Genomic DNA, 72,089 nt, shown 5'->3' with positions numbered 1-72,089 from the left:
GCTTCCAATGACTTTGGTAAATGAGAAACAGAATGCTTTATTTCATGCCAAATAGGATGGAAAAAGAAAGAGTTTTCCCCCAACATTCACAGATACATGGAGTCATAAAAAACAAAATTTTGGTCATTCTTTCCTCAGCCTAAGAAAACAAAGCTGATCGAACTTAAACTTATAATGAAATTTCTATGAATGTTGTCTTCATTTCTTACCATCTCCTTTTCAGAATTAAGGGAAAATGACATCACCAAAGCTGTAGCATGTGCAAAGCAGATTGTCAATGAACAAGGCATTACAGCATGGTATGTTGTTTCTGTTTTGGGGGGTTTTTTCTCCCCTATTCCAGTTCTACTGAGATGTAATTGACATAGAGCACTGTGGAAGTTTAAAGTGTACAGCAAAATGATTGACTTACATACACTATGAAATTATTGTCACAGTAAGTTTAGTGAACATCTGTCGTGTCATATAGATACAAAGAAAGAGAAGAAAACCTTTGTGTGTGTGATGAAAAGTCTCAGGCTTTACTCTCTTAACGATCTTCATATACAACATATATCAGTGTTAATTGTATTTATCACCACATACATTACATCCCCAGTATTCACTATCTTATACCTAGAAGTTTGAAAGACCTTTGACTGACTTCATCTAATTCCCCACCCTCACCCCCTCCCACTACCGCTACCTATGATAACCACATACTGACCTCTTTCCTATGATTTTGTTTGGATGTTTGTGTTTGAAGTATAATGGACTTAACACTATGTAAGTTCCTGTTACAGAGCATGGTATGTGTTAAGCACGAAAGAGGAGATCTGGGGACTTGCCTGGAGATCCGGTTGATAAGACTTTGTGCTTCTAATGCAAGGGGTGCTGGACAGGGAACCACATGCCATTAGATGTGGCCAAAAAGATCAGGGGAGGATGGAGAACTGGGGTTTTTGGTAGTGCCTTTGGGCACCCAGGATTTTAGCTTCCTACCTAACTACCAGGGATCTTCTGCAAAATTGGAGGGGTGGAGTCTTAACCACTGGACCTCCAGGGAAGTCCCAGGTGAGAGCTGTTTTACCCTACTATTATGAGAGAAGCAAGGGAATATATTCCCAAAGACCAACATATGCTACTGAGGACTGAAAATTGCAACCATGTTTGTGTGTTCAGTCAGTAAGTCCTATCTGACTCTTCGCGACCCCATGGACTATAGCACACAGGCTTCCCTGTCCTTCATTGTCTCCTGGAGTCTGCTCAAATTCATGTCCGTTGAGTTGGTGAAGCTATCCAAGCATCTCATCCTCTGCCGTGCCCTCCTTCTTTTGCCTCCAATCTTTCCCAGCATCAGGGTCTTTTCCAATGAGTCGGCTCTTCAGGACACCTGGCCAGAGTATTGGAACTTCAGCTTCAGCATCAGTCATTCCAATGAATATTCAGGACTGATTTCCTTTAGGATTGACTGGTTTGATTTCTTTGCTATCCAAGGGACTGTCGAGAGTCTTCTCCAGCGCCACTGTTCAAAAGCATCAGTTCTCAGGCACTCAGCTTCGTTATGGTCCAACTGTCACATCTGTACATGACTACTGGAAAAACCACAGCTTTGACTATGGGAACCTTTGTCATCAAAGTGATGTCTTTGGTTTTAAATACACTATCTAGGCTTGCCACAGCTTTCCTTGCAAAGAGCAAGTGTCTTTTAATTTCATGGCTGAAGTCACCAACCACAGTGATTTTGGAGCACAAGAAAATAAAATCTGTCACTGCTTCCACTTTTTTCCCCTTCTATTTGCCATGAAGTGATGGGACCAGATGCCATGATCTTAGTTTTTTGAATGCTAAGTTTTAACCAGCTTTTCCACTCTCTTCTTTCACACTCATCAAGAGGCTCTTCAGTTCCTCTTCACTTTCTGCCATTAGAGTGGTATCATCTGCTTATCTGAGGTTGTTGATATTTCTCTTGGCAATGTTGATTCCAGCCTGTGATTCATCCAGCCCAGCATTTTGCATAATATACGCTGCATATAAGTTAAATGAACAGGATGACAATATATAGCCTTGTCATACTCATTTCCCAATTTTGAACCAATGAGTTGTTCCATGTAAGTTTCTGACTGTTGTTTCTTGACCCATATACATGTTTCTCAGCAGACGGGCAAGGTGATCTGGTATTCCCATCTCTTTAAGAATTTTCTACAGTTTTCTGTGATCCATACCACAGTTTGCTTGTATATCCATAAAAGGCTTAAACATAGTCGATGAAGCAGAAGTAGATATTTTCTTTTTTTTTTTTACAAGATAACTCAAATATTTAATGATACCAATAAAACAATACAAATAAAATAGTAAGAACAATAAAGATATATAAAATTTTTTTTTAAAAAAAAGAACTAGCAAGATATTTTGAAACTGAATAATAAATGAATGGGCTTCCCAGGTGGCACTAGTGGTAAAGAAGCCACCTGCCAATGCAGGAGATATAAGAGACTCGGGTTCAATCCCTGGGTCCAGAAGATCCCCTGGAGGAGGGCATGGCAATCCACTCCAGTGTTCTTGCCTGAAGAATCCAATGGACAGAAGAGCCTGGTGGGCTACAGTCCATAGGGTCACAAAGAGTCAGACACGACTGAGGCGACTTAGCACCTACACAATATAATGAGTAAACTGAAAAATTCATTACAGAGATTCAACAATAGACTTGACTGAGGAAAAGATAAAGAAAAAAGAATCAATGAGTTAGAAGAAAGATCAGTTGAAAGTATCCAAGTAGAGAAGCAAGAAGAGAATGAAAGGAATATAGAAAGCCAGTGGGAGCTATGGTCACCACAAAGAGAAGTAGATGTTTTCTAATAAATTCCCTTGCTTTTTCTATGATCCAATGGATGTTGGCAATTTGATCTCTGGTTCCTCTGCCTTTTCTAAACCCAACTTGTACATCTGGAAGTTTCAGTTCACGTAGTGCTGAAGCCTAGCTTGGAGGACTCTGAGCATAACCTTACCAGCATGGGAAATGTGCTCTGGGAAATGTGGAAGGAGCACAATTGTATGATATTTTGAACATTCTTTGGCACTGTCCTACTTTGGAATTGGAGTGAAAACTGATCTTTTTGAGTCCTGTGGCCACTGCTGAGTTTTCCAAATTTGCTGACATATTGAGTGCAGCACTTTAACAGCATTATCTTTAGATTTATGCTGAACAATGTATTATATAGAAACAGTCTATTTTAACTGAATCAAAATCTTATTCTGTTATTCCTCAGTTTATTTTAGGGGATTTCTAGAGGTTTTAAAATTCTCTCTCTTCTATCAATTCCTTGTCATATCTTGAAATTATTTTGGAATTAAATAAATGTGGAATGCACTCTACAGTTGTGTTGTGAACAACACAGGACTCAACATTTGTGTTCAGCATTCTGTGCTCTAGTGAAGGCTTGGTGGAGATGTGAAGTCCTTGGTATACATATCTCCAGTTAATAAACAGTGATACGTGGAATTGCCTATAGTCTCTATTTCATGTATTGATAAGCTATTTTGTTCTGCCAAAGAATTCGAATATGTGTATTACCGTATCACTATGTTTAAGTCTGATTACCATATGTTTCATCTTTCTTTACAGGGTGGCCTGGAAAAGTCACTGTCGAGACCATGACGTCAGCAGTTATGTTGAGGGTTGCACCCTGTAACTATGGGGTTATCGTTCTTCAGCTCATTTTGTCTTTTTTTCACATTAAGGAAGTAATAGTTGAGTGATTACCACCATTATACCACCATTCCTTCAGACAAATAATATTTTTATAAAAGCAGGAGCATGTGGTCCCTCTTCTAAGAGGCTTAATGTTTGCCTGGTGTGTTAACTGTTTGTTAATAGGCCTACAATATTATTCAGTATGCTAACAGAACTAATGTTGGTAAATATTTGTCTAAACTCTTAATTATCAAATATATCTCTAGTACATTCAGTTCTTAATCAAAAAAAGATCACTTATACATCTTGCTGATCATGAAGGAATATAAAGAGGGATTAGATGAGCTGTTTCTTTTCCTTAATTTTATTATCAGAGATTCGTGCATTATGACTAAATTCAGATGTGATTGCCAGTATTGAAATAATTGCTAATTAACCATAGATATGAAATGATGCATCTGTAAAAAATAGAGACATTTTCATTAAAAGCCTTGCAATTCATACCTTGTCTGTCTTTGTTTAGAGCTATTTAGTGTCTCTGAAGAATGCATACGTATATATTCGGGAAAAAATGATATTTAATATTTGCAACATCTTTATCTATACCCAAACAGATGGATATTGCTGGAGAAAAATCTATAAGCATGCTGACAGTTCTTATAATTTTTTTTTGGCCGAGCTGATCAGCTTGTGGGATCTTAGTTCCCCAACCAGGGATTGAACCCACACCTTCAACAGTGAAAGATCAAAGTCCTAACCACAAGATTGCCAGGAAATTCCCTTCAGTTTTAATTTATAAAATTAATTTTTATATTAATATAATATATATTATATATTAATATGATATATTAAATAATAAAAATTAATTTATATATAAATTATAAAATTAATTTAATTTATAAACATAAACCTTAAATGGGCACTCAAGACTGTCTGGTGTTCTTAGTCACTTCTCTGCAATCCTGTGTTGATGTTGCCACTCTCCAAAATGACTGTCACTATTTACTTGTCTCTTTTCAAATTCCCAGCACACACGCCAATTACTAGCCTTCCACACTCTGCTTTCAGTAGATGACCTGGCTTTTCACATTACACTGACAGAACAGAAGCAACTCAGACAAAATTCTCCCCTCCTGGCCACCATATCAGAGCTCACGTCTCTCCCTGGGCCCACCCTCCCTTCCTTCCCCTTTATCACTGGGATGAAGGACCTCTGCCCCTGCCAATGGCAGTCTCCACGTGTAGTCTCCATCACAGCCCCCTCACCACTCCAGTTTAGGCTGAGTGTTTCCTGATCCTGAGTTTCTCCCTCTTTGCTGGCTCACCCCCATCACTGTACGAACGGCTCTGGTACATTCCATCTTAGAAAGAACTCCCCATGGACTCCATATAACCCTCCAACTACAACATCATTTTTGACTCCCTTGTTTACGGCAACACTTCTGGGATGACATGTCTATATTCACTCACTCCACCTCCTCACCTCCCTTTCTCTTTTCATCTATTCTTTATCCGACAGCTGTCCTTACTCAGCTGAAAACGGCTCCAGCCTGACTCCTCCAGGATGCCCTGGGGTCGATTCTAGTGATCACCTGATTTCTGTTCATCCTATCCTACTTGATCTCTCAGCAGCATTTGACAGGGTGAACCACTTCCTACATCTAGAAAATTTTTTCTTCCTCAGCTTCTCCTCCTTTACATCCTGTGTCACTGATGGTTTCTTCTTAGCTCTTCGTGGCTGCCTGTTTCTCTGCTGTTTGCTTTTAACTGTGGGAGTGCCCCAAGACTCAAGCCTGTAACCATTTGATAGACATGTTTTATTTATTCATTGATCTGTCTCTTCTTGTGGAAATATAGCTTTCAAAAGAATAGAGTCCTTCCCCTTTTTCTAGACATTGAAATAATCTCAATTTTCCCCCAAGTTTGCAAGTACAGGATAGCCTTTTATGTTTTCTGAACAGTTTGAGAATATACTGCCAACATGCTGTGCAGTAGCTCTGAATGCATCAGTGTATAATTCCTACATGACCTCAAGACATCATCCAAATCAGGAAGTGAACACTGACAAGTCAGGACCACCTCATCATCAGATCCTATGCGATTTCATCAATTGTCCCGTTAGTCCTTCTTCATTGAAATGTCTAATTCTGATTCACATGTGATATTGGTCATGGTTTTCCGTTTCCTGCAATCTGATCACTTTTCACCTCCTCCTTGATTTTTATGGCTTTAACCCTTTGGAAGACTTCAACCAACTGTGGTGTAAAATGGTCCAAGATTTTCCTGATATTCTCTGGGTTGGATTAGTTATGCATCTTTGGCAGGGATACCATAGAAGTAATGCTGTGCTCATCTCGCTGCACCCTTTCAGGTGCCACTCAGTTTTGAAATGATCTATTACTGATGATGTTCTCATTAGTCATTTGATTAAGGTGATGTCTGCAAGTCACCTCTATTGTGAGGTATTTGGGAGAAGGTGAGGTACTTTGAGAAATTTTTTTCCTTATCAAAATGTCAATTTATGTTTTTACTTATTATATCAGTATGGATTCCCAGATTCCTACATTACTCCAATTATTAAGTATCATAATCCATGGCTATCATTTATTTTGAGGTTCACATTGTCCCTTATTTGGCCATGTCACTTTGACTTGTCCCCATCATTCTTTGGGTACTTTTTCCTGCTGTAAGATGTTCTAATGCTCACCATCTTCTTTTCCTACTTCAGCCTGGAATCAGTGATTTCTCCCATGAACCCATATTTTAAAAAACAGCTATAGGCAGTAGAGTCACTGTTCCCAGGCTCCATCAATGGTCAGAGCTAGAGGATATAGGTATTTATGTTATTTTTATCTATTTAAATTGAATTCATATAGTATCTCCAATATCAATCTCACACCACAAGGTCAATTCTAAGTTTTTCCTTTTGCAGGTTGGTAACTCCCTTGTATGACAGAGAGAAACCGGGCACACGTGGTCCTTAATATTCTTAAGGTGCACTGTGAGCACATGCACACATTTTATCTATTTGCCTGTTTGTAACCATTCTTCCAACACTGGCGCACCGTGGAGTTGATGCTGTCCGCTCAGGCTTTGATACCCCTCACTGTGTGAGCCCTCCTTTCACATCTGGACACCTTTTCACACTGTTACATCTCTGACACACCATCTGGGCTGCTGTCCTTGCAGGAAATAGACAGAACCCCTTTACCCGTGTGTACACCCATATCCCAGCTATCTGGCACTGTGCCTATAACATGATGAACAATAAATATTGGTTGATTTAAAGAATCTCTGAAATTATTTGGCATATTCCCCTACCCAGGGAATTCTGAGAGTTTTCTTACTTTACAGTCCCACATGATTCCAGCACAGCAGCTTCTAGAGTTTCAAGGGCCAGGTTTCAAGTCTATGTGAACAGCCATAGGAGGACAGCTGGGGTGTCCAAGATTCTGGGACAATCTTGATGTGAATCAACAGGAAAGAATATGGGTTTATTCATATAAGGATATCCAAAGGTGTATGGAGAATGAGTCAAGGTCGGGGAGAGAGACTTGAAGAGTGACAGCTCAGATGCAGAGACAGGATATGTCTAAGAAGCCCCAGGACTGACCCGTGACAATGGCTGACTGAGGGAGTAACCAGAGAATAGCACCAGTTGGCCTAAGGGGGAGAGCAATGCTTATGGCCGATCTTCCTTGTTTTTTTACGTCATATCTTACTTATATCTGCTGTTTTAATACAATCAAGTTCCCAAACCAAAAATTGACCCTTATTCTGAGAATGAAGTAACAATCAATATCAAGGTTTCCTCATTTTTAGTTCAGTTGAGTTCAGTCGCTCAGTCATGTCTGACTCTTTGCGACCCCATGAACCACAGTACACCAGACCTCCCTGTCCATCACCAACTCACAGAATTCACCCAAACCCATGTCCACTGAGTCGGTGATGCCATCCAACCATCTCATCCTCTGTCCTCCCCTTCTCCTCCTGCCCTCAATCTTTCCCAGCATCAGGGTCTTTTTCAATGAGTCAGCTCTTCTCATGAGGTGGCCAAAGTACTGGAGTTTCAGCTTCAGCATCAGTCCTTCAAATGAATATTCATGACTGATTTCCTTTAGGATGGACTGGTTGGATCTCCTTGCAGTCCAAGGACTCTCAAGAGTCTTCTCCAACACCACAGTTCAAAAGCATCAATTCTTCGGCATTCAGCTTTCTTCACAGTCCAACTCTCACATCCATACATGACCACTGGAAAAACCATAGCCTTGACTAGACAGACCTTTATTGGCAAAGTAATGTCTCTGCTTTTCAATTTGCTGTCTAGGTTGGTCATAACTTTCCTTCCAAGGAGTAAGCGCCTTTGAATTTCATGGCTGCAGTCACCATCTGCAGTGATTTTGGAGCCCAGAAAAATAAAGTAAGCCACTGTTTCTACTGTTTCCCCATCTATTTGCCATGGAGTGATGGGACTGGATGCCATGATCTTAGTTTCCTGAATGTTGAGCTTTAAGCCAACTTTTTCACTCTCCTCTTTCACTTTCATCAAGAGGCTCTTTAGTTCTTCACTTTCTGCCATAAGGGTGGTGTCATCTGCATATCTGAGGTTATTGATATTTCTCCTGGCAATCTTGATTCCAGCCTGTGCTTCCTCCAGCCCAGCGTTTCTCATAATGTACTCTGTACATAAGTTAAATAATCAAGGTGACAATATACAGCGCTTACATACTCCTTTTCCTATTTGGAATCAGTCTGTTGTTCCATGTCCAGTTCTAACTATTGTTTCCTGACCTGCATACAGATTTCTCAAGAGGCAGGTCAGGTGGTCTGGTATTCCCATCTCTTTCAGAATTTTCCGCAGTTTATTGTGATCCACACAGTCAAAGGCTTTGGCATAGTCAATAAAGCAGAAATCAATGTTTTTCTGGTATTCTCTTGCTTTTTCGATGATCCAGCGTTTAAAAGAAACTCAATTCCAATGTTGCTTAGTTTCACCCCAGGATAGGATTTGAAATGCAGAGTGATATTCCAGATGGTAACTGAGCTCTTCCAGTAGCACTAATTATAAATGAGCCCTGAGTACATCTCTTGCACTTATAGTTAGCAAACTTATTTTTAAAATATTTTCTGAGAAGTTGCTAAAGGGAATTATGAAAAGTTATAATCATGAGTAACTAATGTCATTCACAGATACAGTTTTTAGTTATATACATGTCTATTATGCAAATTATATCTTAAATCATTTTTTAAAAATTGTTGTTTTTTAGTCACTAAGTCATATCTAACTCTTTGTGACTCCACGGACTGAAACTAACCCAATTTTATAAATATAAATATAATATACATATTATATTATATTAAATAAAAATATAAGTTTTGAAATAAAACAGCAGCAACAACAGTAACAAATAGACTCCTGAATTCCAGTATTTAAAGAGGGGAGAGGTTGGTTAGGAGAAAAAGAGCTGATGTATGGCAGGCATCATCAGAATATTGTAAAGTAATTATTCTCCATTTAAATATACAATTAAATTAAAAAAAAAGAAATGAGGCACTGGAAGCTTCATTCACTAAGAATTTTTCTTTTTTTTTTGGCAATGCTTCGTTGCTTGTCAGATCTTAGTTACCTGACCAGGGACCCAGGGCAGTGGAAGCACGAAGTCCCAATCATTGGGCCGCCAGACAATTCCCGCACCAAGAATTTCTAATTATATACATAGTTGCTCTTGTTGTTTCTCAGGAATCCTTAATGCTGACTTTCCCCCTCCCTATATTTATTTCTAGAAATAGAATGGAATCTTTAAAAATTGGAATTCCTCTATATTGTAAATTTTAGAGAAGTCACACTGTGATATGAATGCTTCACTTTTCTAAGTTAGGACCTTATAGCTCCAGCCCAGATGCTTTTTTTTAAGATGAAAGTTTGCAGGACCCAGCTGCCCACCAGACATATGGACTTGGGATTTCAAGCACAACATATTAAAAATTGGACTTATCATATCCAGGCTAGCCTCCTCTAAGTTTATTCACTGTCCAGTATTCCCCATAACTGCCTGCCAGCAACTCCAAAATAAAGCTTGCTTTCCCCCTCTACCTTGTACCTCTCCATCCAAGCAATCAAAAAATTATCCTGGTTCTGATTCTTTGATATCTGTCTTATCTGTCCTCTTTTCTCTGTACATCCTGCCTGCTTCTATCTTGGTCTTTCATTATTTCTCTTGTAGATTGTAACAGCAGTTTCTCAAAGAATTATTTGCAGTCCACAGTCCTCCTAAGAGACCATGAATTGAACAAAATATTAAAGATTTTTTGCCCATTTTATGACTGATGATGCACAATTCTATATATTTTCATTTGTATGTAAAACAAAGGATTAATTATTAATAACAAATTAATTGAGTTATTAAAGATTGCCAATATTTTGTATTAATAAAATAAAATTAGCACATTAATAGGATTTACTGATTAAAATATATCCCACAAAGAAGTCTGGCTAAATGCAATGTTATTGTACATCAATAGTTGAAATTACCCTTTTTTCAGAATAGAAGCCTTCATATCAGTGTCATGGTTTTAAGTTCCTGCTTTTTTGCTTTTTAACTATAATTTCCCATAAATGTAGCTTTCATCATAGTGCTTTAGGTTTATAGATACCCTTAAAGACATATATGCATTTTTATTCAAATACTAGCCATTCACAACCCTAATGATAGAGTAGATGTATATATAATCCTATTAAGCCTTGGTTTACACAAAATGGCATTTCATCCTATGACAGTAATTTTTTTCTCAGGAAAGCAGCAGCAGTAGGGTGAAATATCTTATGGGGTCATTTCTTCCCCCTGAAAAGTAGACTACAATCAAAAGAGTCTGAAGATCATGGTCTTTATTACCATCTTGGCTTTAACTTCTGCCTTTCTTCTTCAAACACATACACATTATCTCTTTACTCTGGACAACCAAGAAGAGATCTTTTTTGCACACAAAATAGAATTGTTTCATATCTCTTGCTCAGAATATTTCAGTTTCAACATTACCTTCAACAATGATTATTGGCATATTTCAGATGCTTTTCCCTTTAAGAATAAGTGAAAAATAATTAAAGCTTCTAACTTTCTTCAGAGGAAAATGTACATATACACATACACACAATATAATCTTATACAACTCAAGAGGTGTTACAACACCCCTGAAGCCCATTTGCAGATCTAGGAATCCCTCACCCAGCCTATACAATTTGCAAATTGAGTCTCTTTTGAATAGTATAAAAGATCTTTTGCCTACCTAACCAAACTCTTAACTTCCTCTCCCCACTTCAAAAGGAATTTTCAGAACATATTATATTCTCTCTTATACCTGTTTTTTAAAATAAACTTTTAATTTTAGAATAGTTTGAGATTTACATTAAAGTTGCTATGATAGTGCAAATTGTTTCTGTATGCACCAAACCCACTTTCTCCTATTATTAACATTTTACATCAGTATAGTACATTTGTTACAATTAATGAAAAAATGTGGTCGCTAAGTCATGTCTGACTCTTGTGACCCCATGGTCTGTAGCCCACCAGGTTCCTTTATCCCTGAGATTTCCCAAGAAAGAATACTGGAGTGGATTGCCGTTTCCTTCTCCAGGGGATATTCCTGAGCCAGGGGTTGAACCCTGGTCTCCTGCAGGTAATCTCTTGCATTGCAGGCAGATTCTTTACTGACTGAGCCACCGGGGCAGCCCCAGTGAACCAATATCAGAATGTTATTACTAAATAAAGTTCATACTTTTTTCAGATTTCCTTAGGTTTTATGAAATTACCTTTTTCCAAGATCCTCTCCAGAGCACCACATTACATTTAGTTGCTGTGCTCTTCTGGCTCCTCTTAGCTCTAACAGTCTCTCAGACTTTCCTTGTTTTTTGATGACCATGACAGTTTTGAGGGACACTGATCAGATATTTTGTAAAATGATGCTTACCTGGGATTTGTCTGATGTTTTTTTTTCTCATGATTAGTCAAGGATTGTGTGCTTGGAGAAGAAAGCTCACAGATGTCATTTCATCACATGGTATCTAGGATACCTCTTATCAAAATAACTTATTACTGTTGATATTAACTTGGATCCACTGCTGAAGTAGTATTTGTCAGGTTTCTCTGCTGTAAAATTACTCCTTTATCCTCCTTTCCATACTGTATCCTTGGGAAGGAATTCACTATGCACAGCCCACACTAAAGAGTGGGGAGTTAGACTCTACTTCCTTGAGGGCAGAGTATCCTTGTACGTTTCTTAGAATACTTTTGCATGGGAGATAAGTCCGTTCTCCTTTCCCTTTGTTTTTAAAATTATTTTACCTCCATCAAAATGAGGAAATAACAAAACACTCCCCAAATTTCTATGACTAAACACACAGTTTATTTCTTGTTCATGTCACAATGTTCATCGTGGTTCCACAAGTGGCTCTGCTCCACACAGTCACTCAAGCACTCAAGTTGACAAGAGGTTTTACCAACAGGTAACTATACCTTCTGACACATACAACTTCATCAGTTGCCAAGGTCGGTAGAAAGCACTGGAGTGTTTTCACTAGCAATTAAATGTTTTCACTTTAGAAGTGACCTGTATCATTTCTACCTATAGCTCATTGACCAGAAATACATAGTCCTCCCTAAATTCAAGGGAATAGGGAAGTATAATCCTCCCCTGTGCCTGGAAGGAGAGAGAACCAGACCTGGAAGGTTCCTATCACAAATCTGCTACCCCAACTATCCACCTAACAAAACCCTATTCTTCCTCCAGTTCTCACTCATCTTAAATACTGTGAAGACTTCACTGTCACTTCCGCACAGATTTCAGATCCCCCTCCTTGCTCCATCAAGGAGGAGCAAGTCTTTGAAGGAGGAGGAGCTGGTCTTTGAACAGACCAGCAGTAAGCAACTATTGTGAGTGAGTGACTGAGTGTTAGTCGCCCAACCGTGTCTGAGTCTTTGCAACCCCATGGTCTGTAGCCCGCCAGAGTCCACAGTCCATGGGATTATCCCAGTAAGAATACTGGAGTGGGTTACCATTGTAGTTGTTGGTCTGCAGAGAAAAACAATTATGCCTTTTCACCTTGGTATCCTCAGCTTTAATACAGTACCTCTCCTAGAAAATATTCAATCAACTTCTATTATTTATCAAATTAATAACTGGAGGAAATCCTAAATTCATAACCAAATGTTACATAGGAACTTTTTCCCTAATAAAATTATTCATGCATAACTTCTTGACAATTGAAGTATAAAATTGTTTTCCTTTACTAACTTTAAAGTTGAATCATACCTTCAAAGATTTTACATATATTGGCCTGAGTAGTCCTTTATCTCAAACATATGGTCTTCTTTCTAATTTATTTCAGAGACCTGAGTTAACTCTTTATTTTAAAAATGATTCTGTCTTGAAAATTTTAGGTTTGTTGGTGCACTTAATTGCTTAGTCATGTCTGACTCTGCAATCCCATGGACTGTAGCCCACAAGGCTCTTCTTGTCAATGGAATTTTTCAGCAAGAATATCAGAGTGGGTTGCCATTTTCCTCGTCCAAGAGATTTGCCAGACCCAGGGACTGAACCCAAGGTCTCTTGCATTAGCAGGCAGATCCTTTACCAATAGCACCATCTGAGAAGGCCCCCAAAGTAAACAGTCTTATTCCTAATTTCTTTCAGAAATCAGAGTTAACTTTATCTAAAAAGTGATTCTGTCTTTAAAATTCTAGGTTATCTTTTGTAATTGCTTTCTCATGTTGGAGAAGCACATCCTTCTGTAGTTTATGTGCTATGCGTGTGCTTAGTCACTCATTCATGTCTGACTCTTTGCGACCCTGTGAACTATAGCCTGCCAGGCTCCTCTGTCCAAGGGATTCTCCAAGCCAGAAGACTGGATTGGGTTGTCATGCCCTCCTCCAGGGGGTCTTCCCAACCCAGGGATCGAACCAAGGTCTCCCACTTTGCAGGCAGATTCTTTACCATCTGAGCCACCAAGGAAGCTGTAGAAGCCATGGCTGTAATTTGTGGCTGATATTTATTTGTAAGCTTGCATTACTTCCCTCCATCATTTGTAATATCAAAACTCTATTTTAACACAGGTGGTCAAGAGAGGAGTGTAACACCTTAATTGTAGGTGGAGCATATTTATATACAGGGAATTTACCAATTTTGTTGCATATCTACACTATACATATGAGTGTCCTTCTTTCTGAGAAAGCACAGGAGAAGCCTCAAAGGAGCATAAAACTTCAAGCAGCTCATCATGATGAATATAAGGACATGACAGCAAACCTCAGGATGGACGATAAAGTCATAGGTGACATGTGATTGACATATGTGTGTTACAAAGGCCGAGTCCTCTGAGTTCAAAGTTGGCATGCTCTGGATGAAGAGTGGGTTGGAGGGAAGAGAAACTGGAGGGAAGAAGACTGCTTAGAAAGCCAAGTCAGTGGTCCCGTCATGAAATTCAGATCCTAACCAGATTTGAAATGCTGACTACGCAGAGGATATTTGACTTGCAGTGGATTGAACTTTTACATGAAGAAGATATTTTAAGTGCATTCACTCAGTTGTGTCCAACTTTTTGTGACCCCATGGTTTGTAGCCCTCAGGCTTTTCTGTCCATGGAATTCTCCAGGCAAGAATACTGGAGTGGGTTGCCATTTCCTTCTCTAGGTTTCTATATTAGGCTTATTTTATTCCCATTATTTTTCAGAAAAATTAGTAGTAATGCATGTATGTATAAGTGAGTTGGTGTAAACTTTCCTATTAGAAGATAGTATACTTATGAGGAAACTTAAAAGTCCCTTAACTTCCTACATGTTGAAACATCCACTCTTTTTTTTTAAGCAGGTTTAAGTTTACCATTTTATATTCACATGATATTTCTGATTTACTAAAATGCTCCTTAACTGAAAATTCTTTTGGGGTGGGAGGGAAGCTCAAGAGGGAGGGGATATATGTAAACTTACAGCTGATTTACATTGTCATACAGCAGAAACCAATACAATATTGTTAAGCAGTTATCATCCAACTAAAAACAAATCTTAAAATAGAAAATATTATTGAATCAGTAGTTAAGGAAACTGCTTTCCAAAATAAATCTGCAAGGCACTGATACTAGCCCTCACCACCTTGGGGGCCAAATCATGTTAGAGTCTGTGAAAATGTGCCATGTTTGTGATATTTGACTTCTATTTGACTGAGTTGGAAATAGACCACTGCTATGACAGCAACCAGCTAACTCACAGAGGTATGATATTGGCTTGAGGTGAGGGGTTGGAGTGAGAAAATGAATTAAAAAAAAAATCTTAAACAACTTGGAGTGTTTCATCTTCAATTCAATGTGTACAGATAAATTGTTGTTAATAAGTTGAGGTAGGATTGCTACCCTTAGTCAAAGCTATGGTTTTTCCAGTAGTCATGTATGAATGTGAGAGTTGGACTATAAAGAAAGCTGAGCGCCGAAGAATTGATGCTTTTGAACTGTGATGTTGGAGAAGACTCTTGAGAGTCCCTTGGACTGCAAGGAGATCCAACCACTCCATCTTAAAAGAAATCAATCCTGAATATTCATTGGAAGGACTGATGCTGAAGCTGAAACTCCAATACTTTGGCTACCTGATGTGAAGAACTGACTCATTGGAAAAGACCCGGATGCTGGGTAGGAGGAGAAGGGGACGACAGAGGGTGAGATGGCTGGATGGCATCACCAACTCGATGGACATGAGTTTGAGTAAACTCCAGGAGTTGGTGATGAACAGGGAGGCCTGGCATGCTGCAATTCATGGGGTTGCAGAGTCGGACACGACTGAGCGACTGAACTGAACTGAACTAAACTGAACTGAACTGAAGGGTAGCAATAAAAGGTTTGTTTGTCCGGAGAGGGAAAATATACAACCCAAGTACATGACCTTATTTGCAACAATTTCTTCTCTCCTACCCCAAAATTTTGTGATGTTACTAGAGCTAAATTACGGATTGAAGCCATAGCTTTCTAGTTCAAGAAAGAAATTGAATGACTATGCAGCTGCACAAATAAAAAGATCAAACCTAATCTTAAATTAAAAAGTAATGCTTAACAGGGAAATAAAATCAGAATTCTCTTCTGGAAAGAGGAAACTAAAATGGGAACATTTCGTTCTCTTTGTAAACAAGATTATGCCTTATCACCTGTTTGAAAAACAATTTTTCAGTGATGAATGCCCAATTGTTATGTAAATTGAGAAAGGATTTTTGAACCTGACCTGTATTGGAAGGGAAATATCTGCTCATAATGTGAAAAGAAGAAGTGAGATCCAGCCTAAGTTCTAATTGTATTGACCATGAACCTTTAAAGATAATAGAAATAATAATACAGAGAAAGTATGCACAAAGAGATCAAGCTTTCCTCAGTTATCAGTTGTGCACACTAAGAATTTTGCCATTTAAATAGTCTCTAATTGTTCTGTGGCATTCCTGGTGTGGGATCAATCTCTTAAAGAAAAATCACACTTTAAAAATAAATACATAAAATGAGTTTGCACAACTGTATCAGGAACTAAACATGGTAGATAAAGAAGTTATAGTATGTTAGGGGGTGAGAATTGTATAGCGATAGAATTCCTTCCCTTTCACTTCAACTTCATAGTAATGTGGTAAACTGAAAAGACATTGAGATGATCTGAATCTAAATCCCAGCTCTACCACTATCTGTGTCTTTGGGCAGGTGACTTTTCTTCTCTGGGACACATATATTTTAATTTGTAAAATGGACATAATACTTACATTTAAGATGCTTGTATGAATTGTGTTGTTGTTCTTCATTCAATAAGTCATGTATTCTCTGTGGCCCCCAGGACTATGGGACACTAGGCTCCTCTGTCCTCCACTATATCCCAGAGTTTTTTCAGATTAATTCCATTCAGTGGTAATACTATCTAACCATCTCATCCTCTGCCACCCCTTTCTCCTTTTGCCTTCAATCTTTCCCAGCATCGGGGTCTTTCCCAGTGAATCAGCTCTTTGTATCAAGTAGCCAAAGTATTGGAGCTTCAACTGCAGCATCAGTCCTTCCAATGAATATTCAGGTTTGATTTCCTTTAGGATTGACTGGTTTGATCTTCTTGCAGTCCAAGGGACTCTCAGAGTCTTCTCCAGCACCATAATTAAAAAGCTTCTGTTCTTCAGCGCTCAGTCTTCGTTATGATCTGACTTTCACATCCATACATGACTGCTGGAAAAACCATAGCTTTGACTAGACAGACCTTTGTCAGCAAAGTAACATCTCTGCTTTTGAATACACTGTCTAGGTTTGTCACAGCTTTCCTTCCAAGGAGCAAGCGTCTTTTAATTTCATGGCTGCACTCACCGTCCACAGTGATTTTGGAGCCCAAGAAAATAAAATATCTCACTCTTTCCACTTTTCCTTCTTCTATTTGCCATGAATGGGATCAGATGCCATGATCTTAGTTCTTTGAATGTTGAGTTTTAAGTCAGCTTTTTCACTCTCCTCTTTCACCTTCATCAAGAGGCTCTTTAGTTCCTCTTTGCTCTCTGCCATTAGGGTGGTGTCATGCGCCTATCTGAGATTATTGATTTTTTCCCCCCGCAATCTTTATTCTAGCTTCTGCTTCATCCAGCCCGGTATTTCTCATGATGTACTCTGCATATAAGTTAAATAAGCAGGGTGACAATAAGCAGGTGCTCCTTTCCCGATTTTGAACTAGTCAGTAATCTGTGTATTAATTCATTACCCAAAGTCTTAGCCAGAGTTATCAAACTCCTTTCAACTGGTTCACACATTCCAGGCCATCTTTAAGTTTTTCCCAAGGGAATTCACAGGGACTTTTCTCCCTTCATCTCAATAATTTACCTTCTTATCTCTCCTGTATTAGAACCCTATGCTTAGAACCCCCATATTATAACTTATTGCTCTTTTTATTTTTTATGTGTTCATTTCATGGCCGAGCAGGGTAACTTGCAGGATCTTAGTTCTCCAACCAAGGACTGAATTTGGGCCCTGGCAGTGAAAGCACCAATTCCTAACAAATAGATGACCAGAAAATTCTCAGGAATATATCATTTTGGAATTTCTAGAGCCATATGCCTTTTTAATGTACATCTTTTTAAAGTGGCAAAAAGAGCATGTTATTAACACGCCCAGATATCTTTATTTCTTTAATATGAAGTTAAAAGCAGATAATCTTAAATGAATGTTTGGCAATTAATGCTCAGTATTTTCTCTTTTCTGGAAAAGATCTACATATCCAGTGAATATTCATCTTAAATTTAAGGTTACAAAAAGATTTTGAAAGCTATTTTTAAGCAGATATATTTTATAAAATATAATGATGGTTGCAAAATTCATTTATAAACCTTTTTCCCACTCAGTAGTATTAGTAATAGTAATAGTTAGTCACTCACTCGTGTCCAACTCTTTGCAACCCCATGGACTGTAGTCCACCAGGCTCCTCCGTCCATGGGATTCTCCAAGCAAGAATAATGGAGTGGGTTTCCACGTCCTTCTTCAGGGGATCTGCCTAACCCAGGGATCAAAGCTGCACTGCAGGCAGATTCTTTACTGTCTGAGGCACCAGGGAAGACCCTTTTGCCCACTTATATCCATTTAATTCATGTGTTCTTAACATTATGCTCGAGTTGCCATGAAACTTTCATGACATATTAAAACTTAACCATCATTTTGAGTTACTTTTCTTGTTGAAAAACCAGGCAAGTAGCAAAAATCACGGAAGGAAAGAAACTTAAAATTTACACATGGCTTTTTTCTCTATCAGATTGACATATATCAAGAAAATCATTTTTATTGCAAACTGAGTTCTTAGATTGAATTTATAATTTTACCATCTCAAGCATCTAGTAGAGATAACATAAATTTATTTGACAACGCTGATTCATTTTATTTTTTTAAAAATATTTACTTAGTTATTTGGCTGCTTAGTTATTTATTTAGTTATTTGGCTTAGTTATAGGTCTTAGTTGTGGCATGCGGGATCTCTATTTGCTGTATGTGGAATCTAGTTCCTAGATCAGGGACTGAACTTGGGCACCTGGCATTGGAGCTTAGAATTTTAGCCACTGGACCATCAGGAAAATCTCAAACTAGTCTTAACTTATACAACTGCTTCTATTTTCTTTAAGCCAATTAAATAGAGCACAAGTTTTTAGGAATACTATCCAAAGGGAGAGAAATATCACATATATATAACATGCAAACATAGATATACATAGACATATAGACAGATGTAAACACAGATCTCAGAGCTTTCATTTCAACATTTTAGCCACATTTCAGGTATAGTAGTACAAAACTCAATAGCTTATAAAAGAATAGTTGGATCTAAATGGTGTTTCTGGCAGATGGAACAAGTTTTCCCCTCAGATGGCTGATGCCTTTTACCAAGATTTGCGGAAAAGACTGTTAAGATTTTTACTTGACTTTAAAAGATAATCTTATGGAGGCTATCAACAAAATCTGGATCAAGGGAGCTTATGAAAATATGAAATAACTGTTTTTCAAATCTCTCTTTTTCCAGTCTCATCCTTGCTTTAGGCAACAATTTTCACTTTGCATGTTTACATTTCAAAGATATGGTAAGGTCAGTATTTCCAAAGTACTGAGAAAGAATTGTAGGGTTTAATCTAAGAAGGAACTCAGGGGCATATTTGCCTATTATCAGAAATCTAAGCCTTTTCCTAAAACATTTTTCTTTTCTTTTATAATAGGATAGTTCAATGATATTTTAAGTTTCTTTTTATTTTTTTGGTAGTGAAATCCGGACTATAGGACAGTCTGGACATGGTGGGATCCTCCTACAGAGTAACAGACAATACATCAAGACTTCCTGTGCATTTTCTGAACCTTTGTCAAAACTGTTTCCTGGCTATCAATATTTATGTAAATTTTAAACCTCCTTGAGTGATGTCTGCAGGTTTTGACATTTAGTCTCTGATCTTCTTCTTTTAATCTTATTAACAAAGTGTTTTGTTTTGCTTTGTTTTCTCAAGTAACCAAGGTATTTTTCTGTAGCTATCTTTGTCTTTCTTTTTCTTTTCAATAGGATCTTACCATAGGTAAAAATAGGACCTTTGTTTAAAATGCAAGCTCTCTTAAAAATCTTTTTTAGATATAAAAGTTCAGATCTTCAATATACCTCGTTCAACTGTGACTCCAAACCAGTGTGTCTTTTTATGGCTTAAAACCAATATTAGGGTGGCTCAGATGGTAGAGCGTCTGCAATGCGGGAGACCCGGATTTGATCCCTGGGTTGGGAAGATCCCCTGGAGAAGGAAATGGCAACCCACTCCAGTTCTCTTGCCTGGAAAATTCCATGGATGAAGGAGCCTCGAAGGCTACAGTCCATGGGGTTGCAAAGAGTCGGACACAACTGAGCGACTTCACTATGGACACGAAAGGTGTCCTCTAAGAAATGTAGCCCTCTCAAGATGCAGAACCTCTCCAGAGAAAGCCTAAGAAACAAAGACCTTCCTTGTCTCAGGTGACAAAGAAAGCTCTATCTTCGACAAAGTGGGACACCTTAAATAACTGAGCTCCTAACATGCTACCAGGAAGTGATACGGGGATGAAAGTTCTTCCTTCCCAAACCAGACAATGAAAGCAGAGGCTGTAAAGTCCCCTTATGAACTGCGATCCTTTATTAAGACAAACTCCCCTGAGAGCCAGCATGTTTGGACAAAGAGAATGTTGCCTGTCACTTCATGTCTTCAGCTCCTAGCTGGCTGGCTAGCTGCTGATGCAAGCCTGACAGACAACCTGTGTTTCCAAGCAGCAGAAAACAGAGGGAATATTCTCACTGGTTACAAAGCCAAATTCTCAGGATATAAAGCAAAACAATTGGAGATTCTCATCTGATGATTTTTCATCATTACGACAAATGAAAGGGACAAAGGAAAACATGACTCCTTCTGGGAGGCTAAGGATCAATAACCATAGGTGTTGATTACCAAAACCATGTTCACAAGAGTCACAATTCAAGATCTATTTTCACAAATGTTTTTCTCCTGCCACTGTGAATTTGGAAAGGGAGGGGCAAGGAGAAATATTTATCCTCCTCTGTTGACGGTGCACTCCAGGCAGAGAGCTGGGAGACCAACATGGGGAGAATTCTTATATTCTACTGGTCTGTTGTCAGCTATCCCAGATCTCAACTTCAGTCTCCAGGGAGAGTGGAGTGTTCTGGGTTTTCGCTGTCCCATCAACAATACTAGAAACTGTACAGGAGGAAACACGTGTTTCATTTCACTGTTTTCAGTTTTTGGCTGGAGCTCTGTAATAAAATACAGATTAGCAAGAGAAAAGGAAACAAGGATACTAACATGTACATCTCATGTATACTTTTGAGAAATGCAGGGATAAATAACTCAAAGAGGTGGCTAGAATTTGGACTTACAGACCATCTTAACCAAAGAACAGTATATAATTAGAGGAACGACTACAGAGAGGAAAAGAGTAGTAGGCTTCCAAGTGTATCAAATTTTGGGATGATAAATACATTTGAAACTAATGGCAGATAGTAACTAGTACTAATGTTTGTTCTGTAGGGTCCTCTGGGGCTGTATTGGGGCTGATAAGTGTTCAGGGTTGTTGGTGACTAATTTATGCACAAATTTACATCCTGCTTTCTGGAAAATAAGGGGAGGACAGAGAACTTGTCTTTGATCTGCTTTTTCTCCATTGCCTTCAGCTCAAAATAACATTTGTGTCAAAGTGGAAGATTTTGGAGTGACATATTCTGTTAATCTTCTGTAGGTTTTACTATAAAGTTCCTTTGCTTTACAAAGACCCTTTATGCTCTAATATGGAAATATGAAGTAAGGCTTTGTTAGAAAGGAGTTAGGAACGTTGTTCACATGAGGCTTACTAATCATAGTAAAACACTGATTTATAAATTAAGAATTTACAATAGATACCAAAAGAGTGAGTATAGGAATCTGTGATCAGCATGGTGCTGTACACTCTACCAATCAGAACAACAGGCAGTGAGTCATGTTCTTTGTGAAAAGTGTATATAAAATAATTTTAAGTGAAAAAGATAAAGACAATATGCAAAACACCTCAATGTAAATGAATGGGAGCTCATTTTCAGTTGAGTAAAATGTTCATTCAGGTTTTTTTTCTTTATACTTGTTCAACTTCATAATAAAATAAGAGGAAGTTCCTCTTTTGGCAATAATGCTAACTCCAGCTCTTCCTGAGAAATGTCTTTAAGCAATGTCACTTCATTATTTTCTGCAGACTAATTCTTATGATATCAGAATACATCTCTTCAAGGATAAGAAGGAAAACTTTACAAGTGTGTGGACTTTCCGTTTTCCACATGTCTCAGAGGGTGGAGCGACCAAACCAGTGAGATAAGAGGGAAGTGAAAAGATGTTAAATAGCAAGTCCAGCTCACCCTGGTCAGTCTGGATGTCTGGCTTCTCAGGCAACATGAAGACTCTTATTACTCTGGGGCTTCTCCTCCTTTCTGTCGCTGTTCAAGGCAAGGTCTTTGAGAGATGTGAGCTTGCCAGAACTCTGAAGGAACTTGGACTGGATGGCTAAAAGGGAGTCAGCCTGGCGATAAGGGAGTCAGCCTGGCAAACTGTAAGTTAACTCTTCTTTCTCCTTCCAAATAGTTAGCCAGGTGTGGAACTAAGGGAGGATGAATAATAAGCAAGGGACTTTGAGTGAATGGGCTTTTTCTTTGTTGGAGGGTTAGTACACTTACCATGGTTAAAAACATCAACTTGCTCCTTTAGAATCAGATGTACCAGGTGAAGGATTGAAGAATGGGAGGGTCAAATTCTATATCATTCTAAACATGCCAGATCCCCCTGTACTCCTCCAGTGCTGCTAAATTTGCCAGCTGGCACTTGTAGGCTGATGATAAAATGTTTCAACACCTGGGATATCTCTTTCAAGCCCTTGGTGTCTGATTCTAGCCATTTCCAGTCTGCAAGCCTGAGTAAGGCAGTATTTTTCTCATTTTTATACTTCTACCAAGATGCTGGGCTTTTAACAACAATGCTTTTTCAAAAAATTACATTGAATTCATAAAACAAGAACAAGGACAGTAGGAACCTATTTCCCTTCAGTTAATATCCATATAAGGATCCCTGAAATGCAGCAAGAAATGACATTTTATTATTTTCACTCAAGTTGATTATTTTTCATTTTCCTCCTCAGAATTCAAGATGTGTATTAAGTAAAAATTACTCTGTATTTTAGTCCATGTTTGTCAAGGTCACCACTGTATTTTTCAAATTGAACTCAGACATCTCCCCTCTATAACTATTTTTGAAAGAATGAGCAAATGGCTAGGGATAGATGCATGATATAGTCTTTCCTATTTTATGATTCTTGTTGTCCAGATTCTAATTTGATACCCAAATCCACCTTTAGATATGCTAAAATATTTTCTTTCTCCCAGAAACATATTTCTCCTAATAAAAAGCATTATTCCAATAGTATATACATCTACTGATAAAGACCAAACCCATTCAACAAAACCCTGTTGATTTTTCTGTTCTATGGTCAATCTTACCTGAGGGATGGGAGCAGGGGAAGAGCTATTTTAATATTTTTTAAAATGTGTTATCTTGTTTCGTTAACATTTCCAAATGACTTGCTAATAGAAGAAATCTCTTAAGGACCCTTTAACATGAAAGTGTTAAAATATTTTGCAAGGAAACTATTTCTTTATGTTAATACTTATAAAAGTCATTAGTAAAATATTATTATTTAAAAGAACTGATTTGTCTATGAAGTATAAGTCATGTTCTGTTGTTGTTTTTCAACTAAAAATACATTTTTTTCAGGGTTGTGTTTGACCAGATGGGAAAGCGATTATAACACAAAAGCTACAAACTACAATCCTAGCAGTGAAAGCACTGACTATGGGATATTTCAGATCAACAGCAAATGGTGGTGTGATGATGGCAAAACCCCCAACGCAGTTGACGGCTGCCATGTGGCCTGAAGCGGTAAGACAAGATGATGTTGAATGATGGCTCAGGCCCCATCTGGGTTTACCTGTAAGATCAGAGATGCAGTACAAACGGAAATGTCTTGAAGAGCTCATCAGGGACCTAGAAAAGCTCCATATTTAATTTCTAGAAGCTCTCTATTACCCTCCTCCTAATTTCTTAAGTAAGAAATTAAAGAGCTGATATGCTAAAAGTTTACCTGTTTGCTAACATCAAGAGTTTCTGGAATGACCTATGATTTTATAATAACTAGACTTGTTGATGCTCTGTAGAGAACAATACCATTCCTCTTTCTTACCTTGTTTGGGGAGATTTAGGGCTAATTGGTTTGTGTGGTCTTTTTTTTTTTTTTTAATTTACTCTCCTTTATTGGAAAACAAAGAATTTACTAGTTAAAGAGGAGCAATACACGTGGTCATTTTAAAAAATTATTTTTACTTTTAATGATGAAATGTTTTAAAAAAAGGTAAATTAGAAACATTAATAGACATCAATATGTTCATTATGTACTTTAACAGTTTTTAATATTTTTTCATATTTACTTCTTTTATGTATATAAATTATATGTGAAAGTGAAAGTTGCTCAGTCATGTCCAACTCTTTGCGATCCCATGGACTGAGTCCATGGAATTCTCCAGGCCAGAATACTGGAGAGGGTAGCCTTTCCCTTCTCCAGAGGATCTTCCCAAAAATTATATATGTAGGTTTTTTTTTCTTGCTTAGCTACTTAAAGAGAATTAAAAACATTATAATATTTGATTTCTAAATTCTCTAACTTGCATCTCCATAAGATACAGTTCCTATATAAATATTGTCATTCTGACAAGTTAATTTACAGATCTGTTTAATTGCAGTGAAAAAAGTATTCTATTAAGTTCCTTTTAAAATAGAGATATGGACTCTTTAGTGCATAAAATATTGGGGAACTATTACAAAATTTATATTGTTAAATTTTTAAATATTAACATTCTTAATGAGAAGATTAGTCTAAGAATATTCTTTTGTATCCAGTTAATTTTCTTTAAAAATATTTTGTATTATGCAATAATATGTGGTCATTGAGTAAATATTCTTACTACCCTGAGGTGTATGACCACCGGCATCTTTTGGTACCGATAGTTTCTTTCAGAATATACATCACTCACGGACATGAATGTAAAGCTAAACTACATATATCTGTACTCATGTAAGCAATGTGTTTCAACAAAACAGAAATTGTACTAAACTTACTACTTTACAATATGTAAAGTACAAAATTGTACAAAATTATTTTTATCAACAAATACCAGTCTTTATTATATTTCAGAATGGATAAATTCCACTAAACAAATGTTCTATAATTTATCAATCCAAATCACACTGTTAAGCACTCAAGCTGTATTTTCCCCTTTTATTAATTGCTATGGAATATCTGATACACACATCTTGCACGCATCTCTCATTATTTCTTTAGGATAAACTTCCAGTAATAGAGTTGGTGAGCAAAAAACTGCTAGACTGGTTTCTGCATGTCTGTTTGTTTTATTTTGATTTTCTAATCCCTAGTAAAAGAGAACCTTCTATCACATTAGTTAATAATTCCTAGAGCTTCCATTGACTTTGGCAAATGAGAAACAGAATGCTTCTTTTCATGTCATATAGGATGGAAAAGAATTTTCCCATGATATTCACAGACACACGGACTCTTAAAACATACTTTTAATTGTTCTTTCCTCTTTAGGTTTCCTGGCCAAACCTAAACTTAAAAAGAAATTTCTATGACTGTTGTTTTCATTTTTCACCATCTCCTTTTCAGATTTAATGGAAAATGACATCGCGAAGGCTGTAGCATGCGCAAAACAGATTGTCAGGGAGCAAGGCATTACAGCATGGTATGTTGTTTTTGTTTGTTTTTTTTGTTGTTTTTTTCCTCCTTCCAGTTTTATTGAGATGTAATTGACAGATGGCACTGCAGAAGTTTAAGATGAACAGCAGAATGATTTGACTTACATACATCATGAAATTATTATCACAATAACTTTGGTGATATCCATCATATCATATGGATGCAAAGTAAAGAATTAGGAGAAGAAGATTTACGTGTGATGAAAAGTCGTAGGCTTTGCTCTGTTAGCAATTTTCCTATATAACAATAGCCATGATAATTGCATTTATCAAGCTGTACATTCGATTCCTAGTATTTATCTTATACTTAGAATGTTGCAGCATCTTTAACTGCCTTCATTCACTTTTCCAACCCTCACCTCACCCACTACACCCTCCACTGGTAACCCTAAGTTCAGTTCAGTTGTTCAGTCATTTCGGACTCTTTGCAACCCCATGGACTGCAGCACCAACTCCGGGAGCTTGCTCAAACTCATGTCCATCTAGTCGGTGATGCCATCCAACCATCTCATCCTCTGTCGTCCCCTTCTCCTAATCTGACCTCTTTTACTGTGAGTTGTTCCTATATTTGTTTGTGTTTGAAATATAATCGACCTACAACACTATGTAAGTTCCTGTTACAGAGCATCGTTTGTGTTAAGCATTAAAAAGGAGAACGGGGGATTTCCCTGGCGGTCCTCTGATAAGACGTTGTGCTTCTAACGCAGGGGGTGTCGGGCAGGGAACCTCACACCATTGCTGCTGCTAAGTCGCTTCAGTCGTGTCCGACTCTGTGCAACCCCATAGACGGCAGCCCACCAGGCTCCCCCGTCCCTGGGATTCTCCAGGCAAGAACACTGGAGTGGGCTGCCATTGCCTTCTCCGCCACATGCTGTTAGGTGCCACTAAAGAAAGGTGGGACTCAGAAAGAATTGGGTTTTTTTTGGCAGCACTCCAGGGCATGTAGGATTTTAGCCTCCCACCCCACCATCAGGAATCAAAACCACTCCCTCAGCATTGGAAGGTCCAGCGGTCCTTAATGGCTGGACCACCAGGGAAATCCCAGGTGAGAGCTGTTTTACCCTACTCTTCTGAGAGAAAGGAGAGAATATTCTCAAAAACAAAAGTATGCTACTGGCAACTGAAAGTCGCAGCTTTAGATTTATGCTAAAAAATGTATTACATAGGAACAATCTACTTTAACTTGTTCAGAATCTAATTCTTTTACTCTTCAATTTATTTTAGGGGATTCTAGAGTTTTTAAGATTCTACAAATAATACCAATTCCTTGTCATATCTTGAAATAATTTTTGGAATTGAGTAAATGCGGAATTCACTCTTCAGTTGTGTTGTGAACAATACAGGACTCACCATTTGTGTCCAGCATTCTGTGCTCTAGTGAAGGCTTGGGGGGGATGTGAAGTCCTAGGTATACATATCTCCAGTTAGCAAATAGCAATACTTGGATTTGTCTATAGCTTGTATTTCATGTATTGATGAACTATTTTGTTCTCCCAAAGGATTTGATGTATGTACATGACAATGATGCTATGTTTTAGCCTTATTACCATTTGTTTCATCTTTCTCCACAGGGTGGCCTGGAAAAGTCACTGTCGAGACCATGACGTCAGCAGTTATGTTGAGGGCTGCACCCTGTAACTGTGGAGTGATCGTCTTCAGCTCATTTTGTCTCTTTTTCATGTTAAGGACGTGATAGTTGAATGAAAGCTTATACCACGATTCCTTCAAGCAAACAATGGTTTTACAGAAGCAGGAGCATATGGTCTTCTAAGAGGCTTAATGTTTATCTAATGTGTTAATTGTGTGATATTAGGCCTACAATATTTTTCAGTTTGCTAATGAAACTAATACTGGTGAATATTTGTCTAAAATCTTAATTATCTAATATACCTCCAGTACATTCAGTTCTTAATTAAAGCAAGATCATTTATACATCTTGCTGATCATGAAGGAATATAAAGAGGGATTAGATGAACTGTTGCTTTTTCTTAATTTCATTAGCATTATGACATTCAGAGACAGATGAGTCTGCAACTATTGGAATAATTGCTAGTTAACCACAGATATGAAATGACACATGCTGTAAAAATACAAACATTTTCATTAAAAACTTTGCAATTCAAACCTCATCTTTGTTTGTTTAGAGTCATTTAGTGTCTCTGAAGAAATATCTATGTATATATTTTGAAAAAAATGACACTGAGCATCTCCAACATCCTCACCTATACCCAGACAGATATGCTGGAGAAAAACCATAAGCATGGTGAAAGATCTTACTTCACTTTTTTAAATTTTTTGGCTAAGCTGCACAGCTTGTAGGACCTTAGTTCTTCGACTAGGGACTGCCCTCAACAGTGAAAGCAGGGAGTCCTAACCACCAGACTACCAGGGAATTCCCCTCAGTTTAAATTCATAACCACAAATCTCAAATGGGCCCTCAAGACTACCTGGTCATCTTAGTCACTTCTTAGTCACAACTCTTCAAAATGCCTGTCATTATTTACTTCTCACATTTCAAAGTCCCAGCACACACGCCAACCACTGGTCTTCCACTCTCTCAGATCTCAGTAGATGACCTGGCCTCACATTACACTGGCAGAACAGAAGTACCTCACAAAAGTTCTCCCCTCCTCGCCACCATAACCGAGCTCATGTGTTTCTCTGTGTCCATCCTCCCTTCTTTCCCCTTTATCACTGGGATAAGCAGCCTATGCTTTTGCCAATTGCAGTGTCTCAACAGGTGGTATTCATCACAGCCCTCTCACTACCTCAGTTTAGGCTAAGTTTTGCCTGCATTCTGAGTTTTTCCTCTTCACTGGATCATCCCAATCACTGTATTAACTGCCCTGGTAACATTCTAGAGCTCTTGGTGTACTCCACATAATCCTCAAAGTAAAATACTATTCTCTGCTCCCTTTAGCAGCATCTCTGGGATGAGATATCTATATTCATCCACTTCATGTCCTCACCTCCTTTTGCCTTTCAACTCTTCTTAACATGACTGCTACCTCACTCAGGAGAAATCTGCCCCAACCTGACTACATCCAGGATGCCTTGGGGCCAGTTCTAGTGAGCAGCTGTTTTCTGTTCACCCTACTTGATCTCTCAGCAACATTTGACAGAGTGAACCACTTGCTACTTCCAGAAAAGTTTTTTCTTCCTCAGTTTCTCCTCCTTAACATCCTGACTCAGTGGTGGCTCCTTCTCAACTCTTCATGGCTGGCTGATCTCTGCTGTTTGAATTTTTTTTTTTCCATTTATTTTTATTAGTTGGAGGCTAATTACTTTACAATATTGTTGTGGTTTTTGCCATTCATTGACATGAATCAGCCATGGATTTACATGTATTCCCCATCCCGGTTCCCCCTCCCACCTCCCTCTCCACCCGATCCCTCTGGGTCTTCCCAGAGCACCAGCCCCAAGCATTTTTCTCATGCATCCAACCTGGGTTGGTGATCTGTTTCACCCTTGATAATATACATGTTTTGACGCTGTTCTCTCTAAACATCCCACCCTCGCCTTCTCCCACAGAGTCTAAAAGTCTGTTCTGTACATCTGTGTCTCTGTTTTGCGTATAGGGTTATCGTTACCATCTTTCTAAATTCCATATATATGCGTTAGTATACTGTATTGGTCTTTATCTTTCGATTTTTAGCTGTGGCAGTGCCCCAGGACTCCAGCCTATGACAGCATCTGATAGTCCTGTTTTACTTATTCATTTATTTGTTTCTTCTTGTGCAAGTGTAACTTTCAAAAGAATAGTGTTTCCCGCTTTTTCAGGAGACTGAAATACCTTAACCTTTCCCAAAATTTGCAAGCACAGGACAGCAATTTAAGTTTTCTGAATGGTTTGAGAATACACTGCCAATACAGTGCCCAGTTGCTTTGGAATCCATCCGTGTGTAATGCCCACAGAAGCTCAAAACACCATCCAAATCAGGAGGTAAACACTGACAAATTAGGACCACCTAATCATGAGATTCTATGCATTTCATCAATTGTCCCATAAGTCCTTCTTAATTAAAAAGTCTGATTCAGAATTGTGTTATATTTAGTTGTTATGTTTCCCAGTTTTTAAATTTAGATCACCTCACATTTTCCCTGACAGGTATGACTTTAACCCTTTTGAAGATCTCAAGCAGCTGTGGTGTAAAATGACCTAAGTTTTTTTTAATATATATTCTCTGGATTAGGTTAGGTTATGCATTTTTGCAGTGGAATCTTAACCAATGGACCTTCAGGAAAGTCCCCAAAAGTGAGGTTTTTTTTTTTTTTTAAATGAAATATAGTTGGATTTTGCTTTTTTATCCAGTCTGTCTTCTCACTTCAGTATCAAGCCATCCTAAGTGCTTTTCCTTTTGATTTTCAATACTTGCACTCTTCTCCTGCTATTTGCTCTTAGCCCACTTTTTCCATGAAATTTGATTATATTTACTTTAAATAGCTTACTGTTGTTCAGTCACTCAGTTGTGTCTGACTCTTTGCAACCCCATGGACGGCAGCACATCAGGCTTCTCTGTCCTCCACTAGCTCCTGGAATTTGTTTAATCTCATTTCCAATGAGTTGGTGATGCCATCCAACATCTCGTCTTCTGTCTCCCCCTTCTCCTCCTGCCCTCAATCTTTCCCAGCATCAAAATCTTTTCCAATGGCTTTTCATATGGTTTTTCCCAGCATCAGGGTCTTTTCCAATGGCTCTTCATATCAGGTGGCCAAATATTGGAGCTTCAGCTTCAGCATCAGTCCTTCCAAGGAATATTCAGGGTTAATATCCTTTAGGATTGGCTGGTTTGATCTCCTTGCTGTCCAAGGGACTTTCAAGGAGGATTCTCCAGCACTGCAATTTGGAAACATGAATTATTTGACGCTCAGCCTTCTTTATGGTCCAACTCTCACAGCCATACATGACTACTGGAAAAACCATAGCTTTGACTATATGAACATTTTAAAAAAATCATTTAAGATTTTGTTGTTGCTGTTGTTTAGTCACGAAGTCATATCCGACTCTTTGGGACCCCATGGACTGCAGCACACCAGGCTCCTCTGTCCTTTACTAACTCCTGGAATTTGCTCAAACTCATGTCCATTGAGTCGGTGATGCCATCCAACCATCTCATCCACTGCCTTCCTCTTCTCCTTTTGCTTTCCAGCATGATGGTCTTCTCAATGAGTCATTCTTTATATCAGGGGGCCAAAATATTGGAACTTCATCAGTCTTTCCAATGAATATTCAGATTTGATTTCCTTTAGAAATGACTGGTTTGATCTCCTTGCAGTCTAAGGAACTCTCAAGACTTTTTTCCAGTATTAGATATAATGGTCATCTGAATTAAATTCGCCCAATCTTGTCCATTTTAGTTCACTGATTCCTGAAATGTCAATGTTTCCTCTGCCTGACTACATTGACTTTATCTTGATTCATGGACCTAACATTCCAGGTTCCTATGCAATGTTGTTCTTTACAGCATTAGAGTTTACTTTCACCACTAGGCACATCCACAACTGACTATTTTTTTCCACTTTGGCCCAGCCACTTCATTCTTCCTTGAACTATTTCTCTGTTCTTCCCCAGTAGCATACTAGACACCTACCGACCTGGGGGACTCATCTTCTTGTCTCATATCTTTTTGCCTTTTTATACTGTTCACGGGGTTCTTGAGGCAAGAATAGTGCAGTGGTTTGCCATTCCCTTTTCCAGTGGACCATGTTTTGTCAGAACTCTCCACCATGATCCATCCTTCTTGAGTGGCCCTGCAAAGCATGACTCATATCTTTGTTGAGTCACATAAGACTGTGATCCTTGTGATCATTTGTTTAGCTTCTGTGATTGTGGTTTTAGTTCTGGAGGATGTGAAATTATGCTTCTTACTTCTGTCTACCCTCTGATGGATGAGGATAAGAGGCTTGTGCAAGCTTCCTGATGGGAGTTACTGGCTATGGGGAAAACTGGATCTTGCTTCAGCGGGCTCAGACAGTAAAGGATCTACCTGTGATGCAGGAGATCTGGGTTCAATCCCTGGAGAAGGGAATGGTTACCCACTCCAGTATTCTTGCCTGGAAAATCCCATGGACAGAGGAGCCTGGTGGCCTACAGTCCTTGGGGTCACAAGGAGTCAGACACAACTGAGTGACTAACAGTTTTGGTGGTCAGGGCCATGCTTAGTAAATCTTTAATCCAATTGTCTGCTGATGGGTGGGTCTGTGCTCACTCCCCATTAGTTGTTTGGCCTGAGATAACTCTTTGGCCACCTGATGGGAAGAGCTGACTCAATGGGAAAGACCCTGATGCTGGGAAAGATTGAAGGCAGGAGAAGGGGATGATAGAGGATGAAACGGTTGGATGGCAACACCGACTCTATGGACATGAGTCTGAGTAAGCTCTGGGAGTTGGTGATGGACAGGGAGGCCTGGTGTGCTGTAGTCCATGGGGTCACAAAGAGTCAGACACAACTGAACGACTGAACTGAACTGAACTGAGGCAACTCAGTCCTAGAGTGTACAAGCTCTTTGGTGGGGCTACTGTTGTTGTTCAGTAGCTAAGTCATCTCCAACTTTTTGTGACCCCATGGACTGCAGCACCACAGGCTCCTCTGTCTTCCACTAGCCCCTGGAGTTTTCACAAACTCATGCATGTCCATTGAGTCAGTGATGCCATCCAACCATTTTCATTCTCTTACCCCTTCTCTTCCTGCTCTCAATCTTTCCCAGCATCAGGGTCTTTTCCAGTGAATCAGCTCTTTGTATCAAGTAGCCAAAGTATTAGAGCTTCAACTGCATCATCAGTCCTTCCAATGAATAATCAGGGTTGATTTCCTTTAGGATTGACTGATTTGATCTCCTTGCTGTTCAAGGGACTCTCAAGAGGATTCTCCAGCACCACCGTTGGAAAACATCAATTCTTTGATGTTCAGCCTTCTTTATGGTCCAACTCTCACAGCCATACACGACTACTAGAAAAACCATTGTTTTGACTATACGGAACTTTGTCAGCAAAGTCACGTCTCTGTTTTTTAATATGTTGTCTAGGTTGCTCATAGCTTTCCTTCCAAGGAGTAAGCATCTTTTAATTTCAAGGCTACACTCAATATCCACAATGATTTTGGAGCCCAAGAAAATAAAATCTCTCACTGCTTCAACTTTTTTCCTATTCTTTTTGCCATGAAGTGATGGGACCAGATGCCATGATCTTAGTTTTTGGAATGTTGCGTTTTAAGCCAGCTTTTCATTCCCCTCTTTGACCTTCATCAAGAGGCTCTTTAGCTCCTCTTTGCTTTCTACCTTTAGAAGTGGTAATGGCAGTGGCGTCATCTGCATATCTGAGGAGGGCTACTGGCTACCTCCACAAACACATGCCTCCCAGGACTGCTGCTGCCTGTCCTCTTGTCCCCATGGCAGGCCACTTGCAACCTCTGCCTCCGTAGGAGAAAATCTTTGCATCCGTGTCAGACTGGCTTCTGCTCAGGATTTCGAAGCTGCTGTATTTCTGAGTCATTCTCTGCTCTGCTCCTCTCCATTCATTCGGAAAATTGTTCAGGAGGTCAAAAGTCCATCACTGGTCTTAGGCAATAATCAAAGCACTGACAGGCCTGTATTCCATTCTAAAGGCTCAGAGACAATCCATTTTCTTGTCTTTCCCAGTTTCTGGAGGCCATCTGGTCTTACTAAAGCTGAGATGTCTGCAGCAGTAACTTCTTCCAGCCTCTACGTAGTTAGGTTTATCAAACCTCTATTGAATTTTTCAAAGAGCCAGATTTTTGTTCTGTGGATTTTCTCTATTGTTTTTCTGTTTTCAATTTCACTGATTGCTGCTCTAATTTGTATTATTTCTTTTCCTCTGCTTTAGACTTGTTCTTTTTTTAGGTTCTAAGTTAGAAGCTCAGATTTTTTTTTTTTTATTTCACAGTTTATTCTCTACTAATATATGTCTTTAATGCTATACATTTCTCTGTAAGGACTGTTTTTACTGCATCCCATACATTTGGATGAGCTTATTTTTTATTTTCATTTAGTATAAACAGATTTTTCATTTCTCTTGAGACTTTTTTTTGACCCAGTGTTATTTAGAAGTGTGATGCTTCACCTTTATTTTTAAAAGATTTTTTCTGTGTATAAAATAGTAGGTTGACTGTTTTTGCCTTTCAGTACTTTAAAGATGTTACTCCAATGACTTCATTGTTTTTATTGTTTCTGACAAGAATTCTGATCTCACTCTTTGTTTCTCTATATGTAGCTAGTCTTTGTTTTCTGGATCCTTAAAAAACAGAAACAACTTAATTGAGATAAAATTATTTTCATCACCCATTAGTAGTCACTTCTCATTTCTCCCCAGTGCTCATAGCACTAGCCAGCCACTAATCTCCTTTCTGTCTCTACAGGACTGCCTAACTAGACAACTCATGCATATAGTGTGTGGTCTTCTATATTGTCATTTTTCACTTAGCATCATGTTTTCAAAATTTATCCATGTCAGAACATATATCAGTACTTCATTTATTTTTATAGAGAAATAATATTCAGTTGTATGTATCCTGTTAAATGTATGTACCACATTTTATTTATATGCTTATTAGTTGATGGGTATTTGAATTGTTTTCATTTTTAGCTGTTATGAATAATGCTGCTATGAACATTTATTTACAAGATCTTAATGAACATGTGTTTTTGTTTCTTTTGAAATGAAACATAGGAGTTGAAGTGCTGGATCATAAGGTAACTATGTGTTTAACATTTTGAAGAACTGCTGGACACTTTTCCAAATGACTGCACCGTTTACATTCCCACCAGGAGTGTATGAGATTTCTAGTTTCTTGCATCCTAACCAATACATGTTATTATCTGTATTTATGAATCTAGCCCTCCTAGCCAGTACCACACTGTCTTGATTACCATTATTTTGTAGTAAGTTTTGAAATTGGGGAGTGCGAATCCTACTTTATTCTTTTTCAAGATTTTTTTGCTATTCTGGGTCCCTTGAATTCCATATGAATTTTAGGATCAGCTTGTCAGTTTCTACAAAGAAGTTACTGGGATTCTGATAAGGATTTTGTTGAATCTATAGATCAGTTTGGAGAATATTGCTATCCTAACAATGGTAAGTCTGCTGGTCCTTGAACATGTAATTGTTTCCAATTATTTAGATCTTAACTTCTCTCAACAATGGCTAGTGGTTTCCAGTGTGTATATTTTGCACTTTTTTGTTTAAAGTTATTCCTGAGTATCTTATTTTTTTTTTATAAAAAATAAATAATCTTATTTTTTAATAAGAATAAACAATAATTCCATTTGTAAAAGGAATTATTTTCTTAATTTCATATTTGGATGGTTCACTAAAAGTGCACAGAAATGCAATTGACTTTTATAACTTGATCCTGTACGTTGCAACCTTGCTGAATTTGTTTATTAGTTGTTTTTTTTTTTTTTTTAACAGATTCTTTAGGATATTCTATCAGGTTGGCCAAAAAATTCAGGTTTTTCCATAACGTTTTATGGGAAAATCCAAATGACATTTTTGGCCAACCCAGTACATACAAGATCATGTCTACTGTGAATAAAGATGGTTTTACTTCTCCTTTCCAATCTGGATGAATTTTATCCTTTTTGTAATTAATTGGTTTGGCTAAGGGCCTTCAGTACAATGTTGAATAGAAATAGTGAACAAAGAAGGGCTTCTATGTTTTGTTCCTGATCTTAGGGGGAAGGTATCCAGTTTATCAAAATTAACTATACAGGTTTTTTAATAGACATCCTTTATCAGACTGAAAATGTTCCCTTCTGTTTTTAGTTTGTTGAGTAGTTCCATCAGGAAATGGTGCAGGATTTTTTTCAATGCTTTTTTCTGTATCTACTGAGATGATCATGTGATTTTTGTTTTTTATCTTGGTGGTGGGATGTATTTAATTGCATTCAGGTGTTAAGTCAATTAGCATTTCTGGGATAAAATTCACTAGATCATGGTGCATAATTCGTTTTATGTGTTGCTGCATTTAATTAGCTGTTATTTTTTGAGGAGCTTTGCATCCATATTCATAAGAAATACTGATCTGTAGTTCTCTGTTTTTGTGATGTCTTTCTTTAATTTTGGTATGAGGGTAATATTTGCCTCCTAAAATGGGTTGAGTACTGTTTCTTACTCTGATTTTGGTAGTTTGTGAAGAATTGGTATTCATTCTTCTCTTATCCATTCACATTTAATGTTATTATTGATAGTTAGGTTAACATCTGCAATTTTGTTTTTTTTTACATGTCTCATGTTTTTTTGTTCCACTATCCTTCCTTTATTGCATTTTTTTCATTAAACAAATTTTTCTAATGTAGCACTTTAATTGAATGGTTTTTCACTATTTTTAGGGTTTTTCAGTAGTTACTCTAGTTTTTACCATCTTTATCTTATCAAAATCAGCTTCAGTTTTTTACCATCAAAAAATAAAACTATTCCTCTTGGCATTCAGTAGGAGGGGCTTTCCTGATGGTTCAAATGGTGAAGAATTTGTCTGCAGTGTAGAAGACCCAGATTCAATCCCTGAGTTGGGAAGATCCCTTGTAGACGGGAATGGCAACCCACTCCAGTATTCTCGCCTGGAGAAGTCCATGGATAGAGGAGTCTGGCAGGGAACAGTCATGTGGTCAAAGGGAGTCAAATATGACTGAACAACTAACAACACAACAACAGCTTTATTCATGTGTATTTTGATTTGTAGGAAGGGGAATTCACTATCTTTTAAAAACACTTTTATATTATTTGCAATTTTGCAACAGCTGTGTTCTTTTTATAGTCACACAAAAAATAAAAATAAAATACACAAATAAATAAATAAAAAGAAGAACAATGTTGAGGTTCAAGTAAGCTGCAACACATACAGGAAAAAATTTAAAGATAAAGGGTATACTTTCATGCCCAGCTTATTTTCTTTTTCCTAAAATGACAATGTCCAGATCACTTGTGAACACCTGCAATTACATATTTATTTATCACTGGTCTTTTTTGTTATATCAGCTTCTAAGTGTCAAAATAATTCTATTCAAAGGTTTTCAATGAAAGGTAAGAGAAGATAGTAGTTTTAGATTCAGTAAAGTTCAACAAAGGTAAAGTTTTTTTCTGTGTAACTGACAAAAGTATTAATAGTAAGTAAATCATATTCTTAAAATGTTCATAGCTGCCTTAAAACATTCTTATTTTTAAATAACTATAAATTCATAGAAGTTACAAAAAATGTACAGAAGAATCCTATGCACTTGCCCTCTAGCCGTCTCCAGTGTTAACATTTTGCACAACTGTTGTACAGTACCAAAGTAAAAAACTGACATTGATACAATCTAGAAGGCTCATTTATATTCATCACTTATACATATACTTATTTGTGGATGTGTGTGTGTGTGTGTGTGTGTGTGTGGCCTTATGGTGCTTTATCACATGTGGAGTCTTGGATAATTACAATCAAGAGACTTGATCATACACATCAGCCCTAGACTCCTCTCTTCCACTACCTTATAGTCATAACTCTCTACTCCCTCCCATCCCTAACCCCTATAACTGCGTCTCTATTCTCCATCTCTTTTATTGTTATTTCATGAATGTTAAATAAGTGGAATCTTCCAGTGTGTATCCTTTTGAAATCTGTTTTATTATTCAGTATAATTTTCTTGATGTTCTGCAAGATGTTGCATGTATTCATAGTTTGTTTCTTTTTTATCATTGGGTAGTCAACCATGGTTTGAACACACCAGTTTGTTAAACCATTCACTTGTTCAAGGAAATTTGGTTAGTTCACAGTTATTGGCTATTTAAGAATAAAGTTGCTATGAATATACTTACATAGAATTTCTCATGAGGAAAGAAGACATTTCTCTGGGGTATATACCCAAGAGTGGATTGCTGGGTTGTATAATAAGTCCATTTTAATTTTTGCATGATTTGCCAGGCTATTTTCATATTTAACAGAAAAACAAATCTGAATACTCTTCTGGAAAAAAAAAACTAAAATGGAAAATTTTCCATCACTTTTTAAACAAGATTATGCTTCATGGTATGTTTAAAAAATAAGTTCTCAGTGATGAATGCCCAACTGTTATGTAAATTAAGAAAGGATATTTTAATCTGACTTATGTGGGAAGGCAAATATTTGTTCATAATGTGAAAAGAAGAAGTGAGATCAAGCCAAAGTTCTAATTGAATTGACCATGGAAATTTAAAGATAACAGAAATAATTGTGCAAAGAAAGTATACACAAAGAAATCCAAAGCTTTCCATAATTATCAGTTGTGCACACATTAAGAACTAATGTTTAAATAGTCTCTAATTGTTCCATGGCATTCCTGGCATTAGATCAATCTCTTAAAGAAAAATCACACTTCAAAAATAAATACGTAAAATGGTTTTGCACAACTATATCAGTAACTAAAATCAGACACGTGGTAGATAAAGAAGTTACAGTGTGTTGAGGGGTGAGAATTGTGTTGCGATAGAATTGCTTCCCTTTCACTTCAACTTCAAAGTAACATGGTAAACTGAAAAGGTCAGGGAACTGACCTGAATCTAAATCCCAGCTCTCCCACTCCCTATCTATATGTCTTTGGGCAGGTGAATTTTCTTTCCAGGATACATATTTTTTAATTTGTAAAATGGACATATTACCTATGTTTAAGACCCCTGTATGAATTATGTCATTGTTGTTGTTCAGTCAGTAAGTCGTGTCCAATTCTTTGTGACCCCATAGACTACAACATGCCCGCCTCCTCTGTCCTTCACTATCTCCCAGCGTTTTCTCAGATTAATTCCATTCAGTGGTAATACTATCTAATTGTCTTGTCCTCTGCCACCTACTTCTCCTTTTGCCTTCAATCTTTCCCAGCATCAGGGTCTTCTCCAATGAGCTGGCTCTTTGTATCAGGTAGCCAAAGTATTGGATCTTCAACTTCAGCATCAGTCCTTCAAATGAATATCAGGGTTGATTTCCTTTATGATTGACTGGTTTGGACTTCTTGCAGTTCAAGGGTCTCTCAAGTGACTTCTCCAGCATCACAATTTGAAAGCATCAACTATTCAGCACTCAGCCTTCTTTATGTCCAACACTCACATCTGTACATGTCTACTGGAAAAACCATAATTTTGACTATATGGACCTTTGTCACCAAAGTGATGTCTCTGCTTTTTAATATGCTGTCTAGGTTTGTCATAGCCTTCCTTTCAGGGAACAAGCATCTTTTTTTTTTCTTTTCCTTTGACAACAACATCCTACTATGTCTTATATATTGATGTGCTCCTATGTTGGATGTATGTATAATTACAATTGCTACATCATCTTCTTGTGTTGAGTTTTTCATCATCATGTAGTTAGTGTCCTTCTTTGTCTCTTATAACAGTGTTTATTTTAAAGTTGATTTTGTCTGATATAAGTATTGTAACTGATTTTCTTTTGATTTCCACATGTGTAGAATACCTTTTACCATCCCCTCACTTTCAGACTGTATGAGTCTCTTGATCTGAAGTGAGTCTCTTGTAAGCAGCAAATAATGGGTCTTATTTTTGTATTCATTTGGTCAGTCTTTGTCATTTGGTTGTGGCATTTAGTCCATTTGCATTTAAGGTAAAAATGGATATGTCTGTCTTAAGGCCATTTTGTTAATTGTTTTGGATTTGGTTTTGTAATGTTTTTTCCTTATTCTTCTTTTCTTCTCTTTTCTTGTGATGTGATGACTATCTTCAGTTTCATTTTTAGGTTCCTTTTTGTATGTGTATCTTTTATAGATTTTTGTTTTGTGGTAATCAAGAGAATTTTGTTTAGGAGTCTATATTTATACATGCTTGTTTTAAGTTGCTAATCTCTTGATTTCAAGCAAGCAGTCTTTTAATTTCATGGCTGCAGTCACTGTCCACAGTGATTTTGGAGCCCAAGAAAATAAAACCTGTTACTGTTTCCATTGTTTCCCATTCTACTGGCCATGAATGATGACACTGGATGCCATGATCTTAGTTTTTTTGAATGTATAATTTTAAGCCAGCTTTTTCACTCTCCTCTTTCACTAAGCATTGAACTTGGGCCCTGGCAGTGAATGCACAAATTCCTAACCACTAGTCAGCCAAGGAATTCCCAGGAATACATCATTTTGTAATTTTTAAAAACATATGCCTTTTTATAGTACATTTTTTTTTCAAGTGGACCAAAGGAACATTTTATTAACAGATCCAAATATCTTTTGTTTCTCTAAGGAGTCAAAAGCAGATAAACTTAAACATGTTTAGCAATTAACGTTTCAGTATTTTCTCTTTTTTGGAAATGATTTACATATTCAATGAAGGTACCTCATTTAAAGTTAATGTTACAAAAACTTAAAGTTAATGTTATAAAAAAGATTTTGGAAACTTTCTAAGTAGACATATTTTATAATATATAATGATGATTGCAACATTCATTTATAAATTTTTCTCCCACTTATATCCACTTAATTCATGTGTTCTTAAAAATTATGCTTGAGTTGCCACGAAAATTTCATGAGATATTAAAAATTAACCATCAGTTTATTTTTCTTATTGAAGAATCAGGCAAGCAGCAGAAGTCACAGAAGCAAAGAACCTTAAAATTTACACATGGTTTTTTATCCTTACCATACTGACATACATTAAAGAAATAATTTTTATTGTAAGCTTAGTTCTTAGACTGAATTTATAGCTTTATCATTTCAAGCATATAGTGGAGGTAACATAAATATATTTGACAAGGCTTAATTTATTTTATTTTAAAACATTTATTTATTTGGCTGCATCAGGTCTTAGTTGTGGCATACAGGATCTTTATTTGCACATGTGGGATCTAGTTCCCAGACCAGGGACTGAACCCGGGACTCCAGAACGGGGACCATAGAATCTTAGCCACTGAACCAACAGGGAAATCAAATGACTGGTCTTAATTTAAAAATTGCTTCTATTTTCTTTAAACCAGTTAAATAGAGCTCTTACACAAGTTTGTAGGAAAACTATCCAGAGGGGGAAAAACATCACACACACATAGCATACATACATAGATATATGTAAACATATAGATAAATGCAAAGACATATCTTATAGCTTTCATTTAAACATCATAGTCACATATCAAGTGCTTATGTTCTCAGTCGCTCAGTTGTGTCCAACTCTTTGAAACCCTGCGGACTGTAGCTCTCCAGGCTCCTCTGCCTATGAGATTCTCCAGGCGAGAATACTGGAGTGAGTGGCCACAACTTCCTCAGAGGATCTTCCTGACCCAGGGACCCAACCCGTATCTCTTATGTCTCCTAATATTGGCAGGCAGGTTCATTACCACTAGTGCTATCTGGGAAGCCCCTATAAAAGAATAGTTGGGATGTAAATGGGTTTCTGCCAGGTGGAATAAGTTCAGTTTACCCACTAAAATGGCTGAAGTATTTACTAATATTTGTGGATAAGACTTTTAGATTTTTACTTGTCTTTAAAAGATAATCTTATGGAGGATTTTGGCAAAATCTGGAGTAAGGGAGCTTATGGAAATATCAAATAAAGTTTGTTTTTAAAATCTCTCTTGGTTATCTTTTTTTCCATTTCCAAGTTTGCCTTAAGCAACTCTTATCTCTTTGGATGCTTACATTTTAAAGATATGGTAAGGTCAATATTTCCAAAGTACTGAGAAAGAACTGCAAGGTTTATCAGAGAAGGAATTCAGGGGCATATTTGCTTATTATCAGAAATCAAAGATAATTACTATAACATTTTCCTTTCCATTAGCAGTAGAATAGGATAGCTCAATGATATTTTTAAATTTTTTCAGTTTTTTATAGGGCAGCCCCAAAATACCAGAAGGTCTGGACATGGTGGGGTTAGCTTACAGAGTAATAGACAATAAATCCAGACTTCCTGTGCATTTTCTGAACCTTTGTCAAAGCTATTTGTGGCTATCAATATTTATGTAAGTATCACAACTGCTTGAAAGACGTCAGCAGCTCTTAATGTTTATTTTCTGGACTTACCCTCCTAATCTTATTAAGAAAATGTTTTGTTTTTTTCTTACACTAACCAAGATATTCTTCTATAGCTATCTTTTCTTTCTTTCTTTTTTTTTCTTTTCAATCTCATCTTCCCATAGGTATCAATAGGACCTTTGTTCAAAATGCAAGCTCTCTCAAAAACCCTTTTAAGGTGTAAAAGTTCAAATCTTCAATATACCTCTTTCAACTGTGACTCCAAACCAGTGAGTCTTTTTATGGCTTAAAACCAATATTAGGGCTTACTCTTGGACACAAGGGGGCTTCCTGGGTAGCTCAGTTGGTAAAGAATCTGCCTCCAATGCAGGAGACCCCAGGTTGGTCCCTGAGTCAACAAGTTCCCCTGGAGAAGGGATAGACTACTCACTCCAGTATTTTTGGGCTTCCCTCACAGCTCAGACAATAAAGAATCCACCAGCAATGGGGAAGACCTGGGTTTGATCCCTGGGTTGGGAAGATCCCTTGGAGGAGGGCATGGCAACCCACTCCAGTATTCTTGCCGGGAGAATCCCCATGGACAGAGGAGCCAGGTGGGCTACAGTCCACGGGGTCACAAAGAGTTGGACATGACTGAGCGACTAACACACCCATGGACACAAGGGGTTTCCCTAAGAAATGTGGCCCTCTCAAGACCCAGAGCCTCTCCAGATAAAGCCTGAGGAAGCAAACACCTTCCATGTCTCAGGTGGCAATGAAACCTCTATGTCTCACAAAGGGAGACACCTTAAGTCACTCTTCTCTTCACCTCTGACACCAGAAAGGTGATACTGGGGTGAGTTTTCCCTTCACAGATCAGGCAACAACAGAAGAGCCTGTTCACAGAGGCCCCTTATGAACTGCGACTCTCTTGGAACAAACTCCCTTGAGTGTTCACACGGTTAAATAAAGAGAATGCTGCCTGTCACTTCATGTCTTAGGCTCCCAGCTGGCTGGCTAGCTGTTAATGCAAGCCTGACAGACCGCCTGCACCCCTAAAGTGGCAGAAACCAGAGGGGATATTCTCACTGGTTACAAAGCCAAGTTCTCAGGATATAAAACAAAACAAATTCTCATCTTATGGTTTTTCATGCTCATGACAAATGGCAGAGACAAACGAAACCATGATGCTTTTCTGGGAGGCTAAGAATCAATAACCATAGGTGTTGATTACCAAAACCAAATTCACAAGAGTCACAATTAAAAATCTATTTTCAAAATTTTTGTCTCCTGCCAGTGTGCGTTTGGAAAGGAAGGGACAGGGAGAAATCGTTATCTTCCTTTTTTGTCTGTGCACTCTAGACAGAAAGCTAGGAGACTGACATGGTAAGAATTCTTCCCTTCTACTGGTCTGTTGTCAAGTAAACCATATCTCAGCTATAGTCTTTATGAACAGTAAAGTGTTCTGGCCTTTCACTGTCCCATCCTCATCACTAGAAACTGTACAGGAGACAACATGTGTAACAAAAGACAGTTTAACAAGAGAAAAGGAAACAAGTATATTAACGTGTACATTTCGTGTATACTTAACGAGAAAGGCCAGGATGAATAAATCAAAGAGTGGCTGGAATTTGGACTTAACAGATCATCTTTACCAAAGAACAGTAAATATTTAGAGGAGCAACTAGACAGAGGAAAAGAGTACTGAGCTTCCAAGGGTGCAAAATTTTAGGATGATAAATACATTAAAAACTGATAGGCGATAGTAGCTAGTCAAAATGGTTGTTTTGTAAAATCCTCTGGTGCTGTCTTGGGGCTGGTAAGCATCTGGGGTTTTGGTGATTAATACCTGCACAAATTTATGTTTTGCTTTCAGGATGATGGGGGAGGGCAGAAAACTTGTCCAGAATCTGCTTCTTCAGCTCAAAAGCATCCTTGTGCCAAAGGGGAAGATTTTGGAACGGCATATTCAGTTATTCTTCTATAGATTTTACCATAATGTTTTTTCACTTTACAATGACACTATGTTCTAACATGGAAATATGAAGTAAGGCATTGCCAGAAAGGAGTTAGGAATGTTGTTCACCAGGGGTTTATTTATCACACTATGACATTGATTTATAAATTAAGAATTTACAATAGACACCAAGAGAGTGAGTATAGGAATCTGGCTGAACAACATGATGTGGTGCTCTATACCAATCAGAACAACAGGCCGTGTGTCATGTTCTTTGTGGAAAGTGTATATAAAATAGTTTTAAGTGAAAAAAATGAAAACAACATACTGAAGTCACATAAAACAACATAATGTAAATGAATGTTAATCAAAGATGGAAGCTCATTTTCAGCTGAGTAAAATGTTCATTCAGGTTTTTTTTTCTGAATACTTGATCAGCTTCATAATAAAATAGGAGGAATTTCCTCTTTTGGCAATAGTGCTAAACTCTGTTCTTTCTGAGCAATGTCTTTAAGTAATCTCACTTCCTTATTTTCTGCAGGTTAATTTTTAGGGTATCAGAATATCTCTCTTCAAACCTAAGTAGGCAAACTTTTAAGTCAGTGGACCGATAAACTGTTTCTGTTTTCCACGTGTCTCAGAGGGTGGAGCGACCAAACCGGTGAGATAAGAGGGGAGTGAAAAGATGTTAAATAGCAAGCCCAGCTCACCCTGGTCAGTCTGGACGTCTGACTTCTCAGGCAACATGAAGGCTCTCATTATCCTGGGGCTTCTCCTCCTTTCTGTCGCTGTCCAAGGCAAGGTCTTTGAGAGATGTGAGCTTGCCAGAACTCTGAAGGAACTTGGACTGGATGGCTATAAGGGAGTCAGCCTGGCGAACTGTAAGTTAACTCTTCTTCATCCTTCCAAATGGGCAGCCAGGTGTGGGACAGATAGTAATCAGAAGAATAAGACGAAGAAAAGGACTTTGGGTCAATGGGATTTTTTTTTCTTTGTTGGAGGGTTTGTACACCTACAATGGTTCTAAACATCAACTTGTTCCTTTAGAATCAGATGCACCAGGTGAAGGACCGAGGCATGAGAGGGCCATTCTAATTCCACTAAACGTGCCAGCTGGCACATGTAGGGTGATGATAAGATGTATTTCAGCACCTCAGATATGTCTGTCAAGCCCCTGCTGTTTGACTTTAGGTATTTCCGGTTTGGAAGTTGGGTTCTTCTAACCTGAGTAAGGCAGTATTTTTCTCATTTTTAATTCTCCTACCAATGTTGGGCTTTTAACAGCAAGGTTTTTTTTAAAAATTACATTAAACTCTCAAAACAGGGACAGTAGGAACCTATTTCCCTCAATTCATGTCTATAATAAGGATCCCTGAAATGCAGCAGGAAATGACATTTTGTTGTGCTCACCCTAGTTGATTATTTTTTCATTTTCTTCCACAGAACTCAAGAAATGGCCTTAGGAAAAGTTCCTCTGTATTTTAGTGCATATCTGTCAATGTCATCACTGTATTTTTCATACTAAATTCAGACATTTCCCTCCATAACTATTTTTGAGTGAATGAGCAAAGGGCTAGGTGGATGGATGGATGACAGTCTTTCCTATTCTGTGATTCTTACTGTCTGAATTCTAATTTGGTACCCAAATTCACCTTTAGGATCATAAGAAATTTTCTGTCTCCCAGAAAATCCTTATTTTTCCTAACAACATATTTTTCCTTTAGTGTGTGCATCTGCTGCTAATGACCAAATCCACTCAACTAATCTGTTGGTTTTTCTATTCTAGGCTCAGTATTAACTTAGGGATGTGTGAAGAGCAAGAGCTATTTTAATATTTTATTTATTTTTTATTTTTTTATTTTAATATTTTAAAAAAATGTATTATCTTGTTTCATTAGTATTACCAAATGATTTGCTAATAAAAGAATTCTCTTAAGGGAATTCTTAACATGAAAGTGTTAAAATATTTCACAAGTAAGTACATCTTTGTACTTATAAAGTAAGTTGTTAGTAAAGTAGAATTAAATAGAACTGATTGGGCTATGAAGTATAAGTCATGTCATGTTGTTTTTCAACTAAAAATACATTTTTTTTCAGGGTTGTGTTTGACCAGATGGGAAAGCGATTATAACACAAAAGCTACAAACTACAATCCTAGCAGTGAAAGCACTGACTATGGGATATTTCAGATCAACAGCAAATGGTGGTGTAATGATGGCAAGACCCCCAACGCAGTTGACGGCTGCCATGTGGCCTGCAGCGGTAAGACAAGATGGTGTTGAGTGATGGCTCAGGCCCCATCTGGGTTTACCTGTAAGATCAGAGATGCAGTACAAACAAAAATGTCTCGAAGCCTTCCCTGGTGTCTCAGATGGTAAAAAATCTGCTTATAGTGAGGGAGACCTGGGTTTGATCCCTGTTCGGGGAAAATTCCATGGACAAAGGAGCCTGGCTGGCTTCAGTCCATGTTGTCTCAGAGAGTCTGATACAACTCAGCAATTAACACTCACTCATCATGAAAGTTTGCTGTTTGCTAACATACAAGAGTTTCTTGAATGACCTAGCGCTTTAGTATAACTGAACTTGTTGATATTTTGTAAAGAACAATGCCATTCCTCTTATCTTCTTTGGGAAGGTTTAGGGATAATTAAATTGTGTGTGTGTTTTTTTATTTAATATACCTTCCTTTATTGGAAAACAAAGGATTACTAGTTAACCAAAGGGGAGGAATACCTGTGGTTCCTTTTAAAAAATTGTTTTTACTTTTTATGATGATACGTTTTAAATATATGGAAAATTAGAAACATGACTATATCAGCCATCAATATGGTCATTATTTACTTTACCAGTTATTCACAATTGTCATATTTACTTCTTCTATGTATATAAACTGTATATATGTATGTGTGTGTGTGTGTTTTGGCTGAGTGATTTAAAGTGAGTTTGAAACTCTAAGTTCTTGAGGTTGCAACTCCAAAAAATACAGTTTGTATTTAAATACTGTCATTGTGACAAGTTAATTTACAGATTTGCTTAACTGGGCTGAAATAGATGTTCTATTGAGTTCCTTTTAAAATAGAGATTACATGCAATATTTAGTGCATAAAATATTGGTGAACTGATAAAAAATTTATATGTTAATTTTTTATATATTAAAATTCCTAACAGAGAAATTAGTCTAAGGATATTCTTTTGTATCAAGTTACTTCACTTTAAGAAGTATTTTGCATTATATAATAATCTGGGTTCACTGAATAAAAATTCTCACTATCCAGAGATTTATGACAAGTGGTAAGTTTTGGTATCCACATCTTTCAGAATACACATCATTCACATGCTGCTGCTGCTGCTGCTAAGTCGCTTCAGTCGTGTCCGACTCTGTGCGACCCCATAGACGGCAGCCCACCAGGCTCCCCCGTCCCTGGGATTCTCCAGGCAAGAATACTGGAGTGGGTTGCCATTTCCTTCTCCAATGCATGAGAGTGAAAAGTGAAAGTGAAGTCGCTCAGTCGTGTCTGACCCCTAGCGACCCCATGGACTGCAGCCTACCAGGCTCCTCCGTCCATGGGATTTCCCAGGCAAGAGTACTGGAGTGGGTTGCATGTATGAGTGTAAAACTATATTATGCATATTTGTACCCACATACAAACATGTAGGCAATGTATGTCAGCAAAAATGAAATTATACTAAACTTCCTGCTTTATAATATGCTGTTTATTACACAAAATTATTTTATCAACAAATACCAATCTTTATTATATTTCAAGATGAATAAATTCCACTAAATAAATGTTCTATAATTTATCAATCTAAATCACGTTGATAAGCACTTAGGCTGTATTTTCCCCTGTTATTAATTGATATGAAACATCTGTACACACATCTTTGGGTGCATCTCTTATTATTTCTTTAGAATAAACTTCCAGTAATAGAATTGCTGAACCAAAAAATGCTGGACCCGTTTCCCCTTGCTTGTTTTCATTTTGTTTCAGTAGCTCAGCTGGTAAAGAATCCACCTACAATCCAAGAGGCCCTGGTTTGATTCCTGGGTCGAGAAGTTCCCCTGGAGAATGGATAGGCTACTCACTCCAGTATTCTTGGCCTTCCCTGGTGGCTCAGATGGTAAAGAATCTGCCTGCAATGCAGGAGACCTGGGTTCGATCCCTGGGTCGGGAAGATCCCCTGGAGGAGGGCATGGCAACCCACTTCAGTATTCTTGCCTGGAGAATCCCCATGGACAGAGGAGCCTGGTGGGCTACAGTCCTTGGGGTCACAAAGTATTGGACACGAATGAGCTACTAAGCACAGCACAGTAAAAAGAGAATCTTCTACCACATTAATTAATAATTCCAGAGCTCCCAATGACTTTGGTAAATGAGAAACAAAATGCTTTAATTTCGTGCCAAATAGGATAGAATGAAGAAAAAAATTTCCCCCAATATTCACAACAAGGACTCTTAAAAAATAATTTTAGTTGTACTTTCCTTAGCTTAAGAAAATAAAGCCTGCCGAACCTAAACTTAAAATGAAATCTTTAGGAATGTTGTTTTCATTTCTCCCCATCTGCTTTTCAGAATTAATGGAAAATAACATCGATAAAGCTGTGACGTGTGCAAAGCAGATTGTCCGCGAGCAAGGCATTACAGCATGGTATGTTGTTTTTGTTTTGTTTTTTCCTTCCAATTCTATTGAGATGTAACTGACACATAGCGCTGTAGAAGTGTAAGGTGTACGGTATAAGAGTTTGACTTACATACATCATGAAATTATGATCACAGTCAGTTTAGTGATCAACCATTATGTCATATGGTTACAAAAATAAAGAAATAGAAGGAGAAAAAATGTGTGTGTGATGAAAAGCCTTAGGCTATACTGTCTTAACAGTTTTCATTTATATATGAATTTTATGTATGGATATGTATATTCATATAAATGAATTCACTAAATTCATTTATATGAATTTTCATATATTTCTTATTTCATACATAGAGCAGTGTTGATTGTATTTATCACATTGTACGTTACATTTTTAGTATTCATCTTATACCTAGAAGTGTGTAGTACCTTTAGTTGCCTTTATCCGCTTTGCCACCCCTCACCTCAACCACAACCTGCTCCTCTAGTAACCACGTATCTGACTTCTTTTTCTATGAGTTTGATTATATGTTTATTTGTGTTTGAAGTATAATGGACCTACAACTCTGTTAATTTCTATTACAGACTATGGTTTGTGTTAAGCATTAAGAAGGAGAGCTGGGGGCTTTCCTGGTGGTCCAGTTGGTAAGACTTTGTGCTCAAAGGCAGGGGGTGTTGGACAGGAAACCAACGACATGCCACCAGGTGTGGCCAAAAAAATAAGATGGAGAGGAAAACTGGGGGGTTTTTGGTAGCATCTCGGGGCACCCGGAATTCTAGCTTCCCTCTCCCCCACCAAGAATCGAAACTTGTCCACGAATTTGGAGGGGCAAAGTCTTAACAACTGGACCACCAGGCAAGTCCCAGGTGAGAGGTGTTTTACCCTACTCTTATGAGAGAAGCAAAGGAATATTTCCAAAGAACAAAGTATGCTACTGAGAACTGAAAAATTGCAGCTTTAAATTAATGCTAAACAATGTACTACATACGAACAGTCTACTTGAACTCATTCAGAATCTTATTCTCTTACTCTTCAATTTATTTTAGGGGATTCTAGAGTTTTTAAGATTCTACACACTCTACCTTGTCATATCTTGAAATAATCTTTGGAATTGAGTAAATGCGGAATTCACTCTGCAGTTGTGTTGTGAACAACACAGGACTCACCATTTGTGTCCAGCATTCTGTGCTCTAGTGAAGGCTTGGGGGGGATGTGAAGTCCTAGGTATACATATCTCCAGTTAGCAAATAGCAATACTTGGATTTGTCTATAGCTTGTATTTCATGTATTGATGAACGATTCTGTTCTCCCAAAGGATTTGAAGTATGTACACGACAATGAAGCTGTGTTTTAGCCTTATTACCATTTGTTTCATCTTTCTCCACAGGGTGGCCTGGAAAAGTCACTGTCGAGACCATGACGTCAGCAGTTATGTTGAGGGCTGCACCCTGTAACTGTGGAGTGATCGTCTTCAGCTCATTTTGTCTCTTTTTCATGTTAAGGACGTGATAGTTGAGTGAAAGGTTATACCACCAGTGTTTCAAACAAATAACGTTTTTACAGAAGCAGGAGCATGTGGTCTTTCTTCTAAGAAGTTTAATGTTTATCTAATGTGTTAATTGTGTGATATTAGGCCTACAATATTTTTCAGTTTGCTAATGAAACTAATACTGGTGAATATTTGTCTAAAATCTTAATTATCAAATATGTCTCCAGTACACTCAGTTCTTAATTAAAGCAAGATCATTCATGCACCTTGCTGATCAAGAAGGAATATAAAGAGGGATTAGATGAGCTGTTTCTTTTCCTTAATTTTATTAGCATAGATTCATGCATTATGACCAAATTCACAGGCAGATAAGAATTGAAATAATGAATTAACCACAGATATGAAATTATGCATACTGTAAAAAATACAAACATTTTCATTAAAAGCTTTGCAATTCATACCTTGTCTGTTTTGTTTAGAGCCATTTAGTATCTCTGAAGAAATACATATGTATGTACTTGGGAAAAAACGAGCTAACACTTAGTATTTCCAACATTCTCACCTGTAGTCAAACAGAAGGATATTGCTAGAGAAAAATCCATAGGCATATTCACAAATCTCAATTAAAAAAAAAACAATTTTGGTGGAACTGCATAGCTTTGGGATCTTAGTTCCCCAACCAGGTATTGAATCTCCACCCTGAACAGTGAAAGCATGGATTCCTAGCCACCATTCTGCCATTCCTTTCAGTGTGGTTAAAATCATAACCACAAATCTCAAATGGGCCCTTAGGACTGACTGGTGGTCACTTCTCTGCAAACTTTCCATGCTGATATCCCCACTCTCCAAAACAACTGTCACTGTTTACTTCTCTCTTTCCAAAGTCCCAGCAAGCCCACCAGCTACTAGCATTCCATATTCTACTCTCCGTAGACGACCTGGGCTCACATCACACTGACAGGACAGAAGCAAGTCATACAAAATTCTCCCCTCCTGGCCACCACAACACTGTTCACATCTCTCCCTGAGCCCTCCTTCCCTTCTCTCCCCTTCATCACTAGGATGTAGGGCCTCTGCCCCTGCCGTTGGCAGTGTTTCTACATGCAGTCTTCATCAGACATAGCTCTCTCACTACTCCAATTTAAGCGAAGGTTTTCCAGCACCCTGTGTTTCTTCCTCATTGCTGGATCATCCCATCACTGTACAGACTGCCCCAGTAAAGTTTCATCTTGCAAAGAACTCTCCATGGACTCTCCATAACCCTCCAAGTACATCTTTCTTTGCTCCTTTTTACAGCAGCATTGCTGGGACGAAATATCTATATTCACCCGCTTCATGACCTCACCTCCCTTTCTCTTTTCATCTCTTCTTAATCTGACTGCTGTCCTCACTCAGCTGAAAACTGCTCCAATATGACTCCTTCCAGGATGCCTTCGGGTCAATTCTAGTGATCACCTGATTTCTGTTCATCCTATCCTACTTGATCTCTCGGCAGCATTTGACAGGTGAACCACTTCCTACTTCTAGAAAAATTTTTCTTCCTTAGCGTCTCCTCCTTCACATCCTGCCTCATTGACGCTCCTTCTCAGCCCTTCATGGCTGGCTGTCCCTCTGCTCTTTGATTTTGAACTCTGTGAGTCCCCAGAACTCAAACCTGTAAAACCATCTGAAAGAACAGTTTTACTTATATTTATTTTTCTTTTCTTGCCGAAGTATAACTTCCAAAAGAAGAGTCTTTCCCACTCTTTAAAGACATTAAAATAATCTCAATCTTTCCCCAAATTTGCGAGTATAGTAAAGCCTTTTAAGTTTTCTGAACAGTTTGAGAATATACTGCCAATACGGTGCCCAGTGGCTCTGAATCCTTCAATATACATCTCTCACAGAACCTCAGAGCATCATCCAAATCAGGAGGTGAATACTGACAAATTAGGACCACCTCATCATCAGATCTATGCAACTTTATCAATTGTCACATAAGTTTTTCTTAACTAAAAGTTCTAATTCAGAATCACGTGTTTAAATTGGTTGCTATGTTTTTCAGTTTCCTTCAATCTAGATCATTTCTTCACTTTTTTCTTAACTTTTATCACTTTAACCCTTTTGAAGACCTCAGACCAGCTACGGTGTAAATGGCCTAAGGTTTTTCTGATATTCTCTAGAGTAAATTATGTTATGCATCTTTGGCAGAGATACCGTAGACGTAATACTGTGCTCTTTCTGTTGTATCTTTCAGGTGACATGCAGTTTTGAAATATTCTATTACTTATGATGTTTGCATCAATTATTTGATTAACGTAATGTCTGCAAGTCACCTTCACTGTGAGGTATTTGGGAGAGGGTGAGGTACTTTGAGAAATTTTCTTCCTCATCAAAATGTCAATTTTTGCATGTACTTACTATATCGGTATGAACCCCTGGCTTCCTATCTTATTGCAATTATTATGTGTCATAATCCATGGCCATCGTTTATTTTGATGTTCATATTGTCCCTGATTTGGCCAGGAGAGCCGCTACACACTAGTTTCGGCGTCTCCATCATTCTCTGGGTACTTTTTTGTTTTCTGGTGTAAAGTGTTTTAATTCTTACCTTGTTCTTTTTGTCCTTCAGTCGGGAATCTTCCACTTCTCCCAAGAACCCTTATTTAAAAAAACCAGCTCTGGGTAGTTGAGTGTTATTGTTTGCCTATCCCATCAATGATAAGAGCTATAGAATATATGAATTTACATAATTTTTATTTATTTAAATTGAATTCATCTAATACCTCCAGTTCCAGTCTCATACCAAAAGGTTAATTCAAGTTTTTTTCCTTTTTCATGTTGGTAACTCCCTTGTATCCTGCTGCTGCTGCTGCTGCTAAGTCGCTTCAGTCGTGTCTGACTCTGTGCGACCCCACAGACGGCAGCCCACCAGGCTCCCCCGTCCCTGGGATTCTCCAGGCAAGAATACTGGAGTGGGTTGCCATTTCCTTCTCCAATGCATGAAAGTGAAAAGTGAAAGTGAAGTCGCTCAGTCGTGTCTGACTCTTGGCGACCCCAGGGACTGCAGCCTACCAGGCTCCTCCGTCCACGGGATTTTCCAGGCAAGAGGACTGGAGTGGGGTGCCATTGCCTTCTCCAACTCCCTTGTATGACAGTGAGAAATTGGGCACCCATTGTCCTTAATATTCTTAAGATGTATTGTGAGCACATGCATATATTTGATCAACTTGACTGTTTGTAACCAATCTCCCAACACTGCCACACCATGGATTTGATGCTGTGCACTCAGGCTTTGATACCTCTCATTGGGTCACCCCTTCTTCCACATCTGGACAGCTGCTTTGGTGTGTTATATCTTTGACACAACATGCTGGACCACTGTTTTTGCAGGAAGGAGGGCAGAAAGGTTTTACTCTTGTTTATACCTGTATTCCAAGCACCTAGAACAGTGCCTATAACATGATATATGCTTAATAAAAATCAGTTGCTGGAATGAATATCTCTGATTATTTAGTATATTCCCCCACCCTGGGGATTCTAAGAGTTTTCTTACTATCTGATCTCACATGATTCTAATTCAGTAGCTAGTAGCTTCTGGGGCTCCAAGTGTCAGATCTCAACTCTATTTGACAAGCCACAGGAGGACAGCAGAGGGTCCCAACTCTAGTACAGCCTCTGACTTCAAGATTTTGGGACCATTTTGCAATGAATAAAGAGTTTATTCGTATCAAGATATCCAGAGATGTGAGAAGAATGAGGCTTGCAGAGTGACAGCTCAGACGCACAGACGGGATATATCTCAGAAGCACCAGGACAGATGTGTGACAATGGCTGACTAAAGAAATGACCAGCGAGTAGCAAAAGTTGGCCTAACAGGGAAGGCAATGGTTGTTGAAGATTTTGCTTAGTGTCTTTGATAAATGTCACAGCTCTACTTATACCTGTTATTTAATACACGTAAGTTCTCAAGCCACATTTTCACCCTTATTCTGAGAATGTAATAAAAATCAATGTTAGTGTTTTTGATAAATGTCATGCCTTTACTTACACCTGTTACTTTAATACAATTAAGTTCTCAAGCCAAATTTTCACCCTTATTCTGAGAGCGAAGTAAAAATCAATGTGAAAGTTTCATCATGTTTAAAAGACATTCAGTTCTGATGTTGCTCAGTTTCACCTCAGGATATTATTTGAAATGCAGAGTGATATTCCAGATGATTTTACTGGGCTCTTCCTGTAGCACTAGTTATAACTAAGCCTTGAGCATATCTCTTGCACTTGTATTTAGCAGACTTACTTAAAAAACATTTTATAGAAATTGCTAAAGGGAATTTAAAAGTTATATCATGAGTGACTAAAGTCATTCATAGACATAATGTTTTTCAGTTATATACATGTCTATTATGCACATTATATTTTAAAAACAATTTTATTTATTCATTTTATTTTTTGCTGTGCTGGGTCTTCATTGCATGGGCTCTTCTGTAGCTGAGGCAAGAAGGGGCTATCTCTAGCTGCAGTGCATGGGCCTCTCCTTGGGCTGGCTCCTCTTGCTGCGGAGCTCTAGGGGGCTGGGGCTTCAGTAGCTGCAAGCCCGGGGCTCCAGACCACAGTAATCGTGGTGCGCAGGTTTAGCTGCTCCGCAGCACATGGGATCACCCCAGGTCAGGTATCGAACTTCTGTCTCCTTCATTAGCAGGTGAATTTTTTACCACTAAGTCTACCAGGGAAGCGGCAAATTATATTGTAAACCACTCAAAATTTTTTACAAAGTTGTAAATTCTCAGAATGAGAATTCTCATTCTCAGAATGAGATATTTCTACAGGTTTGTTACGAAAGATGTTACTCCTCCTTTCTCCCACTTCACAGGCAACAATTTTCTACTCTTTTAGCTTAATGTTAGGAATTTTAGATAGTGCCCTGTTGGCCTAGTGGGTAGCATTTTGCACTTTCATGGCTGTGGCCCGGGTTCAATCCCTGGTCTAGGAATTGAGATAATACAAGCTGTGCAGCATGGCCAAGAAAAAAAAAAAAGAATTTTATTTGTACTTCCATGCTTTTATGTATCAGGCTTGCATTGCTTCTTCTTGATTTCTCCATTTTACAATATTGATTCCCCTGGTGCAAGTTAAGGATTGAGTTCTATTTCCTCCTCCTGCATCTTCATCACACATGGCAACTTTCCCTAAAACCTATCCTTCCAACGTAAAGCTGTATATATTTTATTAGATCAATACTCAGTTTTTACATGGTCATAAATACAATTATTTTCTTCTCTTATGCAAGATTTTATTTTCCCTAGAGCTAATAACTGCATGATCTTAAACTGGCTTCGCTTTCTTTGTATCTATCATTAGTTCAACTCCCAGCTTCAAGGTGGCTTCAATACTTTACTGAAGTATAGTTGATGTAAATACAATATTATATGTTTTAAGTGTACAACATAGCAATTCACAATTCTTACAAATTTATATTCCATTTGTAGTTATAAAGTATTGGCTATATTCCTTGTATTGCCCAATATAGTTGTGTAGTTTGCTTATTTATTTATTTTGTCTGTGCTATGTGGCTTTCAAGATTTTAGTTTCCAACCAGGGTCCAAAGCTTTGCTCCCTGCAGTAGATGCATGGAATCCTATCTGATGGACTGTCAGGGATTCTCAGCTTATTTGCTTTATACATAGTAGTGTGCACCTCTTAATCCCCACTGCTATCTACGTCTCCTGTTTAAACCTCCTCTCAGGTCTTTAGATGCAGCTAGTATTTCATCAGTCTTATCTTTCTCCAATATTTTTCATTTCTGCTATCATAGTTTTAATTCCAACACCTCTTTTTCATTCCCTGAATTTTCTTTTCTTCCTTGTTTTGTGTCATGTTTGCTATTCCTATTTTATCTGGATATAGAAATAACAGTTTGGGTTTGTTTGGGCTTTAGTTGACTTCTCTATGTTTCCTCTTATCTGCCATTTTGCTTATTTACTTTGAATTATATCTTTTCATATTAGAGGCATTTCTCTGTTATTTGACAATATTTGGTTATCTACTTAAATTTAGAATTGGGAAGCTAAACAAGTCATTTGAGGTCCCAAGGGCATATGTGGCTTAGACCCTGTGTCCTTCACTGAAGGATGACCTGGTTGGCTGAGTCAGTTTCGCTGAGGCCCCTTAGATCTCTCCTTTTAGACTGGTCACATCCCCCAGGGCAGCCTCTCCCTCCTCTCTGCTCACACAAACATAAAAAGGCCTGGTTGCCAGTATTTCAAGAGTTTAGTGGGGGATGAAGGTCTTAGTACCAGGCATGTGTTTGGCTAATCTACCTGTTTTCTGTAGGGTGTTCCTTCCTCAATCCTGTCTGGTGACCCTCAGTGCAAAGGCTCTGCTTCACCCCTGTTCTATCCCATGGGGGTAAATAAGGGGTGATTGTTCAGCTGTAAGGACCTGACTTTTTGTGGTAGTCACATAATATAGAGCACACTATTGTAACCATATTTAACTACATTTCAGTGGCACTTAGTGCATTCACATTATTGAGCAACTCTCATTATCATCCATTTCTCAAACTGTTCACCTTCCGACTGAAACTCTGTCCCCATTAAACACTAACTCCCCATTTTTCCTCCCCCAGCCCCCAGCATCTACCCGTGTACTTTCTGACTCTATGAGTTTGAGTATTCTAGGTGTCTCCAATAAATGGAATCAAACAGTATTTGTCTGCACCTGATATATACTCCCTTGTGGCTCAGCAGGTAAAGAATCTGCCTGCAAAGAGGGAGACCTGGGTTAGATTCCTGGGTTGAGAAGATCCCCTGGAGAAGTGAAAGGTTACCTCCTCCAGTATTCTGGCCTGGAGAATTCCATGGACTATACAGTCCATGGGGTCACAGAGTTGGACACGACTGAGTAACTTTCACTTTCAATGTATATTGGAATGTATTTTTAGGTAAATATATGTCCTACGAACAGATTGTAACTTCTTTATTTATTTTTTTCTGCTATGGGAACAGTAGGTTCTCAATAATTATCTGTTTTATACATGGGAGTGTATATGCCAATCCCAGTCTCCAAACTTATCCCACCTCAGTCCCATCCTTGGTATCCATGTGTTTGTTCCCTACGTCTGTAGAACCTGAATAGTTTTTAAACAGACTCTCCACCAGTCTTTTTTTCTAGCTCCTCTCTTCCTCCTCCCTTCCCTTACTTCCAGAGATCCCTACAACCACAAATTCTTGAGATCCAGGGAGTTCTTGCAAGGTGAACTGGATAGCTTCTAAGCTCTGACTGCTCAGCTCCCAAGACTGCCCTCTACCACTTGCCTTTTCTAGTCCAAGTTTCAAGATTTTTTTCTGTCTTCTCTCTCATGCTTCCAGTCCTAATAGGTTTATGTCTTTTTGAAAATCTCTCATTTTTAATTATTTATTTCTTTATCTTACTTTTGGCTGTACTGGTCTTCTTTGCTGAGTGCAGGCTCTCTCCAGTTGTGGTGAGCAGGGGTTACTGTGCATTGCAGTGTGCGGATTTCCCATTATGGTGACTTCTCTGTTGCAGAGAGCGGGCTTCAGTCTGGAGGGCTTCAGTAGTCGCGGCACACATGCTCAGTAGCTGTGGGGACAGGCTTAGTTTTTAGGTGGCATGTGGGTCTGTCTTCCCAGACCAGGGATCAAACCTGTGCCCCCTGCTGTGGAAACACAGATTCTGAACCATTAGGCTACCAGGGAAGTCCTTAATTTTATTTTATGAAAGCTTATTTTGCTTTAAAGTTACTTAGGGTAACCTCTTAAGCAATGAATTAAAAATTTTTTTGAGAAATGGGGAAATGGGGGGAAGCAGAAGTAGGAAAGCTGGAGAAATAATTACAAAGAGGAAACTCCTGCTCCAGAGATCACATTATTTTTTTTGGCTAGGGTGGGTCTTACTTGCAGAAAGCTGGGTCTTTAGTTGGAGCATGTGGGGTCCAGTTTCCTGGCTAGGGATCGAACCTGAGAACCCTGCATTGGGATCTTTAGTCTCAGCCACTGGACCACCAGGGAAGTTCTAGAGACCACATTCTGAAAGGTAGAATCCAGTAGAGTGTGCAGAGGACAAAAATCCTGTATTGTGGTATGAAGAATGTATTGTAACTGAAAGTTGGGTCCCGCTGCTCACCACGCAAAAGCCAATGAAGAGGCCAGGGTGGTGTCAAAGAAAGTTGCTTTATTCTGAATGCTGGCTGCAGGGGTGGGAGGGGTGCGGGGGTGTGGGGCAGGGGGAGGGGATGCCTGTTCAAAGACAGACTCCCCCCAGGGCTCCCCATAGTCAGTGGACAAGAGCTTTTATAGGCTGAGGAAGGGGGTTATATGAAGAAACAGTATAATCGGCTCTGATAGTCATCTTGAAATTGGTCATGTGTTAGTCTGACCGCTGTCATGTTGTTTTAGATACAGTGAATCTTCAGTTCTAAGGTTGATTTGTTTCCATTTCCTTGAGGCCAGTTCTCAGAATTATGGCAGCGTATGTCCTGGGTCCTGCTCCATTTCAGTATGACAGAGTACTTTAACAGACCTCACTGATTTCAACCACTTTTGGGAAAAGAGCCTCGAGTCTTCTTAACTTTTCCAATTTTCATTTATTCACTATTCAGCAAACATAGATGACTAGAAATGTTTACTAGGGCTTAAGAACATTAAGGTGTATAAGATACAATTATTGGCCTCATGGAGTTCACAAATAATTAGTATATAACTTAAGTGTTTCAATCCAGCAAGCATCACAGAGGACAGTGTGACTGAACTATCTGAAAATCAGCTGCTAGAAAGATAGAAGATAAAAGAGACTATATTTTATAAAAGGAGGCATAGATATCTGTGTCAAATCCTGCCAAGAAGCTAAGGAATTAAGGGAAGTGGCAGATGGATTTACTGATCCACTAGCTTTGTTCATACTGATGCTTCCCAAGGCCCACTTGACTTCACATTCCAGGGTATCTGGCTGTAGGTGAGTGATCACAACATCGTGACTATCTGGGTCATGAAGATCTTTTTTGTACAGTGCTCCTGTGTATTCTTGCCACCTCTTCTTAATATCTTGTGCTTTTGTTAGGTCCATACCATTTCTGTTCTTTATTGCGCCCATCTCTACGTGTCTCCAATTTTATTTTTGTCTTTGCCTTTTAATATATATATTTTTAAAATTTTTATATATTTATTTTTGGCTGTGCTGAGTCTTTGCTGCTATTAGGGTTTTTCTCTAATTGCAACAAGCAGGGGCTACTCTCTAGTTGTTGTGCTCAGGCTCCTCACTGTGGCAGCTTCTCTTGTTGTGGAACACTTGCTCTGGGGTGTATGGGCTTCAGCAGTTGCAGGTCCTGGGCCCTAGAGCACAGGTTCAGTAGTTGTGGTGCATGGACTTAGTTGCAGCAAATGGAACCTTTCCAGGTCAGGGATCGAACCCTATGTTTCCTGCATTGGCAGACAATGACACAGAAGTTAGCTTGCAGAGACTCTCCTGGCCAAACCAGGGACAATGTGAACATCAAAATAAATGACAGCAATGGATTATAGCAAAGCTAGTAGGGGTGATGGAATTTCAGTTGAACTATTTCAAATCTCAAAAGATGATGCTGTGAAAGTGCTGCACTCAATATGCCAGCAAATTTGGAAAACTCAGCAGAGGTCACGGGACTGAAAAAGGTCAGTTTTCATTCCAATACCAAAGAAAGGCAATGCCAAAGAATGCTCAAATTACCATACAATTGAACTCATCTCACACGCTAGTAAAGTAATGCTCAAAATTCCCCAAGCCAGGCTTCAGCAATACGTGAACGATGAACTTCCAGATGTTCAAGCTAGTTTTTGAAAAGACGTCAAATGAGAGATCAAATTGCTAACATCCTCTGGATCATTGAAAAAGCAAGAGAGTTCCAGAAAAACATCTAATTCTGCTTTATTGACTATGACAAAGCCTTTGACTGTGTGGATCACAATAAACTGTGGATAATTCTGAAAGAGATGGGAATACCAGACCACCTGACCTGCCTCTTGAGAAATCTGTATGCAGGTCAGGAAACAACAGTTAGAACTGGACATGGAACAACAGACTGTTTCCAAATAGGAAAAGGAGTATGTCAGCGCTGTATATTGTCACCTTGATTATTTAACTTATGTGCAGAGTACATCATGAGAAACACTGGGCTGGAAGAAGCACAAGCTGGAATCAAGATTGCCAGGAGAAATATCAATAACCTCAGATATGCAGATGACACCACCCTTATGGCAGAAAGTGAAGAAGAACTAAAGAGCCTCTTGATGAAAGTAAAAGAGGAGAGTGAAAAAGTTGGCTTAAAACTCAACATTCAGAAAACTAAGATCATGGCATCCAGTCCCATTACTTCATGGCAAATAGATGGGGAAACAGTGGGAAACAGTGGGTTACTTTATATTTCTGGGCTCCAAAATTACTGCAGCTGGTGATTGCAGCCATGAAATTAAAAGATGCGTACTCCTTGGAAGGAAAGTTATGACCAATCTAGATAGAATATTAAAAGGCAGAGACATTACTTTGCTAATAAAGGTCCATCTAGTCAAGGCTATGGTTTTTCCAGTGGTCATGTATGGATGCGAGAGTTGGACTGTGAAGAAAGCTGAGCACTGAAGAATTGATGCTTTTGAACTGTGGTGTTGGAGAAGAGTCTTGAGAGTCCCTTGGACTGCAAGGAGATCCAACCAGTCCATCCTTAAGGAGATCAGTCCTGGGTGTTCATTGGAAGGACTGATATTGAAACTGAAACTCCAATACTTTGGCCACATGATGCAAAGAGCTGACTCATCAGAAAAGAGCCTGATGCTGGGAGGAATTGGGGGCAGGAGGAGAAGGGGACGACAGAGGATGAGATGGCTGGCTGGCGTCACCAACTCAGTGGACATGAGTTTAGGTAGACTCCGGGAGTTGGTGATGGACAGGGAGACCTGGCGTGCTGTGGTTTATGGGGTAGCAAAGAGTCGGACTTAACAGAGTGACTGAACTAAACTGAACTGAATGGATTATGACTCATTATAATTGGAATAAGGTGGGAAGCCGGGGGTCCATCTTGATATAATGTAGTTGTGTCTGACTCTTTGTGACCGTGGACAGTAGCCCTCAAAGCTCCTCTGTCCATGGGATTATACTGGCAGGAATACTGGAGTGGGTAGCCATTTCCTTTACCAGGGGGTCATCTTGACCCAGAGATCGAACCCATGTCTCGTGTGTCTCCTGTATTGGCAGGTGAATTCTTTACCATTGAGTCACTGGGGAAACCCGTAGTGATATAATAAGTGAATATAAAAATTGAAATTTTAATCAGGAACAAAATTTCTCAAAGTACCTCACCATCTCCCAAATACTTCACAGTGGAGATGACTTGCGGATATCACCTTAATCAAATGATCAATGTGTACATCATCAGTAATAGAACATTTCAAAACCGCATGTCACCTGAAAGGATGTAATAGGAACCCAAAATCACGTCTGTGGCATCCCTACCAAACGTGCATAACCTAATCTACTCCACAGAATATCAGAAAAGCCGTACGTCGTTTTACACCATGGGTGGTTGAGGTCTTCAAAAGGGCTAAAGTCATAAAGGTCATGGAAAAGATGAAAAAGGAATCTAGACTGAAGGAAACTGAGAAACATAACAACCAGATAAAACACTTGATTCTTTTAATTAAGAAAATCTTTGGGGACAATTGATGACATTGCACAGGATCTCATGACTAAGTGGTCCTAATTTGTCAGTGTTCACCTCCTCATTTGGATGATGCTTTGAGAAGTTACACAATGAAGGATCGGAACCACTCGGCGCCGTCTTGGCTGTATATTCTCAATGTGTTCAGAAAACATAAAAGACTGTACTGTACTTGCAGATTTTGGGGAAAACTGACATTATTTCAGTGTCTTCAAGAAGTTGGAAAAACTCATTTTTAATGTTATACTTCAGCTAGAAGAGACAAATCAATGAATAAATAAGGTATGTCTATCAAATGATTTCAGGCTTGAGCCCTAGGGCACCCTAACTCTTAAATATCAGTCAGCAGAGAAACAGCCAGAATGGTTGTGAAGGAAGCATCAATGGGGCAGGATGTAAGGAGGGGAAGCTGAGGAAGAAGAAGTTTTCAAAAGTAGGAAGTGGTTCATTCTGTCAAATGCTGCTGAGAGATAAAGTAGGGTGAACAGAAATCAGGTGATCACTAAACTGGCCCCAAGGTATCCCGGAAGAAGTCATGCTAGAGCCATTTTCAGCAGAGTGAGGACAGCAGTCAGATTGAGAAGAGTCACAAAGAGAAGCGGAGGTGAGGATGTGGAGTGGGTGAATATAGATAACTCATCCTACTCCAGTCTAGGCAGAGTGTAATGAAGACTGCATAATGAGACGTTGCTACTGGGAGGAGCAGAGGCCCTTTATCCCAGTGGTAAACGGGAACGACGCAGGGATGGGCCCAGGGAAAGAGGTGAGCTCTATTATGGTGGGGATGCAGGGAGAATTTTCTATGTTCTGTCGGTGTAACATGAAGCCAGGTCATCTACTGTGAGCTGAGTGTGATGAAGCCCAGTAGTTGGGCGTGTATGCTAGGACTTTGAAATGAGAGAAGCAAATAATGACAGTCATTTTAAAGAGTAGGAACACCAATGCAGAAGAACTGCAGAGAAGTGACTGTGATGACCAAGCCGATTTGAGTGCCCATTTGAGATTTATGTTTATGAATTTAGGGTGAGGGGAATTCCTTGGTGGCCTTATGATTAGGACTTTGTGCTTTCACTGTTTAGGGTGCGAATTCAAGCCCCGGTTGGGGAACTAAGGTCCCAGAAGCTGTGTGGCACCACCAAAAACTTTTTTTAATTTAAAATATTAAGTGAGATCTGTCAGCATGCTTATGGATTTCTCGCAGCAACATTCAGCTGTTTCATTACAGGTAAAGATGTAGGAAATACTAAGTGTCAGATCATTTTTTTCCCGAATATATGCACACATATTTCTTCAGAGACATTACATGGCTCTTAACAAAGAAAGACAAGGTATGAATTACAAAGCTTTTAATGAAAATGTTTGTATTTTTTTACAGCCTGCATAATTTCACATCTATTTAATAGCAATTAACTCAATGCTTGCAAACTCATCTACCTCTGAATTTGTCATAAATTGTGAATCTAAGTTAATAAAATTAAGGAGAAGCATCGGCTCATCTAATCCTTCTTTATGTTCCAGAATCAGCAAGATGCATATGTGAGTTCTTTACAAAGGCTAAAATAGGTTGATGTATAAACTGTGAGTTTATTTTTAAAGCTGTGTAAATGCAACATTTCTACTAAAACATTTAAACCAAAGGCCACACTGTATGAAAACAAAATTCTTAATTCAGATTGATTTCATATTTAGCCATTTGACATTCATCTCCTTTTGACTGGACAGATGAAAATTCACATGCCTACACAGTGGGACTTTGCCCAAGATCAATTTGCTTAAAGATATTCTTTTGTAATATTTGTGTTGAATATTGGGGAGTACTTGTATCATTCAAAATTCAAAATTATTTCTTTGATTAAGAACTTAATGTACCAGAGATACATTTGATAATTAAGGTTTTAGACAAATATTCACCAGCATTAGTTCTGTTAAGAACCTGAAAAATGTTGTAGTAATATCAAACAATTAACACATGAGGTAAACATCAAGCCTCTTAGAAGAAAGACCATATGCTCCTGCTTCTGTAAAAGCTTTATTTGTTTGAAAGAGTGGTAGTATAACCTTTTGCTCAGCTATTACTTCTTAATATGAAAAAGAGACAAATGAGCAGAAGAAAGAAAACTCCACAGTTACACTCCGCAATCCTTAACATAACTCCTGAGATCTTGGTTTCGACACTTGTTTTTCCATGCCACCCTGTAGAGGAAGATGAAACACATGGTAATAAGGTTAAAACATATCTTCATTGTGTTATACATATTTCAGATCCTTTGGGAGAACAAAATTGTTTATCAATACATGAAATACAGGCCAATCCAAGTGCTGCTATTTATTAACTGGAGACACGTATACCAAGGACTTCACATCTCTCCCAAGACTTCACTAGAGCACAGAATGCTGAACACAAATGTTGAGTCTTGTGTAGTCCACAGCACAACTGCAAAGCGTGTTCCATATTTACTTACTTTCAAAATTAATTTCAAGATATGACAAGGAATTGATAAGAGTGTGTAGAAATTTAAAAATTCTAGAAGCCCTTAAAATAAATTGAGGAGTAAAAGAATTCGATTCCGAATCAGTTAAAGTAGATTGTTTCTATGTAATACACTGTTTAGCATAAATCTAATTTTTTAGATTTTCAGTTCTCAGTAGCATACTTTGGTCTTTGAGAATATTCCCTCACTTCTCTCATAACAGTAGGGAAAAACTACTATAAAACAGTAGGGTTAAAAAAAAAAAAGTAGGGTAAAACTCCCCCCCACCCTCTTTTTTTGGCCGCACCACATGGCCTCTGGTATCTTAGTTCCCCAACCAGGTACCAGACCCCCACCTCCTGAATTGAAAGCACAGACTCTTAACTACTGGAGAAGACCGCAGGTCTCCCTCTTAATGCCTAACGCATACCTTGCTCTGTGAAAGGAACTTACATAGTGTTGCAGGTCCATTATACTTCAAACACAAACCAGCTCATAGAAAAAGAGGTGAGATTTGTGGTTACCAGAGGGGGGTGTTGTGGGCGGGGTGAGGGGTAGGAAATTGGAGGAAAGCAGTGGAAAGTACTGCAAACTTGCAGGTATAAGATAAACAAACACTAGGGATGTAATGTACAACATGATAATATGATTAACACTGCTATATGTTATATATGAAAATAGATTAGAGTGTAAATCCTAAGCTTTTCATCACACACACAAAATTTTTTCTTCTGTTTCTCTAATTTTTATTTTATTTTTTATTGTATTGGTTTTTGCCATACATTGACATGAATCGGCCATGGATTTACATGTGTTCCCCATCCCGATCCCCCCTCCCGCCTCCCTCTCCATCCCATCCCTCTGGGTCTTCCCAGTGCACCAGCCCTGAGCACTTGTCTCATGCATCCAGCCTGGGTTGGTGATCTGTTTCACCCTTGATAGTATACTTGTTTCAATGCTGTTCTCTCTGAACATCCCACCCTCGTCTTCTCCCACAGAGTCTAAAAGTCTGTTCTGTACATCTGTGTCTCTTTTTCTGTTTTGCATATAGGGTTATCGTTACCATCTTTCTAAATTCCATATATATGCATTAGTATACTGTATTGGTCTTTATCTTTCTGGCTTACTTCACTCTGTATAAGGGGCTCCATTGAGATCATGGATGTTTACTAAACTTACCGTGACAATCATTTTGGGATATACGTAAGCCATTACGCTGTACACCTTGAACTTACAAAGTGCTGTGTGTCAATTATATCTCAACAACACTGGACGGAAAACAAAAACAAACAAGAAAATAACATACCATGCTGCAATGCCTTGCCTACTGACAATCTTCTTTGCACATGCTACAGCTTCAGTGATGTCATCTTTCAGCAAAGCTGAAAAAGAGGTGGTGAGAGATGAGGACAATGTTCACAGAAATTTCATGTAAATTTTAGGTTCAGCCAGCTTTGTTCTCTTAGGCTGAGGAAAGAACAACTAAAATTATTTTTTAATAGTCCCTTTATCTGTGAATATTGGGAGAAACTCTCTCCATTCCATCTCATTTGGCATGAAATAAAGCTATTTGTTTCTCTTTTGCCAAAGTCATTGAAAGCCCTGGAACTATTAACTAATATGATAGAAGGTTCTCTTTTCACTGAACACTGTGAAAACAAAAAACACTGTTAAACCAAAACAAACAAGCAGAACCCGGTCTAGCAGTTTTTTGCTCAGCAGTTCTACTAGTGGAAATTTATTCCAAAAAAAAAAATAAGATATGTACCCAAGATACATATGTTAATACTAGAGTTGGACTGATAAATTTTAGAATAATTATATAGTAGAATTCTATTCATCCAGAAAAAATAATAAGATTAATATTTTTTGGAAAAAAAATGATTTTTTACAGTAAAGATCAAATTGTAAGCTGGTAAATATAGTTCAGTTTCATTTTTGTTGAAGCACATTGCTTACACGCTTGTGGGTACAAATGTGCATAATACAGCTTTACATTCATGTACATGAGTGATACATATTCCGAAAGAAGACGTGGATACCAAAAGTTACCAGTGGTCATAAATCTCAGGGTAGTAAGAATTTTTATTCAATGACCACAGATTATTATATAAGAAAAAATAATTTTTAAACCCTAACAATTAACTGAATACAAAAGAATATCCAGAAACTAATCTTCTTTATTAGGAATTTTAATATTAAAAATTAAACAGTATCAAGTTTGCAATACTTCTCAATATTTTATGCAATAAATATTGTATGTACATGCATATTTTCTAAGTAGCTTCAGTCGTGTCCGACTCTGTGAGGCCCCATGGACTGTAGCCCACCAGGCTCCTCTGTCCGTGGGGATTCTCCAGGCAAGAATACTGGAGTGGGTTGCCATGCCCTCCTCCAGGGGATCTTACCAACCCAGGGATCAAACCCTTATGTCTCCTGCATTGGCAGGCAGGTTCTTTACTACTAGCCCCACCTGGCAAGCCCTAAATATTGCATATGTTATCTCAATTTGAAAAGGAACTCAATAGAATATTTGTTTCACTCTGATTAAATAAATCCATATATGAAATTGTTAGAATGACAGTGATTAAATATGAAGTGTATTTTTTTAGAGATGCAAAGTAAAGAATTTAGAAATGGAGTGTAATAATGTTTCTAATTCACTTTAAAATCACCCAGCAAAAAAACCACCAACTGGATACTATATAAATAAAAGAAGTAAACATGACAAATGTTAGCAACTGCTAAAGCACCTATTATACTGTCAAAGTACATATTTATGTTGATATACTAATGTTTCAAATTGTTCACATGTTTAAAATATTTCATAATCAAAAGTAAAAGTTTTTTAAAAAGACCACACATATTTCTCCTCTTTGGTTAACTACTAATTCTTTCATTTTCCAATAAATGAGTGTATATTTAAAACACACACACACACACACACACACACACACACACAACCTGATCATCCCTAAATCTTTCCCAAACAAGGTAAGTAGGAAGAATTGCATTGCTCTTTACAAAGCATCAACATGTCCAGTTATAATACAGTGATAGATCATTCCAAAAATTTTTGTATGTTAGCAAACAGCAACCTTCTATGATACCAGCTGTTTAATTTCTTACTTAAGGACTTATAAGGTAGATAATAAAGCATTTTTAGAAGTTAAGATGGAGTTTTTCTAGGTCCCTCATGAACTCTTCAAGACCTTTTCATTTGTATTGAATCTCTATTCTTGTAGATATAACCAGAAGGGGCCTGTGGCATCACTCAACATTATCTTGTCTTACCACTGCAGGATACACCACAGCCGTTAACTGCTTTTGGGGTTTTGCCATCATTACACCACCATTTGCTGTTGATCTGAAATAGCCCATAATCAGTGCTTTTGCTTCCAGGATTGTAGTTTGTAACTCGTGTGTTATAACGGCTTTCTCCATAGGTCAAACATATCCCTGAAAAAAATGTATTTTTAGTAATAAATAGGAACATCATATGACTTATATTTCATAGCACATTCTATTTTACTAATGACTTATTTTAGAAGCATAAAGATACATTTAGCTTGTAAATATTTTAACACTTGGTGTTAAGGGCCCTTAGGAGAATTCTTTTGTTAGCAAATCATTTGAAAATACTAATGAAGTAAGATAACATATTGCAAAAATATTAAAATAGCTGTGTCTTCTATTACTATTACCCTTCCCCTGCTCCCACCCCTCAGGTAAGATTGAGCCTCGAATGGAAAAATCAACAGAGTTGTTGAGTGCATTTGGTCATTAACAGCAGATGTATATGCTAATGGAAAAATACTTTTATCAGGAAAAGTAAGGATATTCTAGGAGAAAGAAAATGTCTTATGATACCTAAAGGTGAATTCAGGTATCAAAATAGAATCCAGACAACAAGAATCATAGAATAGGAAAGACTATATCATCCATCCATCCAGCCAGCCAGATGTTCATTTATTCAAAAATACTTATGGAGGGGAAATATCTTAATTCAATCTGAAAAATACAGTGATGACATTGACAAATATGGACTAAAGTACACAGCCACTTTTCCTCAAGGCATATCTTTAATTCTGTGGAAGAAAATGAAAATTAATTAATGGAGAGTCAGAATAATAAGATATTTTCATGTTCCATTTCAGGCACCCTTATGTAGATATTGATTAAGGGAAGATAGGTTCCTACTGTCCCTGTTTTAAGAGTTCAATGTAAGTTTTAAAAAACCTTGCTGTTAAAAATTCAACATCATGGTAGGGGGATTAAAAATGAAAAACAAACAAACAAACAAACAAACAAAAAACACTGTCTACTCGGTTCTGCCTACTCAGGCTTGCAGAACACAAGTTCCAAACTGGAAATGGGTAGAGTCAAACACCAAGGGCTTGACAGACATATCCCAGGTGCTGAAATATATCTTAGAGTCAGCCTTCATGTCCCAGCTGGCAAATTTAGAGGCACTAGAGGAGTACATTGGGATCTGGCACGGTTAGAATGGTATAGAATTTGACCCTCCCATGCCTCATTCCTTCACCTGGTACATCTGATTCTAAAGGAACCTTTGATGTTTTAACCATTGTAAATGTACAAACCTGCCAAGAAATAAAAAAGCACATTCACTCAAAGTCTCTTTCTTCTTCCTGTTAGTGTCTGTTCCACACCTGGCTAACTGTTTGAAAGGATGAAGAAGAGTTAACTTACAGTCTGCCAGGCCGACTCCCTTATAGCCATCCAGTCCAAATCTTTTCAGAGTTCTGGCAAGCTCACATCTCTCAAATTTCTTGCCCTGGACAGCAACGGAAAAGAGGAGAAGCCCCAGAATAAGGAGAGCCTTCATGTTGACTGAGAAGCCAGACCTCCAGGCTGACCAGGATGAGCTGGACTTGGTATTTAACATCTTTTCACTTCCGTCTTCTCTGATCAGTTTGGGGGCTCCACCCTTGGAGACATGTGGAAAGCAGGGAATTTTTATTGCTTCACTGACACTGAAAGTTTTGTTCTGTATGTTTGCAGAGGGGTATTCTGATATCCTAAGAGTTAATTGCAAGAAAATAATGAAAGATATTGTTCAGGAAGAACTGGGATTAGCACTATTGAATTTGAGCAACTATAAAGAAAAAAAAAACCTGAATGAACACTCTACACAACTGAAAATGAGTTCCCATCTTGATTAACATTCATTTGCATGGTGTTGTTTTATATGCTTTCACTATATTGTCTTCATCTCTTTCCTTAAAATTGTTTTATATACATTTTCCACAAAATGACATGACATGCTGCCTGGTGTTCGGACAGGTATGTAGCACCACACCATGTTGTTCAGCCAGATTCCTCTACTTTTTTGTTGTCTATTATAAATTCTTAATTTATGAATCAGTGTTTTACTATAATAAGTAAGCTCATGTGAACAATATTCCTAACTCCTTTCTGACAATACCTTATTTCACATTTCCATGTTAGAACATATAATGCAAAAGAACGTAACAAGAAAACCTACAGAAGGATAATAGCATATGCCACCCAAAAATCTTCCCGTTTAGCACAAGGATTATTTTGAGCTGAAGGCAATTGAGAAGAAACAGATCCAAGAAAAATTCTCTGCCCTCCTCCTGTTTTCCTGAAAGCAAAGCATAAATTTGGGCAGATATTAATCACCAACAACCTTGGTGATTATTGACACTTATCAGCCCCAAGACAGCAACAAAGACTCAACAAAATAACCTTTACTGAGTAGCTAGTATCCTCCATCAGTTTCTAATGTATTTATCATTCCACAATTTGCCAACTTTGAAGCCTAGCACTCTTTTCCTCTGTCTTGTTGCTACTCTAAAAGTATATTGTTCTTTAGCGAAGATATCTATAAGTCCAAGTTCTAGCCATGTTTTTAAGTTACTCCTGCTAACATTTCTCATAAGTATATGTGAGATGTACTTATTAATATACTTGTTTACTTTTCTCTTGTTAATCTTTTGTACAGAACCCAGCAAAAAACTTAATAAGGTAAAAGGAAACAAATGTTTCCTCCTGTACAGTTTCTAGTGATGAGGATGAGAAAGTGAAAGGTTGGAAGACTCCACTGTCCTTGGAGACTGCAGTAGAGATATGGGATAACTGACAACAGACCTAAGAATTTTTACCACGTCAGTCTCCCAGCTCTGTCTGTAGTGCCCAGTCGAGAGAGGAAGATAACAGTTTTTCCTTGTCCCTACCTTTGTGAATTCACACTGGCAGAGAAAAACATCTGTGACAATAGATCTTGAATTGGGACTCTTGTGAATTTGGTTTTGGTAATCAACACCTATGGTTATTGATTCTCAGCCTCCCTGAAGGAGTCATGTTTTCCTTTGTTGCTGTCATTTGTCAGAAGAATGAACAACCATAAGATGAGAATCTCCATTTGTTTTATGTGTTGAGAACTTGGCTTTGTCACCAGTGGGAATATTCCCTCTGGATCCTGCCACTGGGGGCTGCAGGTTGTCTGTCAGGCTTGCATCAGCAACCAGCCGGCCAGCTAGGAGCCTAAGACACGAAGTGACAAGTAACATTGTCTTTGTCTAACCATGTCAGGTTTTAGGGGAGTTTGAATAAAGCATCCAAGTCCATAAGAGGCCATAATGGCCTCTACTTTTGTTGCCTGCTTTTGAGGGGAAAACTCTCTTGGTAATATCATCTTCTGGTAACACAGGTTAGGAGGCCAGTGATTTAAGGTGTCACTTGGCGGGAGACAGAGGTTTCTTTGCCACCTGTGACATGGAAGGTCTTTGCTCTTTTAGACTTTCTCTGGAGAGGCTCTGCATCTTGAGAAGGCTACGTTTCTTAAGGGATACCTCTTGTGTCCATGGGTAAGCCCTAATATGGTTTTTTTAATTTATTTATTTTAATTGGAGGCTAATTACTTTACAATATTGTACTGGTTTTTGCCAAACATCGACATGAATCAGCCACGGGCACATGTGTGTTTCCCATTCAGAACCCCCTCCCACCTCCTTCCCTATCCCATCCCCCAGGGTCATCCCATTGTACCAGCCCCGAGCACCCTGTCTCATGCATCGAACCTGGACCGGTGATCCGCTTCGCATATGATAATACACGTGTTTCAACGCTACCCTCTCAAATCATCCCACCCTCACCTCCTCCCACAGAGTCCAAAAGACTATTCTTTACATCTGTGTCTCTTTTGCTGTCTCACATACAGGGTCATCATTACCATCTTTCTAAATTCCATATATATGCATTAGTATACTGTATTGGTGTTTTTTTTCTGACTTACTTCACTCTGTATAATGGGCTCCAGTTTCATCCACCTCATTAGAACTGTTTCAAATGCATTCTTTTTATTTTTTTTTCCATTATTTTTATTAGTTGGAGGCTAATTACTTTACATCATTGCAGTGGTTTCTGTCATACATTGAAATGAATTAGCCATGGATTTACATGTATTCCCCATCCCGGTCCCCCCTCCCACTTCCCTTTCCACCCGATCCCTCTGGGTCTTCCCAGTGCACCAGGCCCGAGCACTTGTCTCATGCACCCAACCTGGGCTAGTGATCTGTTTCACCCTAGATAATACACATGTTTCGATGCTGTTCTCTTGAAACATCCCACCCTCGCCTTCTCCCAGAGTCCACAAGTCTGTTCTATACATCTGAGTCTCTTTTTCTGTTTTGCATATAGGGTTATCGTTACCATCTTTCTAAATTCCATATATATGTGTTAGTATACTGTAATGGTCTTTATCTTTCTGGCTTACTTCGCTCTGTATAACGGGCTCCAGTTTCATCCATCTCATTAGAACTGATTCAAATGAATTCTTTTTAATGGCTGAGTAATATTCCATGGTGTATATGTACCACAGCTTCCTCATCCATTCGTCTGCTGATGGGCATCTAGGTTGCTTGCATGTCCTGGCTATTATAAACAGTGCTGCGATGAACACTGGGGTGCACGTGTCTCTTTCAGATCTGGTTTCCTCGGTGTGTATGCCCAGAAGTGGGATTGCTGGGTCATATGGCAGTTCTATTTCCAGCTTTTTAAGAAATCTCCACACTGTTTTCCATAGTGGCTGTACTAATTTGCATTCCCACCAACAGTGTAAGAGGGTTCCCTTTTCTCCACACCCTCTCCAGCATTTATTGCTTGTAGACTTTTGGATAGCAGCCATCCTGACTGGCGTATAATGGTACCTCATTGTGGTTTTGACTTGCATTTCTCTGATAATGAGTGATGTTGAGCATCTTTTCATGTGTTTTTGTGCCATCTGTATGTCTTCCTTGGAGAAATGTCTGTTTAGTTCTTTGGCCCATTTTTTGATTGGGTCATTTATTTTTCTGGAGTTGAGCTGGAGGAGTAAATGCATTCTTTTTAATGGCAGAGTAATATTCCA

At 38.3% G+C, this 72,089-nt stretch overlaps 2 protein-coding genes and 2 pseudogenes across 2 annotated transcripts; 3 read left to right on the top strand and 1 right to left on the bottom strand.

The window, feature by feature from the left end:
• The window catches only part of LOC139030929 (lysozyme C-1-like), a 7,085-nt pseudogene extending 3,414 nt beyond the window's left edge, over positions 1-3,671 (top strand).
• An 18,459-nt stretch (positions 3,672-22,130) lies between these two features.
• On the top strand, positions 22,131-27,190 carry LOC139030895 (lysozyme C-1-like; annotated as a pseudogene).
• Positions 27,191-44,135: 16,945 nt separating this feature from the next.
• Positions 44,136-49,998, top strand: LOC110135875 (lysozyme C-1/C-2). Its single transcript, XM_020891216.2, has 4 exons — positions 44,136-44,296; positions 45,513-45,677; positions 47,990-48,065; positions 49,439-49,998. The coding sequence occupies exons 1-4, from the start codon at positions 44,161-44,163 to the stop codon at positions 49,503-49,505; spliced, it is 444 nt and encodes a 147-aa protein (XP_020746875.2). The 5' UTR covers positions 44,136-44,160; the 3' UTR covers positions 49,506-49,998.
• A 13,351-nt stretch (positions 49,999-63,349) lies between these two features.
• On the bottom strand, positions 63,350-68,543 carry LOC110148165 (lysozyme C, intestinal isozyme-like). Its single transcript, XM_070454875.1, has 4 exons — positions 68,408-68,543; positions 66,989-67,153; positions 65,001-65,076; positions 63,350-63,416 (listed from the first exon to the last, which is right to left on the bottom strand). Exons 1-4 carry the CDS (start codon positions 68,541-68,543, stop codon positions 63,350-63,352), a joined length of 444 nt encoding a protein of 147 aa, XP_070310976.1.
• Positions 68,544-72,089: the final 3,546 nt, after the last annotated feature.

The sequence above is a fragment of the Odocoileus virginianus genome, chromosome 24 (assembly GCF_023699985.2).
Source record: "Odocoileus virginianus isolate 20LAN1187 ecotype Illinois chromosome 24, Ovbor_1.2, whole genome shotgun sequence".
Taxonomy (NCBI): domain Eukaryota; kingdom Metazoa; phylum Chordata; class Mammalia; order Artiodactyla; family Cervidae; genus Odocoileus; species Odocoileus virginianus.
The sequence above is the reverse complement of the archived record's forward strand: the minus strand, read 5'-3'. Positions and strand labels throughout refer to the sequence as shown.

What these genes read in the sequence shown, in the direction of transcription:
- LOC110148165 (XM_070454875.1), bottom strand. Translation starts at nt 68,543, where the DNA reads ATGAAGGCTCTCCTTATTCTGGGGCTTCTCCTCTTTTCCGTTGCTGTC. An exon ending in GGGAGTCGGCCTGGCAGACT is followed by an intron (nt 67,154 to 68,407) that starts GTAAGTTAACTC and finishes CATTTTTTTCAG; the next exon opens with GGATATGTTTGACCTATGGA. An exon ending in CTGTGGTGTATCCTGCAGTG is followed by an intron (nt 65,077 to 66,988) that starts GTAAGACAAGAT and finishes CCTCTTTTTCAG; the next exon opens with CTTTGCTGAAAGATGACATC.
- LOC110135875 (XM_020891216.2), top strand. Translation starts at nt 44,161, where the DNA reads ATGAAGGCTCTCATTATCCTGGGGCTTCTCCTCCTTTCTGTCGCTGTC. An exon ending in GGGAGTCAGCCTGGCGAACT is followed by an intron (nt 44,297 to 45,512) that starts GTAAGTTAACTC and finishes ATTTTTTTTCAG; the next exon opens with GGTTGTGTTTGACCAGATGG. An exon ending in CTGCCATGTGGCCTGCAGCG is followed by an intron (nt 45,678 to 47,989) that starts GTAAGACAAGAT and finishes TCTGCTTTTCAG; the next exon opens with AATTAATGGAAAATAACATC.